This window comes from Pseudophryne corroboree, chromosome 8, assembly GCF_028390025.1.
Source record: "Pseudophryne corroboree isolate aPseCor3 chromosome 8, aPseCor3.hap2, whole genome shotgun sequence".
NCBI lineage: Eukaryota > Metazoa > Chordata > Amphibia > Anura > Myobatrachidae > Pseudophryne > Pseudophryne corroboree.
In genome coordinates, this window is record NC_086451.1 from 175,798,068 (window position 1) to 175,867,607 (window position 69,540).

General features: G+C 45.3%; 23 non-coding genes and 3 pseudogenes across 23 annotated transcripts; 10 read left to right on the top strand and 16 right to left on the bottom strand.

The window, feature by feature from the left end:
- Nucleotides 1-15,804: 15,804 nt before the first annotated feature.
- On the top strand, nucleotides 15,805-15,968 carry LOC134951909 (U1 spliceosomal RNA). Its single transcript, XR_010184561.1, has one exon. It is a non-coding gene; the product is annotated as a U1 spliceosomal RNA (small nuclear RNA).
- Nucleotides 15,969-18,590: 2,622 nt separating this feature from the next.
- LOC134950363 (U1 spliceosomal RNA) lies at nucleotides 18,591-18,754 on the top strand. Its single transcript, XR_010183296.1, has one exon. It is a non-coding gene; the product is annotated as a U1 spliceosomal RNA (small nuclear RNA).
- Nucleotides 18,755-18,906: 152 nt separating this feature from the next.
- Nucleotides 18,907-19,069, top strand: LOC134952909 (U1 spliceosomal RNA). The gene has a single exon (XR_010185286.1). It is a non-coding gene; the product is annotated as a U1 spliceosomal RNA (small nuclear RNA).
- A 661-nt stretch (nucleotides 19,070-19,730) lies between these two features.
- On the top strand, nucleotides 19,731-19,894 carry LOC134950640 (U1 spliceosomal RNA). The gene has a single exon (XR_010183524.1). It is a non-coding gene; the product is annotated as a U1 spliceosomal RNA (small nuclear RNA).
- Nucleotides 19,895-20,046: 152 nt separating this feature from the next.
- On the top strand, nucleotides 20,047-20,267 carry LOC134952134 (U1 spliceosomal RNA; annotated as a pseudogene).
- A 152-nt stretch (nucleotides 20,268-20,419) lies between these two features.
- LOC134952486 (U1 spliceosomal RNA) lies at nucleotides 20,420-20,582 on the top strand. The gene has a single exon (XR_010184997.1). It is a non-coding gene; the product is annotated as a U1 spliceosomal RNA (small nuclear RNA).
- Nucleotides 20,583-21,253: 671 nt separating this feature from the next.
- LOC134950868 (U1 spliceosomal RNA) lies at nucleotides 21,254-21,417 on the top strand. The gene has a single exon (XR_010183711.1). It is a non-coding gene; the product is annotated as a U1 spliceosomal RNA (small nuclear RNA).
- A 152-nt stretch (nucleotides 21,418-21,569) lies between these two features.
- Nucleotides 21,570-21,711, top strand: LOC134953322 (U1 spliceosomal RNA; annotated as a pseudogene).
- A 695-nt stretch (nucleotides 21,712-22,406) lies between these two features.
- LOC134951340 (U1 spliceosomal RNA) lies at nucleotides 22,407-22,570 on the top strand. The gene has a single exon (XR_010184098.1). It is a non-coding gene; the product is annotated as a U1 spliceosomal RNA (small nuclear RNA).
- A 152-nt stretch (nucleotides 22,571-22,722) lies between these two features.
- On the top strand, nucleotides 22,723-22,885 carry LOC134952362 (U1 spliceosomal RNA). Its single transcript, XR_010184904.1, has one exon. It is a non-coding gene; the product is annotated as a U1 spliceosomal RNA (small nuclear RNA).
- A 2,075-nt stretch (nucleotides 22,886-24,960) lies between these two features.
- On the bottom strand, nucleotides 24,961-25,124 carry LOC134950749 (U1 spliceosomal RNA). Its single transcript, XR_010183613.1, has one exon. It is a non-coding gene; the product is annotated as a U1 spliceosomal RNA (small nuclear RNA).
- A 670-nt stretch (nucleotides 25,125-25,794) lies between these two features.
- Nucleotides 25,795-25,957, bottom strand: LOC134952052 (U1 spliceosomal RNA). The gene has a single exon (XR_010184670.1). It is a non-coding gene; the product is annotated as a U1 spliceosomal RNA (small nuclear RNA).
- A 152-nt stretch (nucleotides 25,958-26,109) lies between these two features.
- On the bottom strand, nucleotides 26,110-26,273 carry LOC134951393 (U1 spliceosomal RNA). Its single transcript, XR_010184142.1, has one exon. It is a non-coding gene; the product is annotated as a U1 spliceosomal RNA (small nuclear RNA).
- Nucleotides 26,274-26,968: 695 nt separating this feature from the next.
- LOC134953324 (U1 spliceosomal RNA) lies at nucleotides 26,969-27,110 on the bottom strand (annotated as a pseudogene).
- A 152-nt stretch (nucleotides 27,111-27,262) lies between these two features.
- On the bottom strand, nucleotides 27,263-27,426 carry LOC134951701 (U1 spliceosomal RNA). Its single transcript, XR_010184392.1, has one exon. It is a non-coding gene; the product is annotated as a U1 spliceosomal RNA (small nuclear RNA).
- Nucleotides 27,427-28,096: 670 nt separating this feature from the next.
- On the bottom strand, nucleotides 28,097-28,259 carry LOC134953598 (U1 spliceosomal RNA). Its single transcript, XR_010185671.1, has one exon. It is a non-coding gene; the product is annotated as a U1 spliceosomal RNA (small nuclear RNA).
- A 152-nt stretch (nucleotides 28,260-28,411) lies between these two features.
- Nucleotides 28,412-28,575, bottom strand: LOC134951296 (U1 spliceosomal RNA). The gene has a single exon (XR_010184063.1). It is a non-coding gene; the product is annotated as a U1 spliceosomal RNA (small nuclear RNA).
- Nucleotides 28,576-29,246: 671 nt separating this feature from the next.
- Nucleotides 29,247-29,409, bottom strand: LOC134953530 (U1 spliceosomal RNA). Its single transcript, XR_010185617.1, has one exon. It is a non-coding gene; the product is annotated as a U1 spliceosomal RNA (small nuclear RNA).
- Nucleotides 29,410-29,561: 152 nt separating this feature from the next.
- LOC134950365 (U1 spliceosomal RNA) lies at nucleotides 29,562-29,725 on the bottom strand. Its single transcript, XR_010183297.1, has one exon. It is a non-coding gene; the product is annotated as a U1 spliceosomal RNA (small nuclear RNA).
- Nucleotides 29,726-32,349: 2,624 nt separating this feature from the next.
- Nucleotides 32,350-32,512, bottom strand: LOC134953601 (U1 spliceosomal RNA). Its single transcript, XR_010185672.1, has one exon. It is a non-coding gene; the product is annotated as a U1 spliceosomal RNA (small nuclear RNA).
- A 152-nt stretch (nucleotides 32,513-32,664) lies between these two features.
- Nucleotides 32,665-32,828, bottom strand: LOC134951297 (U1 spliceosomal RNA). Its single transcript, XR_010184064.1, has one exon. It is a non-coding gene; the product is annotated as a U1 spliceosomal RNA (small nuclear RNA).
- A 671-nt stretch (nucleotides 32,829-33,499) lies between these two features.
- LOC134953497 (U1 spliceosomal RNA) lies at nucleotides 33,500-33,662 on the bottom strand. Its single transcript, XR_010185600.1, has one exon. It is a non-coding gene; the product is annotated as a U1 spliceosomal RNA (small nuclear RNA).
- Nucleotides 33,663-33,814: 152 nt separating this feature from the next.
- Nucleotides 33,815-33,978, bottom strand: LOC134950813 (U1 spliceosomal RNA). Its single transcript, XR_010183666.1, has one exon. It is a non-coding gene; the product is annotated as a U1 spliceosomal RNA (small nuclear RNA).
- A 670-nt stretch (nucleotides 33,979-34,648) lies between these two features.
- Nucleotides 34,649-34,811, bottom strand: LOC134952598 (U1 spliceosomal RNA). Its single transcript, XR_010185088.1, has one exon. It is a non-coding gene; the product is annotated as a U1 spliceosomal RNA (small nuclear RNA).
- A 142-nt stretch (nucleotides 34,812-34,953) lies between these two features.
- On the bottom strand, nucleotides 34,954-35,117 carry LOC134951643 (U1 spliceosomal RNA). Its single transcript, XR_010184345.1, has one exon. It is a non-coding gene; the product is annotated as a U1 spliceosomal RNA (small nuclear RNA).
- A 21,893-nt stretch (nucleotides 35,118-57,010) lies between these two features.
- On the bottom strand, nucleotides 57,011-57,173 carry LOC134952053 (U1 spliceosomal RNA). The gene has a single exon (XR_010184671.1). It is a non-coding gene; the product is annotated as a U1 spliceosomal RNA (small nuclear RNA).
- Nucleotides 57,174-69,540: the final 12,367 nt, after the last annotated feature.

Consider the following 69,540-nt stretch of genomic DNA (forward strand, 5'->3'; position numbering starts at 1 on the left):
GAGCCTGATTCAGGTTGGATTGCAATCGCAATAAGCAATCCAACTGCAAAAATTGCTAAGAGCATACGCATGCGCCTGCATTTTCTGCGGCACCCCGCAGATAATGCGATCGCTTCTGACTGTCAATCGGTGCTGGGGGGAAGGGGCAGCAACAATCCATTTCCAAGTCGGAGATGGAGCGGTGCATGGGCAGGGCTACAAAATGGGGTCGGCAACGGAGAAACAGGAGGCGTGGTCAGAGCTGCTGCATGACATCACATGCAGCAGCTGCGATCACAAAAATGGTGGCGGCTTCCTGCGCACACATACAGTCTGCACCAACAGGAGGCTAACCCATTTTTTATGATCACGCTGAACTGCACTGAGACTGCAATTTCAGCGTGGTCAAGAAGGGAGGCGGCATGCTGGGTGGCCCCAGCATGCGAACCAAAGGATTGCAAATTCTGTTACTTAGCAGAATTTGCAATCCTTACTGAATTAGGCCCATTGATTACAAAATGTATTTGTAAATATTTGAAGTTTTTCTTCAGGGACTAACACAAAAGATGCTTGGGGCTACTAACACATGGGTAAGCCACGTAAAGCTTCCCATGGGTCAGTGGCATCACAACGGGGTTGCGGCCCACACCCGAGTGTCACCCGCCAAGGGGGGTGACACCAAAGTGCCGGCTCCTCTTCAGTGACAGAATATGGGTGTTTCACTGTAACATTACGTGCAACACCCAGTTTCTGTCACTGTGCAGGAGCCAGCACCACTCACACACTAGTCCCCGGGTGCAGCACTCAACCCCCGGGATACCCGGAGCAACAAAATGGAGATTCAGGAAAACAGGCCACACCCCTACCTATGAGACCATGCCTCTTTTTTACCATTGCGCTGCTTATCTGCGCGCACTGCATTACAATCTCCCTCGCTGCCTCTCTGGGTGTCACCAATGATAGTGACACCTTTGCCATGCTTGTAGCAGCTGGTCCTAAGATCTACACCTCCAGCCCTGAGTGTTTGCCCTTGTGACTTGTTGATCATCATAGCGAAGCAGATTCTTACAGAAAACTGCAGGGGCTTAGATTGAAAAGAAAAACATTGACGAACCCATCATTTCAGCAACAGGGTCTGCCACACGGCTGACTGAAATGACTGGTTGGTTTGGGTCCCCACCAAAAAAGAAGCAATCAATCTCTCCTTGCACAAACTGGCTCTACAGAGGCAAGATGTCCACCTCATCATCCTCCGATTCCTCACCCCTTTCACTGTGTACATCGCCCCCCTCACATATTATTAATTCGTCCCCACTGGAATCCACCATCTCAGATCCCTGTGTACTTTCTGGAGGCAATTGCTGGTAAATGTCTCCACGGAGGAATTGATTATAATTCATTTTGATGATCATCATCTTCTCCACATTTTCTGGAAGTAACCTCGTACGCCGATTGCTGACAAGGTGAGCGGCTGCACTAAACACTCTTTTGGAGTACACACTGGAGGGAGGGCAACTTAGGTAGAATAAAGCCAGTTTGTGCAAGGGCCTCCAAATTGCCTCTTTTTCCTGCCAGTATACATACGGACTGTCTGACGTGCCTACCTGGATGCGGTCACTCATATAATCCTCCACCATTCTTTCAAAGGTGACAGAATCATATGTAGTGACAGTAGACGACATGTCAGTAATCGTTGCCAGGTCCTTCAGTCCGGACCAGATGTCAGCACTCACTCCAAACTGCCCTGCATCACCGCCAGCGGGTGGGCTCGGAATTCTTAGCCTTTTCCTTGCACCCCCAGTTGCGGGAGAATGTGAAGGAGGAGCTGTTGACGGGTCACGTTCCGCTTGACTTGACAATTTTCTCACCAGCAGGTCTTTGAACCTCTGCAGACTTGTGTCTGCCGGAAAGAGAGATACAATGTAGGTTTTAAATCTAGGATCGAGCACGGTGGCCAAAATTTATTGCTCTGATTTCAACAGATTGAATCCTGGTTAAGCGAATTAAGGGCTCCATCCACAAGTCCCACATGCCTAGCGGAATCGCTCTGTTTTAGCTCCTCCTTCAATGTCTCCAGCTTCTTCTGCAAAAGCCTGGCAGTGTCTGAACTGACTTCACGTGTGGCAAGTTCAAAGGGTTGCAGAACCTTACACAACGTTGAAATCATTCTCCACTGCGCTTGAGTCAGGTGCATTCCCCCTCCTTTGTCTATATCGTGGGTAGATGTATAGGCTTGAATGGCCTTTTGCTGCTCCTCCATCCTCTGAAGCATATAGAGGGTTGAATTCCACCTCGTTACCACCTCTTGCTTCAGAGGATGGCAGGGCAGGTGCAGGAATGTTTGGTGGTGCTCCAGTCTTCGGCACGCGGTGGCTGAATGCAGAAAGTGGCCCGCAATTCTTCGGGCCACCGACAGCATCTCTTGCACGCCCCTGTCGTTTTTTTAAATAATTCTGCACCACCAAATTCAATGTATGTGCAAAACATGGGACGTGCTGGAATTTGCCCAGATGTAATGCACGCACAATATTGGTGGCATTGTCCGATGTCACAAATCCCCAGGAGAGTCCAATTGGGGTAAGCCATTCTGCGATGATGTTCCTCAGTTTCCGTAAGAGGTTGTCAGCTGTGTGCCTCTTATGGAAAGCGGTGATACAAAGCGTAGTCTGCCTAGGAACGAGTTGGCATTTGCGAGATGCTGCTACTGGTGCCGCCGCTGCTGTTCTTGCTGCGGGAGGCAATACATCTACCCAGTGGGCTGTCACAGTCATATAGTCCTGAGTCTGCCCTGCTCCACTTAACCACGGACATGTGGACTAGTGGACCTTGGGTACAACTGCATTTTTTAGGACACTGGTGACTCTTTTTCTGAGGTCTGTGTACATTTTCGGTATCGCCTGCCTAGAGAAATGGAACCTAGATGGCATTTGGTACCGGGGACACAGTACCTCAATCAAGTCTCTAGTTGCCTCTGAATTAACGATGGATACCGGAACCACGTTTCTCACCACCCAGGCTGACAAGACCTGAGTTATCCGCTTTGCAGCAGGATGACTGCTGTGATATTTCATCTTCCTCGCAAAGGACTGTTGGACAGTCAATTGCCTACTGGAAGTAGTACAAGTGGTCTTCCGACTTCCCCTCTGGGATGACGATTGACTCCCAGCAGCAACAACAGCAGCGCCAGCAGCAGTAGGCGTTACACTCAAGGATGCATCGGAGGAATCCCAGGCAGGAGAGGACTCGTCAGACTTGCCAGTGACATGGCCTGCAGGACTATTGGCTTTCCTGTCTAAGGAGGAAATTGACACTGAGGGAGTTGGTGGTGTGGTTTGCAGGAGCTTGGTTACAAGAGGAAGGGATTTAGTGGTCAGTGGACTGCTTCCGCTGTCATCCAAAGTTTTTGAACTTGTCACTGACTTATGATTAATGCGCTGCAGGTGACGTATAAGGGAGGATGTTCTGAGGTGGTTAACGTCCTTACCCCTACTTATTACAGCTTGACAAAGGCAACACACGGCTTGACACCTGTTGTCCGCATTTGTGTACAGGATGCATACCTTCATGTCCCCATTTATCCATCTCATCAGGCGTACCTCAGATTTGCGGTACAGGATTGTCATTGCCAATTTCAGACGTTGCTGTTTGGTCTCTCCACGGCCCAGAGAATTTTCACCAAGGTAATGGCGGAAATGATGGTTCTCCTGCGAGGTGTCACAATTATCCCGTACTTGAGCGATCTCATAAAAGCGAGATCAAGAGAGCAGTTGCTGAACAGCGTATCACTTTCACTGAAAGTGTTACAGCAACACGGCTGGATTTTCAATATCCCAAAGTCGCAGTTGGTTTCTACGACTCGTCTGTCTTTCTTGGGCATGATTCTGGACACAGACCAGAAGAGAGTTTATCTCCCGATAGGAAAGGCCCAGGAACTCATGACTCTTGTCAGGAACCTATTGAAACCAAAACTTGTGTCAGTGCATCACTGCACTCGAGTCCTGGGAAAGATGGTGGCATCATACGAAGCCATTCCATTCGGCAGGTTCCATGCGAGGACTTTCCAATGGGACCTACTGGACAAGTGGTCTGGGTCACATTTGCAGATGCATTGGTTGATCACCCTGTCCCCCAGGGTCAGGGTATCACTCCTGTGGTGGCTGCAGAGTGCTCACCTTCTCGAGTGACGCAGATTCGGCATTCAGGACTGGATCCTGGTGACCACAGAGGCAAGCCTCCAAGGTTGGGGAGCAGTCACACAGGGAAGAAATATCCAAGGTCTTTGGTCAAGTCAAGAGACTTGTCTTCACATCAACATCCTGAAACTAGGGGCCATATACAATGCCCTACGTCAAGCGGAGACCTTACTTCGCGACCAACCGGTTCTGATCCAGTCAGACAACGTCACCGCAGTGGCTCATGTAAACCGCCAAGGCGGCACAAGGAGCAGAGTGGCGATGGCACAAGCCACCAGAATTCTTCGCTGGGTGGAGAATCACGCAAGCGCACTGTCAGCAGTGTTCATTCTGGGAGTGGACAACTGGGAAGCAGACTTCCTCAGCAGACACGACCTACATCCGGGAGAGTGGGGACTTCATCAGGAAGTCTTTGCACAGATTACAAGTCGGTGGGAACTGCCACAGATAGACATGATGGCGTCCCGGCTCAACAAAAAGCTACAGAGGTATTGCGCAAGGTCAAGAGACCCTCAGGCAGTAGCTGTAGACACCCTAGTGACACCGTGGGTGTTCCGGCCGGTCTATGTATTTCCTCCTCTTCCTCTCATACCCAAGGTGTTAAGGATAATAAGACAAAGAGGAGTGAGAACAATCCTCATTGTTCCAGATTGGCCACGGAGGACCTGGTATCCGGATCTGCAGGAAATGCTCACAGAAGATCCGTGGCCTCTTCCTCTAAGACAGGACCTGTTGCATCAGGGGCCCTGTCTGTTCCAAGACTTACCGCGGCTGCGTTTGACGGCATGGCGGTTGAATGCCGGATCCTAGCAGTGAAAGGCATTCCGGTTGAGGTCATCCCTACGCTGATAAAGGCTAGGAAGGATGTAACGTCAAAACATTACACCGTATATGGTGAAATTATGTTTCTTGGTGTGAGGCCAGGAATGCTCCTACGGAAGAATTCCATCTGGGCCGTTTCCTTCACTTCCTACAAACTGGAGTGAATTTGGGCCTAAAATTAGGCTCTATTAAGGTCCAGATTTCGGCCTTATCCATTTTCTTTCAAAAAGAATTGGTTTCTCTTCCAGAAGTTCAGACTTTTGTAAAAGGAGTGCTGCATATTCAGCCTCCTTTTGTGCCTCCGGTGGCACCTTGGGACCTTAACGTGGTGTTAAGTTTTCTAAAATCACACTGGTTTGAACCACTTAAAACGGTGGAGTTAAAATATCTCACATGGAAGGTGGTCATGTTATTAGCCTTGGCTTCGGCTAGGCGAGTGTCGGAATTAGCGGCTTTGTCACATAAAAGCCCATATTTGGTGTACCATGTGGATAGAGCGGAATTGCGGACCCGTTTTCAATTCCTACCAAAAGTGGTCTCATCTTTTCACATGAACCAACCTATTGTGGTGCCTTTGGCTACGCGTGACTTGGAGGATTCCGAGTTACTTGATGTGGTCAGGGCTTTGAAAATTTACGTGGCCAGGACGGCTAGAGTCAGGAAAACTGAAGCGCTGTTTGTCCTGTATGCAACCAACAAGATTGGTGCCCCTGCTTCAAAGCAGGCTATTGCTCGCTGGATTTGTAACACGATTCAGCAAGCGCATTCTATGGCTGGATTGCAGTTACCGAAATCGGTCTAGGCCCATTCCACGAGGAAAGTGGGCTCTTCTTGGGCGGCTGCCCGAGGGGTCTCGGCACTACAGCTGTGTCGAGCTGCTACTTGGTCAGGTTCAAACACCTTTTCAAAATACTATAAGTTTGATACCCTGGCTGAGGAGGAACTCATGTTTGCTCAATCGGTGCTGCAGAGTCATCCGCACTCTCCCGCCCGTTTTGGAGCTTTGGTATAATCCCCATGGTCCTTACGGAGTCCCCAGCATCCTCTAGGATGTTAGAGAAAATAAGATTTTAAACCTACCGGTAAATCTTTTTCTCGTAGTCCGTAGAGGATGCTGGGTGACCGTCCCAAGTGCGGACTACTTCTGCAATACTTGTATATAGTTATTGCTTCAATAAGGGTTATGTTAGAGTTGCATCAATCCTGCACTGATGCTACAGTATGTTGTTTTTTCGTACTCATAACTGGGTAGTTTATCACAAGTTATATGGTGTGATTGGTGTGGCTGGTATGAATCTTGCCCTGGATTAACAAAATCCTTTCCTCATACTGTCAGTCTCCTCTGGGCACAGTTTCTCTAACTGTGGCATAGAGGGGCATAGAGGGAGGAGCCAGTGCACACCCAGAACTAAAGTCTTTCTTAAAGTGCCCATGTCTCCTGCGGAGCCCGTCTATCCCCATGGTCCTTACGGAGTCCCCAGCATCCTCTACGGACTACGAGAAAAAGATTTACCGGTAGGTTTAAAATCTTATTTTCTACTTTATTCTTTTCTATCCTAGTTTATTACGACCAACTTTCATCCAAGGAGTTTGATATTCTACTACCTGCATGCAATTTAAATTGCTTAAATTGTTTATATGGTTGATTTGTCCTTCACAATCCATAATCTGCAACTTGGATGTACTTGTGTCATTGAAAATCTTATAATAAAAATGTTTATATATTGAAAAAAAAAGTTATAAGACATATGCCTACCTACTAAATGGGGTAAAATTAGGGGATTCTGTACTGGAAAAGGACTTAGGTGTCCTCATAGATAGCAAGCTAAGCAGTAGTACCCAAAGTAGGACTGCAGCAAAGAAGGCTAATAAGATATTAGCATGCATAAAACGGGGTATTGATGCTAGGGACGAGAGTATTATACTCCCGTTATATAAATCACTAGTGAGGCCACACCTTGAATACTGTGTACAGTTCTGGGCACCGTACTACAAAAAGGATATCCTGGAGCTTGAAAAGGTACAGAGGAGGGCGACCAAACTAATTAAGGGCATGGAGATGATGGCATACAAGGAAAGGCTTGAAAGACTAGGCATGTTTACATTGGAAAAGCGGAGACTAAGAGGGGATATGATCAACATCTACAAATATATAAGGGGACAATACACAGAGCTTGCGTGGGACCTGTTTCTGGTTAGATCAACACAGAGGACTCGTGGACACTCGCTCAGGTTAGAGGAGAGGAGATTCCGCACAATACAGCGTAAAGGCTTTTTCACGGTAAGGACAATACGTGTTTGGAATTCCCTGCCCGAGGGAGTTGTAATGGCGGAATCTGTCAACACCTTTAAGAATGGGTTAGATAAATTCCTATTGGATAAGGATATCCAGGGGTATGGTGCATAGTCATGCATTATAATTACTATAAATAGGGATAAAATGCAATGGCTGACAGCAGCATCAGTCAGACATTTTAGTAAAATCATCATGCATAGGACACCACAAATAGGTTGAACTCGATGGACAATTGTCTTTTTTCAACCTCAGATACTATGTTACTATGTTACTATGTAATATTTGAAGAAACAAAATAAAATAAAGCTATGTATTGGGTTTCACTAACAAGCACATTGGAAGACTTGACTACTGTTAAAAGACATGCATTACATGGTATAGAGCCACAAACCACAATGTAGTAAAATAAAAACAAACTTACATGTGTATCAAACCTATGTGAGGCTTACATTGATAGTGCAAGATCAACACTCTATCAACTGTGCAAACTAGACTGCACATAAATGCCATAAAATTTATCTGAGATTTTAGTAAATAAGGCCTGTTGCTGTCCGGGTCACACAGCCGTCACGGCCCCGCCCCCATACGGTCCGGTCATGTCTGCGTTGTCCTGACTGTGCCCCCAAAATGGCGGCACAACGCCGCTGGCCCGACTCCTCCTGCCCAGTGACCGCCTCTACCTGTCAATCAGGCAGAGGCGCTCACTGGGCAGAGATGCTGATCGCATCTCTGGCATGTGCCGGTGCACTGTGGCACCAGCACACACGCACTTCAGACCTGATCTCCTGTTGTGTGAATATGCACAGCAGGGATCAGGTCTTAATTAGGCCCTATATACAGCTGTCAGTAAAGCAGGGATGTGCTGCTGCCAGTGAGGCAGGGATGTTCTGCTGTCAGTGAAGCAGTGATGTGCTGCTGTCAGTGAAGCAGTGATGTGCTGCTGTCAGCGAGGCAGTGATGTGCTGCTGTCAGCGAGGCAGGGATGTGCTGCTATAAGTGAGGCAGGGATGTGCTGCCGTCAATGAGGCAGGGATGTGCTGCCGTCAATGTTGCAGGGATGTGTTGCTGTCAACGTTGCAGGGATGTGCTGCTGTCAGTGAAGCAGGAATGTGCTGCTGCAGTGAGGCAGAGATATGCTGCCCACTATCTCCCTATCACCCCTGCCTGAGTCGCACACTTTCCCTGTCACCCCTGCCTCAGTTACCCACTATCTCCCAGTCACCGCTGCCTCAGTCAACCACTATACCTGCGACCCCTGCCTCAGTCTCTCACTGTCCCTGTCACCCCTGCCACAGTCATCCACTATCTCCCTATCATCCCTGCCTTATTCATTTATTATCCCTGTCACCCACTTTCTTCCCATACTTACCCAACCCCTTCCTATCACCCCTCCCTCAGTAACCAACTATCTCCCTGTCACCCCTGCCTAAGTCACCCACTATCACTGTCACCCCTGCATCAGTCACCCACTATCTCCCAGTCACCCCGGCTTCAGTCACCCACTATATCCCACTCATACATGCTTCAGTCACCCACTATCTCCCAGTCATCCCTGCCTCAGTCACCTACTGACACCAGTGCAGATATTTCTGCTGCAGCCTCTCCACTCTCCAGCGTGAACGTCCTGACGACTGAGGAAATCTGCTTCCCAGTTGAGGACTCCGGGAATGAACACTGCCGATATTGCTGGCAGATGACGTTCTACCCAACTGAGGATTTTTTTATACTTCCAGCTTTGCCATGCAGTTTCGAGTGCCGACTTGATGATTTGTGTACACTACCGTGGTGGCGTTGTCCGATTGTACTTGAACAGGCCTGTTCTGTACTAGAGGCAGGGCCAGTATCAATGAATTGAACACTGCCCGCAATTCCAGAATGTTTATCGGGAGGAGAGATTCCTCCCTGGTCCACCGATGGTGAAGGGTCGTCATCACGGCCATGACCTTGGTGAATTTCCGAGGTGCCGTTGCCAAACCAGAAGGCAGGACCTGAAATCCAAAAACTAACCAGGCACAACACTGCTTAGCTTCCAACATCAGATGAGATTGGACATATCCAGTGTGATGCGGCTGTAGATGATTTTTGCTGTTTCTAACTTCTACATCAATGAATAAGTTTCAAAATAGAATGCATCAAGAGAACGGTGTTGGTAGTATAAAACTACCTACAGCACCTGGTATTCCCAGGTGGTCTCACATCCAAGAACAAACCAGGCCTAAGATCAGGTGATATTGGGCATATACAGTGTGGTGTGGCTGTAGATGAGCTTAGTGGTTTCTGTTAGAGTTCTTCTACTTCTAACTACTAGTACATAAATGAATAAGCGGCCGATTTATTAAACCTGGTGGAATGATAATTTGCATGGTGATAAAGTACCAGCCAATCAGCTCCTAATTGCCATGTCACAGGCTGGGTTTGAAAAATGACAGTTAGGAGCTGACTGGCTGGTACTTTATCACCTTGCACTTTATCAGTTCACCAGGCTTAATAGATCTGCCCCAATGTTTCAAAATGGAATGCATCAAGAGAACGGTGTTGGTATTGTAAAAATACACACAGCTCCTGGTATTTCCTGGTGGTCTCCCATCCAAGTACTAAAACCAGGACCAACACTGCTCAGCTTCCATGATCAGGAGAGATTGGGCAAATCCAGTGTGCTGTGGCTGTAGATGAGCTGGTGGTTTCTGTTAGAGCTTTTCTACTTCTAACTTCTGGTACATAAAAGAATACATGTAAAAATTAAATGTACCAAGAAAAGGGTGTTGGTAGTTTAAAAACACCTAAAGAATCTGATAATACATGGATGGGAGACTGCTTGGTAGTAACAAAGTCCAATACTGCTTTGCTTCAAAGATCAAATGAGATTGGGCATATCCAGTGTGGTGTGGCTTTAGATAAGCTTTGTGGTTTCTGTTAGAGCTCTTCTACTTCTAACTACTGGTACATTAATGAATATGTATAAGGTTGTAGTTTATCCAATATGCCTTTACTACCTTACCTTACCCCCCACCTCCCCCCCCCTTCCTTTGTTCTCTCCTCGTGTGTGCGTTATTTGTTTTCTCATACGTCCTAGAGGATGCTGGGATCACATTAAGAACCATGGGGTATAGACGGGATCCGCAGGAGACATGGGCACTTTAAGACTTTCAAAGGGTGTGAACTGTCTCCTCCCTCTATGCCCCTCCTCCAGACTCCAGTTTTAGAATTGTGCCCAGTGAGACTGGATGCACTACAGGGGAGCTCTACTGAGTTTCTCTGAAAAGACTTATGTTAGTTTTTCTTATTTTCAGGGAGGCTGCTGGCAACAGTCTCCCTGCTTCGTGGGACTTAGGGGAGAGAAGTATGACCAACTTCTAGTGAGTTCAATGGCTCTACTTCTGGCTGACAGGACACCATTAGCTCCTGAGGGTGCTGATCGCTGGGTACGCCTAGATGCCCACTCCCGTAGCCTGCCATCACCCCCTTACAGAGCCAGAAGTCAGAAGACAGGCGAGTAGCAGAAGAACAGATGGCATTCTGAGGTACCACGCAGCGAGCGGAATGCTGTGCGCCATGCTCCCACACAAACACAGGCACTGCAGGGTGCAGGGCGTTGGGGGGGGGGGGGCACCCTGGGCAGCATAAATTCCTCACAAAAGGCTGGCAAAAGTGGACATTAGTGCCTGGGCACTGTCCTTACCCCACCAGCGTAATTAATTATTTGTTTCTGAGCGGGACAGAAGCGTGCCATTACAGCGGCGGGGCTTCTTCCTCACCTCACCAGCACATCTATAGAGCGTTACAAGTCTATCACTATAGAGTTTATTATTTCCCAGACTGTGTACTTTTGACGCTGGGTTGTGAGCTGAAAAATCCCATCTGTCCCTCTGACAGATTTACTGTAGGTCTATCCCCCATAAGCCGATGTGTCTGTGGGTACTTGGTACATGTGTGTCAACATGTCGGTGGCTGAATGTTTTTCCCAAGAGGAAACTATATTAGGAATGCAGACATATGATGGTGGCCCTGTTGGCACCACCAATAACTGACTGGGTGAAAGTTTCAGTAATATCAGAGTGAGGTTGGATAAATCTGTGTCCCAGACACAGACGTAGAGAAAAGATGTGATGTTCATGGCTATGCTTCTTTTCCCTCAGGCCCCGCAATAATGTTATTTTGCCCAGTTACTACACACTGATACTGACTCGGATACTGATTCCTATGTCGACCATAATATTTCCTGATTAGATCCAATATTGGCAAGGAGCATTCAGTACATGATTGTGGATATTAAGGACATATTAACATCACTGAGGACCCTGCTGTTCCTGACAAAGGGGTCTATATGTATGTATATATATAGATATATAATGAAAGCTGATGTAACGTTCCTCCATCTCTGTTTGAGAAAGTCTGGGCCAGCTCGACAAGATGGTTTCAAATCCCCAAAAGGTTTCCGGTTGTTTATTCATTTCCTGCCGCGGACAGAATAAAGTGGGAAACACCCCCTGTTCTGCATGGGGCCCTGCCACAAATCCAGCGGATCGTATGCAGGAAGCTACATTATTTCTAGTTATGTAACCACGGGTACATTACTTAGACCTGCCATTACATGCGCATGGGTGAGTAGTAGTATTCAAGAATTGGTCGAATACCTTGTCATCCGATATAGATATCCTGGAGACATGGGATGCACATTACGTTGGATCATATCAAGGACACTGCAGCATACTTACGACTGCAAGGGATATAGGACTCTTGAGTTCACGGGCCAATTTCATGGCAGTCTCGGATAGGAGGGCATTGTGGATTCACCAAGGGAATGCTGATGCTGACTCCAAGAAGAAAGGGAGTCTCTTCCCTATGAAGGTGAAGCCTTGTTTGGCGACGGCCTAGTTAATTTGATCTCGGCAGCTCCCGCAGGTAAGTCAACCTTCTTGCCCTATGTTCCCTCTCAACGGATGAAGACGCATCATTATCTAACGCAGTCATTTTGGCCCAATAGATATGCAAGAAGTTAAGATTCCCCTTTCTTTGCAGGTAGAGGAAGGAGAAGAGGGAAGAGGTCTGTAGCCTCTTCAAGATCGCAGGAGCAGAGATCGTCCTCTGCTTCTGCCAAATCCACTGCATGACGCTGGGGCTCTCTTGCAGGAGCCCACACCAGTGGGGGCACGTCTAAAACACTTCAGTCAGTTCTGGAATAATTTGGACCTGGACTCGTGGGTTTTACAAATAGTGTCCCAAGGGTACAAACTGGGGTTTCAAGACGTTCCCCCTCACCGATTGTTCAAATCGGCCTTAGTCAGCAGGGAGAAGGCTTTTATTCAAGCCTCTTCGTGGTCCCGAAGCCGGAAGGCTCAGTCAGACCAATCTGAAATCTGAAATCCCTCAATTTCTACCTAAAGAAATTCAATTTCAAGATGGAATCTCTCAGGGTAGGGATCTCCAGTCCGGAGGAAGGAGATTTCATGGTTTTGGTAGACATAAGGATGCCTACTTACATGTTCCGTTTAGCCACTGCATCAAGCTACCTGAGGTTTGCAATTCAGTATTGTCATTACCAATTTCAGACGTTGCCGTTTGGTCTCTCCACGGCTCCAAGGATTTTCACCAGGGTGATGGCGGAAATTATGGTTCTCCTTCGCAAGCAAGGAGTCACAATTATCCCGTACTTGGATGATCTCTTGATAAAGGCGAGATCCAGGGACCAGTTGTTGCAAAACATTGCACTCTCCCTGACAGTTCTTCAACAACATGGTTGGCTCCTAAACTTGCCAAAATCGCAGTTGGTCCCAATGACGCGGTTGTTGTTTTTGGGAGTGATACTGGACACAGAAGAGGTTTTCTTCCAGTGGAAAGGCTATGGAGATCCAGAGTCTGGTCAAACAAATTCTGAAACCAGCAAGAGTGTTAATCCATCAATGCATTCGGTTGCTGGGGAAGATGGTTACGGCCTACGAGGCCATTCAGTTTGGCAGGTTCCATGCTAGAGTGTTCCAGTGGGACCTGTTGGACAAGTGGTCCGGATCCCACCTACACATGCACCGGAGGATAATCCTATCTTCCAAGACCAGAATATCACTCCATTGGCGGCTGCACAGTTCTCACCTCCTAGAGGGGCGATGGTTCGGGATCCAGGACTGGATCCTAGGGACCACGGATGCAACCCTCCGAGGCTGGGGAGCAGTCACACAGGGGGAAAACATCCAAGGAAGATGGTCAAGTCGGGAAAGTTGTCTCCACATAAATGTTCTGGAGTTAAGGGCCATTTAATAACTGCAGACACAGTACGCACTGGGACGGGTGCCCTGCATCCTCTACGGACTAAGAGAAAAGGATTTACCGGTAGGTATTAAAATCCTATTTTCTCTAACGTCCTAGAGGATGCTGGGGACTCTGTAAGGACCATGGGGATAGACGGGCTCCGCAGGAGACATGGGCACTTTAAGAAAGACTTTAGTTCTTGGTGTGCAGTGGCTCCTCCCTCTATGCCCCTCCTCCATACCTCAGTTTGATACTGTGCCCAGTGGAAACTGTGTGCTTTTCAGGAGCTCTCCTGAGCTTTCTGACAGAAAGTATTTTGTTAGGTTTTTAATTTTCAGGGAGCACTGCTGGCAACAGACTCCCTGCATCGAGGGACTGAGGGGAGAGAAGCAGCCCTACTCTCTGAGTTGCAAGGTCCTGCTTCTTAGGCTACTGGACACCATTAGCTCCAGCGGGATTGGTACGCAGGATCTCACCCTCGCCGTCCGTCCCAGAGCCGCGCCGCCGTCCCCCTCGCAGAGCCGGAAGATAGAAGCCGGGTGAGTATGAGAAGAAAAGAGACTTCAGCGGTGGCAGAAGACTTCATGATCTTCACTGAAGTAATGCACAGCACTGCAGCTGTGCGCCATTGCTCCCATACACCTCACATACTCTGGTCACTGTAAGGGTGCAGGGCGCCCTGGGCAGCAATATAAACCTCTTTTTGCCAAAAATATAACATATATACAGCTGAGCACTGTATATATGTATGAGCCCCCGCCAATTTTACAGTTTAAGCGGGACAGAAGCCCGCCGCCGAGGGGGCGGGGCTTCTCCCTCAGCACTCACCAGCGCCATTTTTTCTCCACAGCACCGCTGAGGCAGCTCCCCAGACTCTCGCCTGCTGAAACCACGGTAGACAAGAGGGTTGAAAAGAGGGGGGGGGGCACATAATTCGGCGCAAATTACATACAGCAGCACTACTGGGCAAACATTAAGTTACTGTGTTATTCCTGGGTTATATAGCGCTGGGGTGTGTGCTGGCATACTCTCTCTCTCTGTCTCTCCAAAGGGCCTTGTGGGGAAACTGTTTTCAGAAAAAGCATTCCCTGTGTGTGTGGTGTGTCGGTACACGTGTGTCGACATGTCTGAGGAAGAAGGCTATATTAGAGAGGAGCGGGAGCAAATTAATGTGGTGTCTCTGCGACAGCTGATTGGATGGATATGTGGAATGTTTTAAATGCTAGTGTAAACTCAGTGCACAAAAGATTAGACAAGGCTGAAGCTTTGGGACAGTCAGGGTCTCAACCCATGCCTGATCCTATGTCGCAGGGACTGTCAGGGTCTCATAAGCGCCCACTATCCCAGATTGTTGACACAGATACTGACACGGATTCTGACTCCAGTGTCGATTACGATGATGCAAAGTTACAGCCAAAATTGGCAAAATCCATTCGATATAGGATTATGGCAATAAAAGATGTTTTGCACATCACAGAGGAACCCCCTGTCCCTGACAAGAGGGTACATAAGTACAAGGGAAAGAAGCCTGAGGTAACCTTTCCCCCCTCACACGAGCTGAACGAGTTATGTGAAAAAGCCTGGGAATCTCAAGATAAAAGACTGCAGATTTCCAAAAGGATTCTTATGGCGTATCCTTTCCCATCAATGGATAGGTTAAGATGGGAATCCTCCCCTAGGGTGGACAAAGCATTAACACGCTTATCCAAGAAGGTAGCCCTCCCGTCCCAGGATACGGCTACCCTCAAAGAGTCTGCTGACCGCAAACAGGAGATAACCCTGAAGTCCATTTATACACATTCGGGTACCTTACTCAGACCGGCAATTGCGTCGGCCTGGGTGTGTAGTGCTGTAGCAGCATGGACGGATACCTTATCTGAGGGGATGGATACCCTAGATAAGGATACTATTTTATTGACCCTGGGGCATATAAGAGATGCTGTCCTATATGTGTGTATGCAAAGTACAGGTGGTGCTGCAGGGCTCACACCCTTTTACTTGTCTTGTAGAGCAACTCTGGAGCTGTTATTGGATCCATCTGCTGCAGGCCTTCCCCCAGGAATGCTTGCACTAGTTGTTGCATTTGGTTTGTTGTTTGGGGGTGCTTCAGTATTAGGCAGCCTTCTGCCCTCCCATGTTCATCTGAAAATATGTGTTCTCCCTGCAGTTGTTGTCCCCAGATGAGAGTTCCCTTGTGCTGCCTCAGTTGAATCTCCTTTACATGACAGAGATGTGCCTGAGCAGCGGCCCTCCCCAGCCCTATCCCAAGTCATACTTATTTTGCATAGGATATACCATGGTCATGAAGATTGTTCTCCCAGGGTGAGGTTCATTGATTGCATTCTGGGTATGCTGACCCCTGTGATTTCCACAAATGTGGGAAACTCGACTGCATTATTTGTGGTAGTGGGGGACTGTGTTTGTTCTTTCCTCTGGTCAGCTCTGGTAAAAGTCAGATTTATTTGTCTCAGATCTTCCTCTAGCCTTGTTCTTCTATCGAGAGTTTCCTTGTGCTGCCTCAGTTGGATCTACTTCACTTGACAGGGGGGTGCCCGAGCAGCGACCCTCCCCAGCTCTAGCCCAACTCCTACTTACCTGCCAGGTGAGATACTATGATCATGAAGTTGCTTCTCCCAGGACAAGGATCACCCAGGTACAATGCAAAGCTTGAATGCTTCAGGGGCTGGGGCATAGCCAACATGAGCCCCACACCGAAGTAGGGTGGAGGTGTTTAATGCGAACTAGGGGTCATCCAAGCGCCGCAAAAGGCCGCCATGCCCTGCACGCCCCTTTTCTCTTTTCATATGCAGACGAGGGTTGAAGCCAACTTTGACCCACTGCTTGGATGACATCACCATATGCAAATCCATCTGCTGCAGGCCTTCCCCCAGGAATGCTTGTACTAGTTGTTGCATTTGGTTTGTTGTTTGGGGGTGCTTCAGTATTAGGCAGCCTTCTGCCCTCCCATGTTTATCTGAAAATATGTGTTCTCCCTGCAGTTGTTGTCCCCAGATGAGAGTTCCCTTGTGCTGCCTCAGTTGAATCTCCTTTACTTGACAAGGGAGGCATTTTGGATTTTTTCTTTGGGTACCCTTACACCTGATGGTCTGAATGAGAGCATCGAACTGAACAACATTGGCAGTCTCTGAAGATTTTTTCTATTGATTTACCTAATATATTATTTATTGAATATCCATTTATTGTATGTTTAATAAATAAACAAAATTATTAGAAGTAGCTATTTTGGAAACAGCTTTCCTCTTAGGATCAAACTGTATAATCCTGTTGTGTGTGTTCCTTTAAAGTTCTTTAGTAAAATCCACTAGTAATGATGAACATCAGATTTCTTCCTCCATCCTCTTTTTACACTTTCTCTTGGTTCTATATATATATATTTTTCTATTTTTATTTTTTTCCCCTCCTTCTCCCAAAAGGCCCCCCTCCCTCCCCCCCCCTCCCTGTTTTAAATTTTAAAATCTTTAAATATTTAAATCTTCGAATCCTTAAATTGTCTGTTTAATATTTATTTTTTCTTCAATTCTTTTTGTTGTTTAAACAGCAATGTAGTTATTCCAGGGGTTAAAATAATGAAATATAGAAATAATATTAACAAAAATTAAAGGTAAAAATGAATTGATAGAATGATCCCATTAAAAGTAAATAAATAATATGGATGTTAAGCTGAGCAGGTTGGATTCGAACATGGGACTAGCTGCATAGAGTGCAGGTGATGTTTCCCCTGCGCCACAAGAACTGCTTTAGTAGTGGCATGGATTTATGTTACCCTAAAAGGTTTTATATAAGTAAATGGGGATCCTTAGTGCTGAGTCTCTGAATTATGTATATGTGATTATAGATATGAGGTATTGATTGAAAGATTATAGGTTAATCTGTATATAGATTATATATGTTCTGTTATTTTTTAAACCACCTTGTTGCTTATTTTATTATTATTTTTAATCACCATGTTGCTTATTTTTATATTATGAAATGCCTTTATATGTGCAATTGCAATTAGAAAGTTGTTCCATATGTGAGTCATTACATGTATGCATCCAATTAGTACATGTATGTATCCAATCAACTAATTAGTAATGCTATTGGTCCGGTGCATTTTAAAAAGAGCCTGCTAGGCTGCTGATGTATCCTCTGACGAAACCGCTCTTGGATAACAGCGGAGAAACGCGTAAGTAAGGTGATTACCGGACACTCTGATTGCTGAGATATAAGCCCGTTCATGAACGAGCTACATCACGGCGGACGTCTGATGTAAAGACAGCGGTGAAGGGGAAAAAGCAATTTGAGACCGAGCAAAAGGAGGTCTCTACCCCACGGCAGGGAGAAATATCCCGACCGCGAGTGCCAATAAGATCCAGCCACGGTTAACGGGGGTCGTAGCATACCGCTGTGTTTCACCAACCATCACAGCGCTCTCCCCCTGTTTTCTTTCATTACTCACGTGAGTTACATATGAACTTTAACTGCAGTTAATAAGAGGCGTTGGTTACAACTGTTGCTGTTCATCCACAAGAAGGAATTTAATGTATCAATTACAATTGGAAAGTAACGATTAAATTACAACAGCTGTATCCAGGAGGATTTTTTGGACACTTTAATAAACATTCCGTTGTCATCAAGGGCAATATGAAATAGATCCTGATTACATTTAGATATGGATAGTGGTGCCTATATATGTTGACTCCATTGTATTTTATTGAATGTGGGTTTCTTCTGTCTATATATATTTTTTAAAAATAAAGAGCTTGTATATTTTATTTTTTGCGCTCCCTTGATAACAAGTGTGATTATCTTTAAAATTTGGTTTATTATTGGTAGAACAGTACTACCTATGGGAGCAGCATTTTATAATATATGGTGAAAATTAATAGATGTATAAAGATTAAATAAGCAACAAATTGGTGAAATAGATACGTTTTGATAGGAGCGCTGGGTTCTATATATATATATTGACATTTGGTTATATATATGTATAGACTTTATAAATTCTTGACAGAGATGTGCCTGAGCAGCGGCCCTCCCCAGCCCTATCCCAAATCATACTTATTTTGCATAGGAGATACCATGGTCATGAAGATTGTTCTCCCAGGGTGAGGTTCATTCATTGCATTCTGGGTATGCTGACCCCTGTGATTTCCCCAAATGTGGGAAACTCGACTGCATTATTTGTGGTAGTGGGGGACTGTGTTTGTGCTTTCCTCTGGTCAGCTCTGGTAAAAGTCAGATTTATTTGTCTCAGATCTTCCTCTAGCCTTGTTCTTCTTTCGAGAGTTTCCATGTGCTGCCTCAGTTGGATCTCCTTCACTTGACAGGGGGGTGCCCGAGCAGCGACCCTCCCCAGCTCTAGCCCAACTCCTACTTACCTGCCAGGTGAGATACTATGATCATGAAGGTGCTTCTCCCAGGGCAAGGCTCACCCATTGCACTCTGGGTGTGCTGCTCCTGCGGTTTCCCCAAATGTTGGACACTTGACTGCATAATTTGTGTTTCCCCTGGTCGGCTCTCGTATAATTCAGATCTCTTTGTCTCAGGTCTCTCTCCAGCCTAGTTTGCTGTCTGTTTCCACTTCTCTTTTCTTGAGTTGCTCCCTTCTATGCCCTTGCGCACTATCCTGACTTCTCCCGTCTGCTTACTTTGTGCCTTCCAACGCACAATGCAAACTACAGGTAGTGCTGCAGGGCCCACACCCTTTTACTTGCCTTACAGAGCAGCTCTGGAGCTGTTACAGTGCCCAGCTGCTGCAAGAAATCAGCTTGAATGCTTCAGGGGCTGGGGCATAGCCCCACACCGAAGGAGGGTGGAGGTGTTTAATGCGAACTAGGGGTCATCCAAGCGCCGCAAAAGGCCGCCATGCCCTGCACGCCCCTTTTCTCTTTTCATATGCAGACGAGGGTTGAAGCCAACTTTGACCCACTGCTTGGATGACATCACCATATGCAAATCCATCTGCTGCAGGCCTTCCCCCAGGAATGCTTGCACTAGTTGTTGCATTTGGTTTGTTGTTTGGGGGTGCTTCAGTATTAGGCAGCCTTCTGCCCTCCCATGTTCATCTGAAAATATGTGTTCTCCCTGCAGTTGTTGTCCCCAGATGAGAGTTCCCTTGTGCTGCCTCAGTTGAATCTCCTTTACTTGACAGAGATGTGCCTGAGCAGCGGCCCTCCCCAGCCCTATCCCAAGTCATACTTATTTTGCATAGGAGATACCATGGTCATGAAGATTGTTCTCCCAGGGTGAGGTTCATTCATTGCATTCTGGGTATGCTGACCCCTATGATTTCCCCAAATGTGGGAAACTCGACTGCATTATTTGTGGTAGTGGGGGACTGTGTTTGTTCTTTCCTCTGGTCAGCTCTGGTAAAAGTCAGATTTATTTGTCTCAGATCTTCCTCTAGCCTTGTTCTTCTATCGAGAGTTTCCTTGTGCTGCCTCAGTTGGATCTACTTCACTTGACAGGGGGGTGCCCGAGCAGCGACCCTCCCCAGCTCTATCCCAAATCCTACTTACCTGCCAGGTGAGATACTATGATCATGAAGGTGCTTCTCCCAGGGCAAGTCTCACCCATTGCACTCTGGGTGTGCTGCTCCTGCGATTTCCCCAAATGTGGGAAACTTGACTGCGTAATTTGTGTTTCCCCTGGTCGGCTCTGATTTCCCCAAATGTGGGAAACTTGACTGCATTATTTGTGGTAGTGAGTGACTGTGTTTGTGCTTTCCTCTGGTCAGCTCTGGTAAAAGTCAGATTTCTTTGTCTCAGATCTTCCTCTAGCCTTGTTCTTCTTTCGAGAGTTTCCTTGTGCTGCCTCAGTTGGATCTCCTTCACTTGACAGGGGGGTGCCCGAGCAGCGACCCTCCCCAGCTCTAGCCCAACTCCTACTTACCTGCCAGGTAAGATACTATGATCATGAAGGTGCTTCTCCCAGGGCAAGGCTCACCCATTGCACTCTGGGTGTGCTGCTCCTGCGATTTCCCCAAATGTGGGAAACTTGACTGCATAATTTGTGTTTCCCCTGGTCGGCTCTCGTATAATTCAGATCTCTTTGTCTCAGGTCTCTCTCCAGCCTAGTTTGCTGTCTGTTTCCACTTCTCTTTTCTTGAGCCGCTCCCTTCTATGCCCTTGCGCACTATCCTGACTTCTCCCGTCTGCTTACTTTTTGCCTTCCAACGCACAATGCGAACTACAGGTAGTGCTGCAGGTCCCACACCCTTTTATTTGCCTTACAGAGCAGCTCTGGAGCTGTTACAGTGCCCAGCTGCTGCAAGAAATCAGCTTGAATGCTTCAGGGGCTGGGGCATAGCCAACATGAGCCCCACACTGAAGGAGGGTGGAGGTGTTTAATGCGAGCTAGGGGTCATCCAAGCGCCGCAAAAGGCTGCCATGCCCTGCACGCCCCTTTTCTCTTTTCATATGCAGACGAGGGTTGAAGCCAACTTTGACCCACTGCTTGGATGACATCACCATATGCAAATCCATCTGCTGCAGGCCTTCCCCCAGGAATGCCTGCACTAGTTGTTGCATTTTGTTTGTTGTTTTGGGGTGCTTCAGTATTAGGTAGCCTTCTGCCCTCCCATGTTCATCTGAAAATATGTGTTCTCCCTGCAGTTGTTGTCCCCAGATGAGAGTTCCCTTGTGCTGCCTCAGTTGAATCTCCTTTACTTGACAGAGATGTGCCTGAGCAGCGGCCCTCCCCAGCCCTATCCCAAATCATACTTATTTTGCATAGGAGATACCATGGTCATGAAGATTGTTCTCCCAGGGTGAGGTTCATTCATTGCATTCTGGGTATGCTGACCCCTGTGATTTCCACAAATGTGGGAAACTCGACTGCATTATTTGTGATAGTGGGGGACTGTGTTTGTGCTTTCCTCTGGTCAGCTCTGGTAAAAGTCAGATTTCTTTGTCTCAGATTTTCCTCTAACCTTGTTCTTCTTTCGAGAGTTCCCTTGTGCTGCCTCAGTTGGATCTCCTTCACTTGACAGGGGGCTGCCCGAGCAGCGACCCTCCCCAGCTCTAGCCCAACTCCTACTTACCTGCCAGGTGAGATACTATGATCATGAAGTTGCTTCTCCCTGGGCAAGGATCACCCATTGCACTCTGGGTGTGCTGCCCCTGTGATTTCCCCAAATGTGGGAAACTTGACTGCGTAATTTGTGTTTCCCCTGGTCGGCTCTCATATAATTCAGATCTCTTTGTCTCAGGTCTCTCTCCAGCCTAGTTTGCTGTCTGTTTCCACTTCTTTTTTCTTGAGCCCCTCCCTTCTATACCCTTGTGCACTATCCTGACTTCTCCTCCCGTCTGCTTACTTTGTGCCTTACAATGCACAATGCAAACTACAGGTAGTGCTGCAGGGCCCACACCCTTTTACTTGCCTTACAGAGCAGCTCTGGAGCTGTTACAGTGCCCAGCTGCTGCAAGAAATCAGCTTGAATGCTTCAGGGGCTGGGGCATGGCCAACATGAGCCCCACACAGAAGGAGGGTGGGGGTATTTAATGCGAACTAGGGGTCATCCAAGCGCCGCAAAAGGCCGCCATGCCCTGCATACCCCTTTTCTCTTTTCATATGCAGATGAGGGTTCCAGCCAACTTTGGCCCACTGCTTGGATGACATCACCGTATGCAAATCCGTCTTCTGCAGACCTTCCCCCAGGAATGCTTGTACTAGTTGTTGCATTTGGTTTGTTGTTTGGGGGTGCTTCAGTATTAGGCAGCCTTCTGCCCTCCCATGTTCATCTGAAAATATGTGTTCTCCCTGCAGTTGTTGTCCCCAGATGAGAGTTCCCTTGTGCTGCCTCAGTTGAATCTCCTTTACTTGACAGAGATGTGCCTGAGCAGCGGCCCTCCCCAGCCCTATCCCAAATCATACTTATTTTGCATAGGAGATACCATGGTCATGAAGATTGTTCTCCCAGGGTGAGGTTCATTCATTGCATTCTGGGTATGCTGACCCCTGTGATTTCCCCAAACGTGGGAAACTTGACTGCATTATTTGTGGTAGTGAGTGACTGTGTTTGTGCTTTCCTCTGGTCAGCTCTGGTAAAAGTCAGATTTCTTTGTCTCAGATCTTCCTCTAGCCTTGTTCTTCTTTCGAGAGTTTCCATGTGCTGCCTCAGTTGGATCTCCTTCACTTGACAGGGGGGTGCCCGAGCAGCGACCCTCCCCAGCTCTAGCCCAACTCCTACTTACCTGCCAGGTGAGATACTATTATCATGAAGGTGCTTCTCCCAGGGCAAGGCTCACCCATTGCACTCTGGGTGTGCTGCTCCTGCGATTTCCCCAAATGTGGGAAACTTGACTGCATAATTTGTGTTTCCCCTGGTCGGCTCTCGTATAATTCAGATCTCTTTGTCTCAGGTCTCTCTCCAGCCTAGTTTGCTGTCTGTTTCCACTTCTCTTTTCTTGAGCCGCTCCCTTCTATGCCCTTGCGCACTATCCCAGGATAATTATTGTAGCTGGTCTGCGGGTAACAGCTCTCAGATCCACTTCTAGAAAAAATGCAACAATGTAATTTGAGTGACAAACTGCAGAGATGAACCCTTTCTGTGACTGCTGCACAGGGATCACACAAACTCTATTCATAGGGCTGACTTCACTTAGGGGAGATGTTCTCGCACCGCAAAGAAGTGCGAGTATATACCGCACTTACGGTACCATTGGATTTACAGATATTTTCTTGCAATACACTATGGGGGTCATTCTGAGTTGATTGCTCGCTAGCAGTTTTTAGCAGCCTTAAAACGGTGGAGTTAACATATCTCACGTGGAAGGTGGTCATGTTATTAGCCTTGGCTTCGGCTAGGCGAGTGTCGGAATTAGCGGCTTTGTCACATAAAAGCCCATATTTGGTGTTCCATGTGGATAGAGCGGAATTGCGGACCCATCCTCAATTCCTACCAAAAGTGGTCTCATCTTTTCATATGAACCAATCTATTGTGGTGCCTTTTGCTACGCGTGACTTGGAGGATTCCGAGTTACTTGATGTGGTCAGGGCTTTGAAAATTTACGTGGCCAGGACGGCTAGAGTCAGGAAAACTGAAGCGCTGTTTGTCCTGTATGCAACCAACAAGATTGGTGCCCCTGCTTCAAAGCAGGCTATTGCTCGCTGGATTTGTAACACGATTCAGCAAGCGCATTCTATGGCTGGATTGCAGTTACCGAAATCGGTCTAGGCCCATTCCACGAGGAAAGTGGGCTCTTCTTGGGCGGCTGCCCGAGGGGTCTCGGCACTACAGCTGTGTCGAGCTGCTACTTGGTCAGGTTCAAACACCTTTTCAAAATACTATAAGTTTGATACCCTGGCTGAGGAGGAACTCATGTTTGCTCAATCGGTGCTGCAGAGTCATCCGCACTCTCCCGCCCGTTTTGGAGCTTTGGTATAATCCCCATGGTCCTTACGGAGTCCCCAGCATCCTCTAGGACGTTAGAGAAAATAAGATTTTAAACCTACCGGTAAATCTTTTTCTCGTAGTCCGTAGAGGATGCTGGGCGCCCGTCCCAAGTGCGGACTACTTCTGCAATACTTGTATATAGTTATTGCTTCAATAAGGGTTATGTTATAGTTGCATCGGTCCTGCACTGATGCTACAGTATGTTGTTTTTTCGTACTCATAACTGGGTAGTTTATCACAAGTTATACGGTGTGATTGGTGTGGCTGGTATGAATCTTGCCCTGGATTAACAAAATCCTTTCCTCATACTGTCAGTCTCCTCTGGGCACAGTTTCTCTAACTGTGGCATAGAGGCGCATAGAGGGAGGAGCCAGTGCACACCCAGAACTAAAGTCTTTCTTAAAGTGCCCATGTCTCCTGCGGAGCCCGTCTATCCCCATGGTCCTTACGGAGTCCCCAGCACCCTCTACGGACTACGAGAAAAAGATTTACCGGTAGGTTTAAAATCTTATTTTCTACTTTATTCTTTTCTATCCTAGTTTATTACGACCAACTCTCATCCAAGGAGTTTGATATTCTACTACCTGCATGCAATTTAAATTGCTTAAATTGTTTATATGGTTGATTTGTCCTTCACAACCCATAATCTGCAACTTGGATGTACTTGTGTCATTGAAAATCTTATAATAAAAATGTTTATATATTGAAAAAAAAAGTTATAAGACATATGCATTCAATATTTGAAGAAACAAAATAAAATAAAGCTATGTATTGGGTTTCACTAACAAGCACATTGGAAGACTTGACTACTGTTAAAAGACATGCATTACATGGTATAGAGCCACAAACCACAATGTAGTAAAATAAAAACAAACTTACATGTGCTAGAGCTGGGGAGGGTCGCTGCTCGGGCAGCCCCCTGTCAAGTGAAGGAGATCCAACTGAGGCAGCACAAGGGAACTCTCGAAAGAAGAACAAGGCTAGAGGAAAATCTGAGACAAAGAAATCTGACTTTTACCAGAGCTGACCAGAGGAAAGCACAAACACAGTCCCCCACTACCACAAATAATGCAGTCGAGTTTCCCACATTTGTGGAAATCACAGGGGTCAGCATACCCAGAATGCAATGAATGAACCTCACCCTGGGAGAACAATCTTCATGACCATGGTATCTCCTATGCAAAATAAGTATGATTTGGGATAGGGCTGGGGAGGGCCGCTGCTCAGGCACATCTCTGTCAAGTAAAGGAGATTCAACTGAGGCAGCACAAGGGAACTCTCATCTGGGGACAACAACTGCAGGGAGAACACATATTTTCAGATGAACATGGGAGGGCAGAAGGCTACCTAATACTGAAGCACCCCCAAACAACAAACAAAATGCAACAACTAGTGCAAGCATTCCTGGGGGAAGGCCTGCAGCAGATGGATTTGCATATGGTGATGTCATCCAAGCAGTGGGTCAAAGTTGGCTTCAACCCTCGTCTGCATATGAAAAGAGAAAAGGGGCGTGCAGGGCATGGCAGCCTTTTGCTGCGCTTGGATGACCTCTAGCTCGCATTAAACACCTCCACCCTCCTTCGGTGTGGGGCTCATGTTGGCTATGCCCCAGCCCCTGAAGCATTCAAGCTGATTTCTTGCAGCAGTTGGCACTGTAACAGCTCCAGAGCTGCTCTGTAAGGCAAATAAAAGGGTGTGGGACCTGCAGCACTACCTGTAGTTCGCATTGTGCGTTGGAAGGCAAAAAGTAAGCAGACGGGAGAAGACAGGATAGTGCGCAAGGGCATAGAAGGGAGCGGCTCAAGAAAAGAGAAGTGGAAACAGACAGCAAACTAGGCTGGAGAGAGACCTGAGACAAAGAGATCTGAATTATACGAGAGCCGACCAGGGGAAACACAAATTATGCAGTCAAGTTTCCCACATTTGGGGAAATCGCAGGAGCAGCACACCCAGAGTGCAATGGGTGAGCCTTGCCCTGGGAGAAGCACCTTCATGATCATAGTATCTCACCTGGCAGGTAAGTAGGAGTTGGGCTAGAGCTGGGGAGGGTCGCTGCTCGGGCACCCCCCTGTCAAGTGAAGGAGATCCAACTGAGGCAGCACAAGGAAACTCTCGAAAGAAGAACAAGGCTAGAGGAAGATCTGAGACAAAGAAATCTGACTTTTACCAGAGCTGACCAGAGGAAAGCACAAACACAGTCACTCACTACCACAAATAATGCAGTCAAGTTTCCCACATTTGGGGAAATCACAGGGGTCAGCATACCCAGAATGCAATGAATGAACCTCACCCTGGGAGAACAATCTTCATGACCATGGTATCTCCTATGCAAAATAAGTATGATTTGGGATAGGGCTGGGGAGGGCCGCTGCTCAGGCACATCTCTGTCAAGTAAAGGAGATTCAACTGAGGCAGCACAAGGGAACTCTCATCTGGGGACAACAACTGCAGGGAGAACACATATTTTCAGATGAACATGGGAGGGCAGAAGGCTGCCTAATACTGAAGCACCCCCAAACAACAAACCAAATGCAACAACTAGTACAAGCATTCCTGGGGGAAGGTCTGCAGAAGACGGATTTGCATACGGTGATGTCATCCAAGCAGTGGGCCAAAGTTGGCTGGAACCCTCATCTGCATATGAAAAGAGAAAAGGGGTATGCAGGGCATGGCGGCCTTTTGCAGCGCTTGGATGACCCCTAGTTCGCATTAAATACCTCCACCCTCCTTCTATGTGGGGCTCATGTTGGCCATGCCCCAGCCCCTGAAGCATTCAAGCTGATTTCTTGCAGCAGCTGGGCACTGTAACAGCTCCAGAGCTGCTCTGTAAGGCAAGTAAAAGGGTGTGGGCCCTGCAGCACTACCTGTAGTTTGCATTGTGCATTGTAAGGCACAAAGTAAGCAGACGGGAGGAGAAGTCAGGATAGTGCACAAGGGTATAGAAGGGAGGGGCTCAAGAAAAAAGAAGTGGAAACAGACAGCAAACTAGGCTGGAGAGAGACCTGAGACAAAGAGATCTGAATTATATGAGAGCCGACCAGGGGAAACACAAATTACGCAGTCAAGTTTCCCACATTTGGGGAAATCACAGGGGCAGCACACCCAGAGTGCAATGGGTGATCCTTGCCCAGGGAGAAGCAACTTCATGATCATAGTATCTCACCTGGCAGGTAAGTAGGAGTTGGGCTAGAGCTGGGGAGGGTCGCTGCTCGGGCACCCCCCTGTCAAGTGAAGGAGATCCAACTGAGGCAGCACAAGGGAACTCTCGAAAGAAGAACAAGGCTAGAGGAAAATATGAAAAAAAGAAATCTGACTTTTACCAGAGCTGACCAGAGGAAAGAACAAACACAGTCCCCCACTACCACAAATAATGCAGTCGAGTTTCCCACATTTAGGGAAATCACAGGGGTCAGCATACCCAGAATGCAATGAATGAACCTCACCCTGAGAGAACAATCTTCATGACCATGATATCGCCTATGCAAAATAAGTATGATTTGGGATAGGGCTGGGGAGGGCCGCTGCTCAGGCACATCTCTGTCAAGTAAAGGAGATTCAACTGAGGCAGCACAAGGGAACTCTCATCTGGGGACAACAACTGCAGGGAGAACACATATTTTCAGATGAACATGGGAGGGCAGAAGGCTGCCTAATACTGAAGCACCCCCAAACAACAAACCAAATGCAACAACTAGTGCAAGCATTCCTGGGGGAAGGCTGCAGCAGATGGATTTGCATATGGTGATGTCATCCAAGCAGTGGGTCAAAGTTGGCTTCAACCCTCGTCTGCATATGAAAAGAGAAAAGGGGCGTGCAGGGCATGGCGGCCTTTTGCGGCAATTGGATGACCCCTAGTTCGCATTAAACACCTCCACCCTCCTTCGGTGTGGGGCTCATGTTGGCTATGCCCCAGCCCCTGAAGCATTCAAGCTGATTTCTTGCAGCAGCTAGGCACTGTAACAGCTCCAGAGCTGCTCTGTAAGGCAAGTAAAAGGGCGTGGGCCCTGCAGCACTACCTGTAGTTCGCATTGTGCGTTGGAAGGCACAAATTAAGCAGACGGGAGAAGTCAGGATAGTGCGCAAGGGCATAGAAGGGAGCGGCTCAAGAAAAAAGAAGTGTAAACAGACAGCAAACTAGGCTGGAGAGAGACATGAGACAAAGAGATCTGAATTATACGAGAGCCGACCAGGGGAAACACAAATTATGCAGTCAAGTTTCCCACATTTGGGGAAATCGCAGGAGCAGCACACCCAGAGTGCAATTGGTGAGCCTTGCCCTGGGAGAAGCACCTTCATGATCATAGTATCTTACCTAGCAGGTAAGAAGGAGTTGGGCTAGAGCTGGGGAGGGTCGCTGCTCGGGCACCCCCCTGTCAAGTGAAGGAGATCCAACTGAGGCAGCACAAGGGAACTCTCGAAAGAAGAACAAGGCTAGAGGAAGATCTGAGACAAAGAAATCTGACTTTTACCAGAGCTGACCAGAGGAAAGCACAAACACAGTCCCCCACTACCACAAATAATGCTGTCAAGTTTACCACATTTGGGGAAATAACAGGGGTCAGCATACCCAGAATGCAATGAATGAACCTCACCCTGGGAGAACAATCTTCATGACCATGGTATCTCCTATGCAAAATAAGTATGATTTGGGATAGGGCTGGGGAGGGCCGCTGCTCAGGCACATCTCTGTCAAGTAAAGGAGATTCAACTGAGGCAGCACAAGGGAACTCTCATCTGGGGACAACAACTGCAGGAGGTACACATATTTTCAGATGAACATGGGAGGGCAGAAGGCTGCCTAATACTAAAGCACCCCCAAACAACAAACCAAATGCAACAACTAGTGCAAGCATTCCTGGGGGAAGGCCTGCAGCAGATGGATTTGCATATGGTGATGTCATCCAAGCAGTGGGTCAAAGTTGGCTTCAACCCTCGTCTGCATATGAAAAGAGAAAATTGGCATGCAGGGCATGGCGGCCTTTTGCGGTGCTTGGATGACCCCTAGTTCGCATTAAACACCTCCACCCTCCTTCGGTGTGGGGCTCATGATGGCTATGCCTCAGCCCCTGAAGCATTTAAGCTGATTTCTTGCAGCAGCTGGGCACTGTAACAGCTCCAGAGCTGCTCTGTAAGGCAAGTAAAAGGGTGTGGGCCCTGCAGCACTACCTGTAGTTTGCATTATGCGTTGGAAGGCACAAAGTAAGCAGACGGGAGAAGTCAGGATAGTGAGCAAGGGCATAGAAGGGAGCAACTCAAGAAAAGAGAAGTGGAAACAGACAGCAAACTAGGCTGGAGAGAGACCTGAGACAAAGAGATCTGAATTATACGAGAGCCGACCAGGGGAAACACAAATTATGTAGTCAAGTGTCCAACATTTGGGGAAACCGCAGAAGCAGCACACCCAGAGTGCAATGGGTGAGCCTTGCCCTAGGAGAAGCACCTTCATGATCATAATATCTCACCTGGCAGGTAAGTAGGAGTTGGGCTAGAGCTGGGGAGGGTCGCTGCTCGGGCACCCCCCTGTCAAGTGAAGGAGATCCAACTGAGGCAGCACATGGAAACTCTCGAAAGAAGAACAAGGCTAGAGGAAGATCTGAGACAAATAAATCTGACTTTTACCAGAGCTGACCAGAGGAAAGCACAAACACAGTCCCCCACTACCACAAATAATGCAGTCGAGTTTCCCACATTTGGGGAAATCACAGGGGTCAGCATACCCAGAATGCAATGAATGAACCTCACCCTGGGAGAACAATCTTCATGACCATGGTATCTCCTATGCAAAATAAGTATGATTTGGGATAGGGCTGGGGAGGGCTCAGGCACATCTCTGTCAAGAATTTATAAAGTCTATACATATATATAACCAAATGTCAATATATATATATAGAACCCAGCGCTCCTATCAAAACTTATCTATTTCACCAATTTGTTGCTTATTTAATCTTTATACATCTATTAATTTTCACCATATATTATAAAATGCTGCTCCCATAGGTAGTACTGTTCTACCAATAATAAACCAAATTTTAAAGATAATCACACTTGTTATCAAGGGAGCGCAAAAAATAAAATATACAAGCTCTTTATTTTTAAAAAATATATATAGACAGAAGAAACACACATTCAATAAATTACAATGGAGTCAACATATATAGGCACCACTATCCATATCTAAATGTAATCAGGATCTATTTCATATTGCCCTTGATGACAACGGAATGTTTATTAAAGTGTCCAAAAAATCCTCCTGGATACAGCTGTTGTAATTTAATCGTTACTTTCCAATTGTAATTGATACATTAAATTCCTTCTTGTGGATGAACAGCAACAGTTGTAACCAACGCCTCTTATTTACTGCAGTTAAAGTTCATATGTAACTCACGTGAGTAATGAAAGAAAACAGGGGGAGAGCGCTGTGATGGTTGGTGAAACACAGCGGTATGCTACGACCCCCGTTAACCGTGGCTGGATCTTATTGGCACTCGCGGTCGGGATATTTCTCCCTGCCGTGGGGTAGAGACCTCCTTTTGCTCGGTCTCAAATTGCTTTTTCCCCTTCACCGCTGTCTTTACATCAGACGTCCGCCGTGATGTAGCTCGTTCATGAACGGGCTTATATCTCAGCAATCAGAGTGTCCGGTAATCACCTTCCTTACGCGTTTCTCCGCTGTTATCCAAGAGCGGTTTCGTCAGAGGATACATCAGCAGCCTAGCAGGCTCTTTTTAAAATGCACCGGACCAATAGTATTACTAATTAGTTGATTGGATACATACATGTACTAATTGGATGCATACATGTAATGACTCACATATGGAACAACTTTCTAATTGCAATTGCACATATAAAGGCATTTCATAATATAAAAATAAGCAACATGGTGATTAAAAATAATAATAAAATAAGCAACAAGGTGGTTTAAAAAATAACAGAAAATATATAATCTATATACAGATTAACCTATAATCTTTCAATCAATACCTCATATCTATAATCACATATACATAATTCAGAGACTCAGCACTAAGGATCCCCATTTACTTATATAAAACCTTTTAGGGTAACATAAATCCATGCCACTACTAAAGCAGTTCTTGTGGCGCAGGGGAAACATCACCTGCACTCTATGCAACTAGTCCCATGTTCGAATCCAACCTGCTCAGCTTAACATCCATATTATTTATTTACTTTTAATGGGATCATTCTATCAATTCATTTTTACCTTTAATTTTTGTTAATATTATTTCTATATTTCATTATTTTAACCCCTGGAATAATTACATTGCTGTTTAAACAACAAAAAGAATTGAAGAAAAAATAAATATTAAACAGACAATTTAAGGATTCGAAGATTTAAATATTTAAAGATTTTAAAATTTAAAACAGGGAGGGGGGGGGGGGAGGGAGGGTGGCCTTTTGGGAGAAGGAGGGGAAAAAAATAAAAATAGAAAAAAAAATATATATATAGAACCAAGAGAAAGTGTAAAAAGAGGATGGAGGAAGAAATCTGATGTTCATCATTACTAGTGGATTTTACTAAGGAACTTTAAAGGAATACACACAACAGGATTATACAGTTTCATCCTAAGAGGAAAGCTGTTTCCAAAATAGCTACTTCTAATAATTTTGTTTATTTATTAAACATACAATAAATGGATATTCAATAAATAATATATTAGGTAAATCAATAGATAAAATCTTCAGAGACTGCCAATGTTGTTCAGTTCGATGCTCTCATTCAGACCATCAGGTGTAAGGGTACCCAAAGAAAAAATCCAAAATGCCTCCCTTGTCAAGTAAAGGAGATTCAACTGAGGCAGCACAAGGGAACTCTCATCTGGGGACAACAACTGCAGGGAGAACACATATTTTCAGATGAACATGGGAGGGCAGAAGGCTGCCTAATACTGAAGCACCCCCAAACAACAAACCAAATGCAACAACTAGTACAAGCATTCCTGGGGGAAGGCCTGCAGCAGATGGATTTGCATATGGTGATGTCATCCAAGCAGTGGGTCAAAGTTGGCTTCAACCCTCGTCTGCATATGAAAAGAGAAAAGGGGCGTGCAGGGCATGGCGGCCTTTTGCGGCGCTTGGATGACCCCTAGTTCGCATTAAACACCTCCACCCTACTTCGGTGTGGGGCTCATGTTGGCTATGCCCCAGCCCCTGAAGCATTCAAGCTGATTACTTGCAGCAGCTGGGCACTGTAATAGCTCCAGAGCTGCTCTGTAAGGCAACTAAAAGGGTGTGGGCCCTGCAGCACTACCTGTAGTTCGCATTGTGCGTTGGAAGGCACAAAGTAAGCAGACGGGAGAAGTCAAGATAGTGCGCAAGGGCATAGAAGGGAGTGGCTCAAGAAAAGAGAAGTGTAAACAGACAGCAAACTAGGCTGGAGACAGACATGAGACAAAGAGATCTGAATTATACGAGAGCCGACCAGGGGAAACACAAATTATGCAGTCAAGTTTCCCACATTTGGGGAAATCGCAGGAGCAGCACACCCAGAGTGCAATTGGTGAGCCTTGCCCTGGGAGAAGCACCTTCATGATCATAGTATCTTACCTAGCAGGTAAGAAGGAGTTGGGCTAGAGCTGGGGAGGGTCGCTGCTCGGGCACCCCCCTGTCAAGTGAAGGAGATCCAACTGAGGCAGCACAAGGGAACTCTCGAAAGAAGAACAAGGCTAGAGGAAGATCTGAGACAAAGAAATCTGACTTTTACCAGAGCTGACCAGAGGAAAGCACAAACACAGTCCCCCACTACCACAAATAATGCTGTCAAGTTTACCACATTTGGGGAAATAACAGGGGTCAGCATACCCAGAATGCAATGAATGAACCTCACCCTGGGAGAACAATCTTCATGACCATGGTATCTCCTATGCAAAATAAGTATGATTTGGGATAGGGCTGGGGAGGGCCGCTGCTCAGGCACATCTCTGTCAAGTAAAGGAGATTCAACTGAGGCAGCACAAGGGAACTCTCATCTGGGGACAACAACTGCAGGAGGTACACATATTTTCAGATGAACATGGGAGGGCAGACGGCTGCCTAATACTGAAGCACCCCCAAACAACAAACCAAATGCAACAACTAGTGCAAGCATTCCTGGGGGAAGGCCTGCAGCAGATGGATTTGCATATGGTGATGTCATCCAAGCAGTGGGTCAAAGTTGGCTTCAACCCTCGTCTGCATATGAAAAGAGAAAATTGGCATGCAGGGCATGGCGGCCTTTTGCGGCGCTTGGATGACCCCTAGTTCGCATTAAACACCTCCACCCTCCTTCGGTGTGGGGCTCATGTTGGCTATGCCCCAGCCCCTGAAGCATTCAAGCTGATTTCTTGCAGCAGCTGGGCACTGTAACAGCTCCAGAGCTGCTCTGTAAGGCAAGTAAAAGGGTGTGGGCCCTGCAGCACTACCTGTAGTTCGCATTGTGCGTTGGAAGGCAAAAAGTAAGCAGACGGGAGAAGTCAGGATAGTGCGCAAGGGCATAGAAGGGAGCGGCTCAAGAAAAGAGAAGTGGAAACAGACAGCAAACTAGGCTGGAGAGAGACCTGAGACAAAGACATCTGAATTATACGAGAGCCGACCAGGGGAAACACAAATTATGCAGTCAAGTTTCCCGCATTTGGGGAAATCACAGGGGCAGCACACCCAGAGTGCGATGGGTGAGCCTTGCCCTGGTAGAAGCACCTACATGATCATAGTATCTCACCTGGCAGGTAAGTAGGAGTTGGGCTAGAGCTGGGGAGGGTCGCTGCTCGGGCACCCCCCTGTCAAGTGAAGGAGATCCAACTGAGGCAGCACAAGGGAACTCTCGAAAGAAGAACAAGGCTAGAGGAAGATCTGAGACAAAGAAATCTGTCTTTTACCAGAGCTGACCAGAGGAAAGCACAAACACAGTCCCCCACTACCACAAATAATGCAGTCGAGTTTCCAACATTTGGGGAAATCACAGGGGTCAGCATACCCAGAATGCAATGAATGAACCTCACCCTGGGAGAACAATCTTCATGACCATGGTATCTCCTATGCAAAATAAGTATGATTTGGGATAGGGCTGGGGAGGGCCGCTGCTCAGGCACATCTCTGTCAAGTAAAGGCGATTCAACTGAGGCAGCACAAGGGAACTCTCATCTGGGGACAACAACTGCAGGGAGAACACATATTTTCAGATGAACATGGGAGGGCAGAAGGCTGCCTAATACTGAAGCACCCCCAAACAACAAACCAAATGCAACAACTAGTGCAAGCATTCCTGGGGAAGGCCTGCAGCAGATGGATTTGCATATGGTGATGTCATCCAAGCAGTGGGTCAAAGTTGGCTTCAACCCTCGTCTGCATATGAAAAGAAAAAAGGGATGTGCAGGGCATGGCGGCCTTTTGCGGCGCTTGGATGACCCCTAATTCGCATTAAACATCTCCACCCTCCTTCGGTGTGGGGCTCATGTTGGCTATGCCCCAGCCCCTGAAGCATTCAAGCTGATTTCTTGCAGCAGCTGGGCACTGTAACAGCTCCAGAGCTGCTCTGTAAAGCATGTAAAAGGGTGTGGGCCCTGCAGCACTACCTGTAGTTTGCATTGTGCGTTGGAAGGCACAAAGTAAGCAGACAGGAGAGGTCAGAATAGTGCGCAAGGGCATAGAAGGGAGCGGCTCAAGAAAAGAGAAGTGGAAACAGACAGCAAACTAGGCTGGAGAGAGACCTGAGACAAAGAGATCTGAATTATACGAGAGCCGACCAGGGGAAACACAAATTATGCAGTCAAGTGTCCCACATTTGGGGAAATCGCAGGAGCAGCACACCCAGAGTGCAATGGGTGAGCCTTGCCCTGGGAGAAGCACCTACATGATCATAGTATCTCACCTGGCAGGTAAGTAGGAGTTGGGCTAGAGCTGGGGAGGGTCGCTGCTCGGGCACCCCCCTGTCAAGTGAAGGAGATCCAACTGAGGCAGCACAAGGGAACTCTCGAAAGAAGAACAAGGCTAGAGGAAGAAATGAGACAAAGAAATCTGACTTTTACCAGAGGAAAGCACAAACACAGTCCCCCACTACTACAAATAATGCAGTCAAGTTTCCCACATTTGGGGAAATCACAGGGGTCAGCATACCCAGAATGCAATGAATGAACCTCACCCTGGGATAACAATCTTCATGACCATGGTATCTCCTATGCACGATAAGTATGATTTGGGATAGGGCTGGAGAGGGCCGCTGCTCAGGCACATCTCTGTCAAGTAAAGGAGATTCAACTGAGGCAGCACAAGGGAACTCTCATCTGGGGACAACAACTGCAGGGAGAACACATATTTTCAGATGAACATGGGAGGGCAGAAGGCTGCCTAATACTGAAGCACCCCCAAACAACAAACCAAATGCAACAACTAGTGCAAGCATTCCTGGGGGAAGGCCTGCAGCAGATTGATTTGCATATGGTAATGCCATCCAAGCAGTGGGTCAAAGTTGGCTTTAACCCTCGTCTGCATATGAAAAGAGAAAAGGGGCGTGCAGGGCATGGCGGCCTTTTGCGGCGCTTGGATGACCTCTAGTTCGCATTAAACACCTCCACCCTCCTTCGGTGTGGGGCTCATGTTGGCTATGCCCCAGCCCCTGAAGCATTCAAGCTGATTTCTTGCAGCAGCTGGGCACTGTAACAGCTCCAGAGCTGCTCTGTAAGGCAAGTAAAAGGGTGTGGGCCCTGCAGCACTACCTGTAGTTTGCATTGTGCATTGGAAGGCACAAAGTAAGCAGACGGGAGAAGTCAGGATAGTGCGCAAGGGCATAGAAGGGAGCGGCTCAAGAAAAGAGAAGTGGAAACAGACAGCAAACTAGGCTGGAGAGCTCTTCTGTCTATATTTTGCAAACCTGCTCTTGTCCTCTCCAGCTGCTCCATGTAGATTTGACGTCTGGAAAGGTGCATAACCTACTGACAAGCAGGCACACTCCTGCATGAGTTTTCTCTCTCACTAGCTGGATGATACACAATCATTTGCATGTGCTCCACCTCCGACACACGACCCACCCAACCACCCAGTGACCAGAGCCACCCACAAGCCAACTGGCTCCGTGACTTAATTTGCACAGTGCAGTCATCCAGGCAGCATGTCCTTCTCAATGGAATAATCTCTGGTTCCATGGAATCTTCCGCATTGGAATGCTGCGGAACAAAAAGGATTTAAACATTCAGCTTGCTAGCATTCAATGTACCTGCGGCTTGGCTCTAGCACATGGGTCTTCATCCTGTGGCCCTCCAGCTGCTGTGAAACTACACATCCCAGCATGCCCTGCCACAGTTTTGCTATTAAGGTATGCTAAAACTGAGGCAGGGCATGCTGGTATATGTAGTTCCACAGCAGCTGGAGGGTCGCAGGTTGAAGACCCATGTTCTAGCATGCCTGTTCTATGATGCATGTTCCGTGATGTCACAATCAGCTTGGAATGGGGTATCTAGCAGGCATTTGCTGACAGCCACTTGAGAGAGACACACATCAGGAGATGCAGCATATCGGAGGTCTTCGATGCCTTTCCAGCAAATGCACACCACCTGCTGCTGGTCTGGACACAAAACAATGCCCACAATCGAAGTCCCAAAATGCCCAACTACAGGATTCATGTAAGTAGTGAATTTAGGAATGAATTTAGAAGTAGGAAATTAAGTTAGTTCACAAGTACATTCAAATTCAGATCTAAAGTCTAGGTAGGCCTCACGTCCTGGCAGCCCCCAGCATTTAAAAATGCCTTGATTAGAGGTAGGGAATTAAATGGAGATAAGAAGTAGACGCAAAATAAGACTCCACAGAGCAGTTATCAGGTGTCTTTATCAATTGTTGCATTTAAAAAATCAAGCAATTAGGGAACACAATGTTGCAACAATGTAACCCTATTTGCAAAATAGTACTAAATAAGTTTGTCGATGTAAGACATTTGCAAAGGCACATTTAAAACACGCTGGAAAATGCAACTGAATCTGTTTTTGGAGGCTAGAATAGGAAATGTGCATCGGTCCAACAAGAACTGAAAGCTCTTCTACCATCTTCCTTTTCTGAAAAGCCATTTAATATATGGTTCCCAGATAGGGGACATATCAGATATTGCCTTTCAAAAGCAGCAAATATCATACCACTTCTATTGCCATCAAAGATAAACATTGATTGTTTTCAGATATTGGATTGAAAAAGCAGTCTTTATTGACATAAAGAAGCAAAAAAACATACATAAACATTACACACATAAGTACTGTGTTGCAGCACAGATAAAACACAATACAAATGCTGTCGGTATAGTACAGTTCAAGAACTACAGCACAGGCCAGCCTACACTATAAATCATGAACTGCACTATACATTTAAACTATACAATAATACAACAGTTAATAAGGCTATGTGTGTGGAGTGTAAGAGGGTGAGGGAATCACAAGCCCGAAGCTTTATTGAAAGACAGACACATATAAAGGGAGGATTAATAAATACAAAGATATCCTTTACTATAGAATGTAGTCCAATCCGGTCTTTCAACTCTTCCACAACTGAAAAACGGATAGTGTTCCCAAGCCTTCCATCCTGGAATATCTTCAGTCTCTCGCCAATGAAGAAAACAATCCCTCCAGCAGACTCTTCAACCACGATACAAGATCACAGCCAAAAGTGCGAGAAGCAACTACACTTGCGTTTAACCAAAATGGCTAAAACTTAGTGAAGGAAAGTGCAGTGCACCAAAACATAAGCTGACACAATCATGGAGAATGCGCCAGCATATATGCTCTTCTATCTATATTTTGCAAACCTGCTCTTGTCCCCTCCAGCTGCTCCATGTAGATTTGACGCCTGGCAAGGTGCATAACCCACTGACAAGCAGGCACACTCCTGCATGAGTTTTCACTCTCACTAGCTGGATGATACACATTCATTTGCATGTGCTCCACCTCCGACACACCGCCCACCCAACCCCCCAGTCACCAGAGCCACCCACAAGCCAACTGGCTCCGTGATTTAATTTGCACAGTGCAGTCATCCAGGCAGCATGTCCTTCTCAATGGAATAATCTCTGGTTCCATGGAATCTTCCGCATTGGAATGCTGCGGAACAAAAATGATTTAAACATTCAGCTTGCTAGCATTCAATGTACCTGCGGCTTGGCTCTAGCACATGGGTCTTCATCCTGTGGCCCTCCAGCTGCTGTGAAACTACACATCCCAGCATGCCCTGCCACAGTTTTGCTATTAAGGTATGCTAAAACTGAGGCAGGGCATGCTGGTATATGTAGTTCCACAGCAGCTGGAGGGTCGCAGGTTGAAGACCCATATTCTAGCATGCCTGTTCTATGATGCATGTTCCGTGATGTCACAATCAGCTTGGAATGGGGTGTCTAGCATGCATTTGCTGACAGCCACTTGAGGGAGACACACATCAGGAGATGCAGCATATCGGAGGTCTTCGATGCCTTTCCAGCAAATGCACACCACCAGCTGCTGGTCTGGACACAAAACAATGCCCACAATTGAAGGCTCAAAATGCCCAACTACAGGATTAATGTAAGTAGTGAATTTAGGAATGAATTTAGAAGTAGGAAATTAAGTTAGTTCACAAGTACTTTCAAATTCAGATCTAAAGTCTAGGTAGGCCTCACGTCCTGGCAGCCCCCAGCATTTAAAAATGCCTTGATTAGAGGTAGGGAATTAAATGTAGATAAGAAGTAGACACAAAATAAGACTCCACAGAGCAATTATCAGGTGTCTTTATCAATTGTTGCATTTAAAAAAATCAAGCAATTAGGGAACACAATGTTGCGACAATGTAACCCTATTTGCAAAATAGTACTAAATAAGTTTGTCGATGTAAGACATTTGCAAAGGCGCAAACAAAACACGCTGGAAAATGCAACTGAATCTGTTTTTGGAGGTTAGAATAGATGCAGGATCAAGTAGCTCAATGGGTAGGGTATTTGATTAGAATTCAACAGGTTATAGGTTTGAATCCTGGGTATGATAGTTTGAGGTGTTATTTAATAAAGTATGGTTATATATTAGTCACACATGGCTTACTTGTACAAATGGCATGTCACCAGTTAGTGCTGACTGCTGATATGCCATTTGCACAAACACGCCATGTGTGACTGTATATGCATTTAAGGAGGGCACCCCGGCAATACCACAAACCATTGAGTGTCAAGTATACTAGATATATCTTCATATCTCATGTGCTTTCTCTGAGACCAATCTTGTTATGCCCCTTCCCCACAAGGCATGCGCCTTTTGTCCATATTGCAAAAATGGGGAGGGGGGGGGGGGGGCATATAATTATCTGTCACAGGGCACCAAAAAGTCTAGTTATGGCTCTGGTATGTATTATGTAATCTGGCAGACCATATCTCCAACACTGGCTGGTTGGAATAGAAATCCGGTTATCTATGTGAGCAAATGACCATCAACGATTTACTCTCAAACACTAGAAAATGGACAAAAATGGTCCCTCAAACAAATTGGTTAAATTTTGGGTTTAACCAATTTGTGTAATGACCATTTTTGACCACTTTTCTAGTGTTTGGGAGCAAATGGTTAATTGACATTTGCTTCTATACATTACCAGATTTTCATTCCATCCATCCAGACTGGATAGATAGCCTGACAGATAATTGTGTAGTGTACGCCCAGGATAACTGTCAGTTGTGCTTTCTTTTATGACGGCACATCCAGAGCAAGCACTGCCCACTCATGCATAGTTGTCAACTGATGTGAAGTTCCAGGGGGCAATCTCAGTTATAAAGAAAAGTATCTGGAAATTGTCCCTAGTTTAAAAAAAAAATAAAAAAAAATTGATCAACTCCATTTATTTAGTATGATATCCCAGGTGATAGGATGCCGGCAGTCAGAACAACTATACCATACCCAGGATTCAAACCTATAACTACCATACCCAGGATTCAAACCTATAACCTGTTGAATTCTAATCAAACACCCTACCTATTGAGCTATTTGATCCTGCATAAAAATTGTGAACATTATATGAAGCTATTGGTACTTTGAAAAAAAAAGTATCAGCATTACAACGCAGCAGATCCATGCAGTTTGCAGCCACACACTACATGTATCTGCTCAGCCACAATGCTGATTATTTCTTCACAAAGTACAAGGTGAGCTCCAAACAGAATTCTCTAGCTTAGAATTATGCCAAACCTAGAAGTCGGGCCCCCCACCCTGGGATCCCCCAGAGGGAGGCCTGCACCGTCATGCGGCAGGCTTGTCCGTTTTGGAAGCAGGCTGATGGGCAGCCCAGGCTTGCTTCAGTCTGGGCTTGTCAGGTCTGGAAGCATGAGCTTGCTTTGGGTATGCCTGACCTTGGGTACGCTTTACCTTGAGGATGAAAGGGCCAAGGGAAAGTACTTTTAGCCTTCTGCGTGGTAGGAGTCATACTAGGTAGGCAAGCTGTTTTAGCAGTAGCCAGATCAGCTACAATCTTATTGAGGTCTTCTCCAAAGAGAGTGTCTCCCTTGAAAGGAAGCACCTCCAGGGTTTTCTTGGAATCCATATCCACCGACCAGGATCTCAACCAGCTGTATAAAGTATTACCTTGGAACTGGCTCTCCACTCCCCATTATCTGGTTATCATGGCTTCCTCCGCCAGTGTCCAGACTCGCTTGCTGAAGCTCGGCCACTTCTTCCTAGCAGCAGGCTCCTGAATCACTGGGCAGCAGAGGTGCTTGGGAGCCGGAAGGGGGCGGAGCAATCAGGCAGGCAGTTGCAGTGCTGCCCAGCTATCTGTGGTGTGAGAAGAAGCAGGGGCACCCCACCGCTGGCAGTGCTGCAGCTAGCGGTGGTGGCAGCGGCGAGGCTGCTGGGCTGGGTCTTTAAAAAGGTGGAAAGAAGGGTGTTACGGCATGGAATGTACAAACTGCGAGACCCTGCTGGTAGCGCCTTTGTCTATTTAGTAGGAAGGGCACGTAAAAGCCGGAGGGCAATGGAGGAAGCCCCTTTAGGGCTGGAGCCCGGCGGCAACTGACTCCGTTGTCTCTGGCAGTTCCGCCCCTGCACTAGAGGAATGGTCAAGAACATGGCAACATTTAATGCCAAAAAATGCAAAATCATACACGTCTCAAAAATACAAAGGCTAACTATAATATTAAGGGCATTATAATGGCAAGAGGAAAGCTATCTAAGTATTACTATTTCAGGTGAGCAATGTAACAAAGCAATAGGAAAGGCAAGTCAGATGCTTGTTTGCATAGGTAAAGAACCAGTAGCAGAAAAAAGTAATACAGGTTGAGTATCCCATATTCAAATATTCCGAAATACGGAATATTCCGAAATACGGACTTTTTTGAGTGAGACTGAGATAGTGAAACCTTTGTTTTTTGATGGCTCAGTGTACACAAACTTTGTTTAATACTCAAAGTTATTAAAAATATTGTATTAAATGAACTTCAGACTGTGTGTATAAGGTGTATATGACACATAAATGAATTCTGTGAATGTACACACACTTTGTTTAATGCACAAAGTTATAAAAAATATTGGCTAAAATGACCTTCAGGCTGTGTGTATATGGTATATATGAAACATAAATGCATTCTGTGCTTAGATTTAGGTCCCATCACCATAATATCTCGTTATGGTATGCAATTATTCCAAAATACAGAAAAATCCGATATCCAAAATTCCTCTGGTCCCAAGCATTTTGGATAAGGGATACTCAACCTGTAATGCCACTGTATAGGTCCTTGGTACAGCCACATTTAGAATCCTGTGTTCAGTTCCAGAAGCCATATCTCAAGCGCCTTGAGTCCTGTTGGAGAAAGAGCACTATATAAATAAATAGTATCAAAATTTGTTTCACGGCACCCCTAGGCCAAAGTTTTTTTTATTGAGAAATTCAGAAAAAAATATAAAATTAAGTAAATTGTGTTTATAGCATGTCATTCTTAGGTTCAGTTATGTTGTGAGGGAATGGTTTTGCCAATTTAATAAAGTATAAATAATTTTAATTGGTCCTGGACCACCAAACTATGCTACCAGTGCAAGAACCCCAGTTTGGAAACTACTGCCATAAAATAAACCTTTTTTGTTTTTTTTAAACTACATGTAATACACCTTAGATCTCAGTTCCTAAAAGGTTTTAAACCCTTGCATACAGTAAACTACACATATTTAAAAATCCTACACCGGGCACAAGTGCTCACGGGCCAATTTCATGGCAGTCTCGGATAGGAGGGCATTGTGGATTCACCAAGGGAATGCTGATGCTGACTCCAAGAAGCCTCTTCAAGATCGCAGGAGCAGAGTCCTCTGCTTCTGCCAAATCCACTGCATGACGCTGGGGCTCTCTTGCAGGAGCCCACACCAGTGGGGGGGCACGTCTAAAACTCTTCAGTCAGTTCTGGATTCATTCGGACCTGGACTCGTGGGTTTTACAAATAGTGTCCCAAGGGTACAAACTGGGGTTTCAAGAAGTTCCCCCTCACCAATTGTTCAAATCAGCCTTAGTCAGCAGGGAGAAGGTTTTTATTCAAGCCTCTTCGTGGTCCCGAAGCCGGACAGCTCAGTCAGACCAATCTTAAATCTGAAATCCCTTAATTTCTACCTAAAGAAATTCAATTTCAAGATGGAATCTCTCAGGGTAGTGATCTCCAGTCCGGGGGATAAAGGAGATTTCATGGTTTTGGTAGACATAAAGGATGCCTACTTACATGTTCCCATTTAGCCACTGCATCAAGCTACCTGAGGTTTGCAATTCAGGATTGTCATTACCAATTTCAGACGTTGCCGTTTGGTCTGTCCACGGCTCCGAGGATTTTCACCAGGGTGATGGCGGAAATGATGGTTCTCCTTCGCAAGCAAGGAGTCACAATTATCCCGTACTTGGATGATCTCCTGATAAAGGACGCGATCCCGGTACCAGTTGGTGCAAAACATCTACTCTCCCTGACAGTTCTTTAACAACATGGTTGGCTCCTAAACTTGCCAAAATCGCAGTTGGTCCTAATGACGCGGTTGTTGTTTTTGGGAGTGATACTGGACACAGAAGAGGTTTTCTTCTAGTGGAATGGCTCTGGAGATCCAGAGTCTGGTCAAACAAATTCTGAAACCAGCAAGAGTGTTAATCCATCAATGCATTCGGTTGCTGGGGAAGATGGTTGCGGCCTACGAGGCCATTCAGTTTGGCAGGCTCCATGCCAGAGTGTTCCAGTGGGACCTGTTGGACAAGTGGTCCGGATCCCACCTACACATGCACCGGAGGATAATCCTGTCTTCCAAGACCAGAATCTCACTCCATTGGTGGCTGCACAGTTCTCACCACCTAGAGGGGCGATGGTTTGGGATCCAGGAAGGGATCCTAGGGACCACGGATGCAACCCTCCGAGGCTGGGGAGCAGTCACACAGGGGGAAAACATCCAAGGAAGATGGTCAAGTCAGGAAAGTTGTCTCCACATAAATGTTCTGGAGTTAAGGGCCATTTAATAACTGCAGACACAGTACGCACTGGGACGGGTGCCCAGCATCCTCTACGGAATAAGAGAAAAGGATTTACCAGTAGATATTAAAATCCTATTTTCTCTAACGTCCTAGAGGATGCTGGGGACTCCGTAAGGACCATGGGGATAGACGGGCTCCGCAGGAGACATGGGCACTTTAAGAAAGACTTTAGTTCTGGGTGTGCACTGGCTCCTCCCTCTATGCCCCTCCTCCAGACCTCAGTTTGATACTGTGCCCAGTGGAGACTGGGTGCTTTTCAGGAGCTCTCCTGAGCTTTCTGACAGAAAGTATTTTGTTAGGTTTTTAATTTTCAGGGAGCACTGCTGGCAACAGACTCCCTCATCGAGGGACTGAGGGGAGAGAAGCAGCCCTACTCTCTGAGTTGCAAGGTCCTGCTTCTTAGGCTACTGGACACCATTAGCTCCAGAGGGATTGGTACGCAGGATCTCACCCTCGCCGTCCGTCCCAGAGCCGCGCCGCCGTCCCCCTCGCAGAGCCGGAAGATAGAAGCCGGGTGAGTATGAGAAGAAAAGAAGACTTCAGAGGCTGCAGAAGACTTCATGATCTTCACTGAGGTAACGCACAGCACTGTGTGCCTTTGCTCCCATACACCTCACATACTCCGGTCACTGTAAGGGTGCAGGGCGCAGGGGGGGCGCCCTGGGCAGCAATATAAACCTCTTTCGCAAAAATATAACATATATACAGCTGGGCACTGTATAAATGTATGAGCCCCCACCAATTTTACAGTTTAAGCGGGACAGAAGCCCGCCTCCGAGGGGGCGGGGCTTCTCCCTTAGCACTCACCAGCGCCTTTTTTTCTCCACAGCACCGCTGAGAGGAAGCTCCCCGGACTCTACCCTGCTTATACCACGTTAGACAAGAGGGTTGAAAAGAGGGGGGGGGGCACATAATTCGCAAATTACATACAGCAGCACTACTGGGCAAACATTAAGTTACTGTTTTATTCCTGGGTTATATAGCGCTGGGGTGTGTGCTGGCATACTCCCTCTCTGTCTCTCCAAAGGGCCTTGTGGGGAAACTGTCTTCAGAAAAAGCATTCCCTGTGTGTGTGGTGTGTCGGTACACGTGTGTCGACATGTCTGAGGAAGAAGGCTATATTAGAGAGGAGCGGGAGCAAATGAATGTGGTTTCTCTGCCGACAGCTGATTGGATGGATATGTGGAATGTTTTAAATGCTAGTGTAAACTCATTGCACAAAAGATTAGACAAGGCAGAAGCTTTGGGACAGTCAGGGTCTCAACCCATGCCTGATCCTATGTTGCAGGGACTGTCAGGGTCTCATAAGCGCCCACTATCCCAGTTTGTTGACACAGATACCGACACGGATTCTGACTCCAGTGTCGATTACGATGATGCAAAGTTACAGCCAAAATTGGCAAAATCCATTCGATTTATGATTATGGCAATAAAAGATGTTTTGCACATCACAGAGTAACCCCCTGTCGCTGACAAGAGGGTACATATGTACAAGGGAAAGAAGCCTGAGGTAACCTTTCCCCCCTCACACGAGCTGAACGAGTTATGTAAAAAAGCTTGGAAATCTCCAGATAAAAGACTGCAGATTTCCAAAAGGATTCTTATGGCGTATCCTTTCCCATCAACGGATAGGTTACGATGGGAATCCTCCCCTAGGGTGGACAAAGCATTAACACGCTTATCCAAGAAGGTAGCCCTCCCGTCCCAGGATACGGCTACCCTCAAAGAGTGTGCTGACCGCAAACAGGAGATTACCCTGAAGTCCATTTATACACATTCAGGTACCTTACTCAGACCGGCAATTGCGTCGACCTGGGTGTGTAGTGCTGTAGCGGCATGGACAAATGCCTTATCTGAGGGGATGGATAGCCTAGACAAGGATACTATTTTATTGACCCTGGGGCATATAAGAGATGCTGTCCTATATATGTGTGTATGCAAACTACCGGTGGTGCTGCAGGGCCCACACCCTTTTACTTGTCTTGTAGAGCCCAGCTGCTGCAAGAAATCAGCTTGAATGCTTCAGGGGCTTGGGCATGGCCAACATGAGCCCCACACCGAAGGAGGGTGGGGGTGTTTAATGCAAACTTGGGGTTATCCAAGCGCCGCAAAAGACCGCCATGCCTCGCATGCCCCTTTTCTCTTTTCATATACAGATGAGGGTTCCAGCCAACTTTGGCCCACTGCTTGGATGACATCACTGAATGCAAATCCGTCTGCTGCAGACCTTCCCCCAGGAATGCTTGCAATAGTTGTTGCATATGGTTTAATGTCTGAGGGTGCTTCAGTATTAGGCAGCCTTCCGCCCTCCCATGTTCATCTGAAAAGATGTGGTCTCCCTGCAGTTGTTGTCCCCAGACGAGAGTTCCCTTGTGCTTCCTCAGTTAAATCTCCTTAACTTGACGAGGGTGTGCCCGAGCAGCCGCCCTCCCCAGCCCTTTCCCAACACATACTTATCTTGCATATGAGATCTCTTGATCATGAAGATAGTTCTCACAGGTTGAGGTTCATCCTGGCCCCGCTCCCCGCTGGAGAGCGCTGATGGGGACAGCAGCGGGGCTTCAGCAGCAGGGTGAGTATGTGTGGCCAGAGACCTCCCTTCCCATGTGCAGGCCTGCAGAGTGTGCCGCGCAGGATGGGGCATGTGACACTCTCCCTCCCTGGGGCTCTTCCAGATGTAGCTCCTCAGCAGTATTTTTCCCGGGCTGCGCGGCGCTCTCCCCGACTGGCATCCGCCCTGGAACACTGCCTTCCTCAACGCAACATCAGCAGGGGGCCCGGGCCTCATCACCTTCCCAGGTCTTTCTCATGTATGTATCATGTATGTGTGTGTGATATATGTATGAATCATATATGTTTGTGATATATATATATATATATATATATATGTATCTATCTATCTATCTATCTATCTATCTATCTATCTATCTATCTATCTATCTATCGTATGTGTGTGTATATATGTATCTATCATGTATGTATGTATGTATCTATCTTGTATGTATGTGTTCTATCTATCTATCTATCTATCTATCTATCTATCTATCGTGTGTGTGATATATGTATGTATCTATCATGTATGTGTTATATGTATGTATCACACCTTCCTCTATACATATACATACATACATACATACATACATACACACACCTATATCTGTACGTACACTGACATACACACACCAACATCTATACATAAACACGCTGACCCCTAAACGTACACCAACGTACCCACATGTGAATCTATACATACATGTGCTGACACCTGGACATACACTGATGTACCCACACCTAACATCTATACATACACATGCTAACAACTGGACGTATACAGACGTACCCACATTTGCATCCATGCATATATTGATGTAGGTGTGTGTACGTCAGTGTACGTCCAGGTGTCAACGCGTGTATGTATAGATGCAGGTGTGGGTACGTCTGTGTATGTCCAGGTGTCAGAATGTGTATGTATAGATGCAGGTGTGGGAACGTCAGTGTAGGTTCAGGTGTCAGCGCGTGTATGTATAGATGCAGGTGCTTGTATGTCCAGATGTCAGTGCATGTATGTATAGATGCAAGTGTGGGTACGTCGGTGTATGTCCATTTGTCAGCGCGTGTATATATAGATGCAGGTGCTTGAATGTTGGTGTATGTCCAGGTGTCAGCATGTGTATGTATAGATGCAGGTGTGGGAATGTTGGTGTATGTCCAGGTGTCAGGGCGTGTATGTATGGATATTAGGTGTGGGTACATCAGTGTATGTCCAGGTTTTAGCGCATGTATGTATAGATGCAGGATAATAATCGCACAGCGTGCCCCCCGCCAACCACAAACCTCCCCCACCCCCCTGTATGACATAAACACCGCTAATTCCACTTACACACAATAATTTCAGTTTGCGACCAGGAGCCGGCAATGTATGTGCACCCAAATGAAGCCACTGTACATGCCCTGCAGGCTGCTATGTACTGCACAGGTGCAACAAATTTAAATGCCCTATCTTTAAAATGGGGCATATTTTACTAAATTAAAAAAACCTGTAACTTTCTGTAAAACCTTAACCCCAAAAGGCACTACACTAACATCGGGGTGTAGAGTTGGATGTTGATCCAAGGCACCAACAGGCTAAAGCTTTGACTGTTCCCAGGATGCCTTGCACCGCCTCCTCTATAACCCTGCCCAGTGGCGTAACTAGACCTTTGTGGGCCCCATAGCAAAATTCTGAATGGGCCCACCAGCACTCAACAAGAATGAGTGGCGTTTGGGGTCAGAAAAGTAGAGGGGAAGGGGTCTGACAGAGTAGGGGGCAGGACATGAATGAATAGAAACTGAGGTGTCCATTATATAAAGAAATACAGTATGTGTGTCTGTGTGTATATCACACACACACATATAAGGGAAATTCAAATGCCCTCAATTATTGCGCCCATTACACTCTGGTTTAGGTGCACAAAGCACCTAAACCTGAATAAAGTAATGGGCGCGATCGTGAAAAGACACCGTTTGGTTGCCCAAATGGGTCTCTTTGCACACATTTCAGCTTGTTTCCCCTGGGGGTAGCGAGCTGAAATAAACATGTCGCACCCGTTGGCAGCAACATTAGAATAGCTGCTGACGGGCACGATTGAGGGAGGAAAGGGACATTTGAATCCAGCCCATAGATGCAATGTGAATATGTAATTTGTACCTTCCTACCTTAAAATGTATATAGTAGTGTATACACTAGAGGTCTTTCCGAACCCCCTAATCCTAACATTGTAATTTGCTTTAGGGCGCACCTCCAATTAGTCTAGTGTTTCGTATTTTCACATTAAATACTTTCTTGCATTGGTTGGTTAAAGATTAGATCGTATATTTTTCTAGATATAGCTGTGCATAGTCTACAAGGCTACATGCTTCTCCCCTAACTAGAGATGTGCAGCGGGCATTTTTCGTGTTTCATGTTTTGGTTTTGGTTTCGGATCCGCAGTTGTGTTTTGGATACGGACGCGTTTTGGCAAAACCACCCTTTCGGGTTTTGGATTCGGGTGATTTTTTTTTAAAACCTCAAACAGCTAAAATCATAGAATTTGGGGGTAATTTTGATCCTATAGTATTAAGATCAATAACCATAATTTCTACTCCTTTCCAGTCTATTCTGAACACCTCACACCTCCCAATATTATTTTTAGTCCTAAAATTTGCACCAAGGTCCCTGGATGACTAAGCTAAGCGACCCAAGTGGGCAGCACAAACACCTGGCCCATCTAGGAGTGGCACTGCAGTGTCAGACAGGATGGCACTTAAAAAAAATAGCCCCAAACAGCACATGATGCAAAGATAAATAAAAAAAGAGGCGCAAGATGAAATTGTAGTGTGTCTCTCCTGCTCAGTGTCAGTTCTCAGTAGTATCCTCATCAGTGCTCAGTATCACTGCTCATTGTCTTGTGCTGCATTGTGGTGCTCAGTATACTAGAGTACATTACTAATAGTCCAGTGCTGCATCTGGCTGCTCAGTGTCAGTTCTAGTAATCTCATCAGTGCTCCGTATCACTGCTCATTGTCTTGTGGTGCTCAGTATACTACAGTACATTACTAATACTCCAGTGTCTTGTGCCGCATATAGCTGCTGTAGGGTGCTGTGGTAGTGTCCTGTCACTGTGCATATGTCATCATTCCAGTCACAGTGATATCTGGTATCTATCTAGTGGTATCTAATTCCAGACATTACCACCGTCTAATTCCAGATATATTACTGGCATATAATTCCACACATTAAAAAATGGAGAACAAAAAGGTGGAGGGTAAAATAGGGAAAGATCAAGATCCACTTCCACCTAGTGCTGAAGCTGCTGCCACTAGTCAAGGCAGAGACAATTCAATGCCATCAACATTATGTAATGATTATACGATACATTATATATCATATCATTGTATGGTTGTAAAATACAACTAAAAAACTTTAATGAATAAATACATAAAGTAGCTTTTATGTAACCTTTTTAAACCTATTAGCATAGACCGAATCTCATTGTGTGTATAGGCCTTTAGTTCAACAACAGCATGGGACCAGTTAGTGTGTTTTGACCACTGCACAGCACCTGGTGTTATATAGTAAGCACCACTATGGCATAGTATACAGCATTATGGGCCTGATATGAGTGTGACCAGCGGTGATGTGGAATGCAGTAGGAGGTGCTGTTTAGTAAGCACCACTTCTATATTCACCATGCAGTATATTGTGTGAATATAGAAGTGTTGGCTGTGTTATGTATTAGAGTAATTATTGCAGCTCCCAGCTAAAATTGCAACAATGTAATTTAGTGACAAGCTGCAGAGATTAACCCTTTCTGTGGCTGCTGCACAACCTCTATTCATATCGCTGAATTCAATTAGGGAGATGTTCTCACCCCGCGAGCAAGCGCAGGTATATGCCACACTTATGGTAACATTGGATTTGCAGATATTTTCTTGCAGGGGTGATTCTAAACAATTTGGCTTCAAATGCGTGCCCCCCGCCACCATTGGCATTAAAAATTGTGCCCCTCCCCCATATATATATATATAAAAAAAAATATATTTGCGTGAGCGCTCCGGACGGGATGGGGGGGCGTGACCTCGCAAAAATGGGTATGGTCTCCATAAAATGGGCGTAGCCTTGCAGGCAAAGACTACCTTACACCCCAGTTCTTGACCCTGCACCAACAGACCTCGGCCACCACAGGGAAAAAAGTACAGTAATTTTCACCATGTTAAGCCCCACACATTAATGCCCTTTGGAACATATTATGTCACTCACCACAATATCTGTTATACACTATGCCCTACTGTAAAGCTTCTAATTACTTTTACAAAAACTGCTCAATGCCAAGAGTTTCACGTGCTGGGTGTCATGCTCATTGCCAGGGGTTTCACTCTCTGGGTGTCATGCTCATTGCCAGGGGGAACGCAGTAGGAGGTGTTATATAGTAAGCACCACTATGGCATAGTATATAGCATTATATATATTGTGAGCACTGGTGATGTTGAGTGCAGTAGAGCTGCTGCTGGGTAATTACAATTGACTACAACCACCAATATATTCTGCTGCACTATATATATGCAAAGCTAATTCTGCTGGGTAATTACAACTGACTACAACCACCAATATATTCTGCTGCACTAAATCTATATTTGCAAAGCTAATTCTGCTGGGTAATTACAATTGACTACAACCACCAATATATTCTGCTGCACTATATCTATATATGCAAAGCTAATTCTGCTGAGTAATTACAATTGACTACAACCACCAATATATTCTGCTGCACTATATCTATATATGCAAAGCTAATTCTGCTGGGTAATGCAAATTGAAACATTATTGCATAGTATGTGATTTTGAAGTACTTTTTTAAAGTTTTGAATGATATAGACCCAGTTTAATCTTTGTGGTATGCCTGGTTGTTGTTTTTAAGGTAATTTATTGCCTGGCATTTGAGGGGGTGGGGTGTGGTTACAGATTTCAATTATTGGTTTCACTTGTAATAGTCTTCTACTTAAGTCCAATGGTGTAGGCTGTGCAAAGCCGTTTGGCTGTGCATTTATTGATCTAAGCGTGCATTTTTATCAAAGCGTGATAAAATTGACACATAACAGCAGCGTTCAATCAGCGTTAATTTATCTTCAGCTGATATTGATTGTGAATTGACGTTTCTTCTCTTCTTGTCACCTACAGGTAATTACAATTGACTACAACCACCAATATATTCTGCTGCACTATATCTATATATGCAAAGCTAATTCTGCTGGGTTATGCAAATTGAAACATTATTGCATAGTATGTGATTTTGAAGTACTTTTTTAAAGTTTTGAATGATATAGACCCAGTTTAATCTTTGTGGAATGCCTGGTTGTTGTTTTTAAGGTAATTTATTGCCTGGCATTTGAGGGGGTGGGGTGTGGTTACAGATTTCAATTATTGGTTTCACTTGTAATAGTCTTCTACTTAAGTCCAATGGTGTAGGCTGTGCAAAGCCGTTTGGCTGTGCATTTATTGATCTAAGCGTGCATTTTTATCAAAGCGTGATAAAATTGACACATAACAGCAGCGTTCAATCAGCGTTAATTTATCTTCAGCTGATATTGATTGTGAATTGACGTTTCTTCTCTTCTTGTCACCTACAGGTAATTACAATTGACTACAACCACCAATATATTCTGCTGCACTATATCTATATATGCAAAGCTAATTCTGCTGGGTAATGCAAATTGAAACATTATTGCATAGTATGTGATTTTGAAGTACTTTTTTAAAGTTTTGAATGATATAGACCCAGTTTAATCTTTGTGGAATGCCTGGTTGTTGTTTTTAAGGTAATTTATTGCCTGGCATTTGAGGGGGTGGGGTGTGGTTACAGATTTCAATTATTGGTTTCACTTGTAATAGTCTTCTACTTAAGTCCAATGGTGTAGGCTGTGCAAAGCCATTTGGCTGTGCATTTATTGATCTAAGCGTGCATTTTTATCAAAGCGTGATAAAATTGACACATAACAGCAGTGTTCAATCAGCGTTCAATCGAAGTGAAAAAGAAGGAAAACAGAAGCACACCAATCTAACAAAACAAAGAAAACTGAAGAACTAATAACAAATGTGAGTCACTTACTCCTCAGATCACTCACCTCCTGATTGTTGCATCTGATTACATAGCACAGAACTACCTTACTTGGACATTTCATAAACCACCCATTTCACCTACAAATGCCTGTATCTGTATTATTGTAATTTTGTTTTTTAAGCACAGCTGCACCAATGCAATTTTACCTGCAAACACTTAAAACATCTAACATAATTACCATTGCTTCTTAAACCTCTCACAATCCTTTCATTTCTTACACTCCAAATACTTTTCTGCACCCACTTTATCTACGCTTTTGACTCATTTCATACTAAATCTACACCCCTTGAGCCTACACTGCTTTTCTCACCTGCATTTCTGCAATTCTTCTGCTCGGATTGCCTTACAGTCTCCTCTCCTACTTCCACTTTCCCTCAACCTATTTACCTACTTAACACTATGTCAAGGTTTTCTTATACTCCCCACATCACTCAGTGTCTACCTAATAATGTATCTTTAGCCTTCCCCCCTAGTCTCCTCCAATTCCTCCTCTCTCCCCTCCTCTGTCTCCCCTCCATCCCTCTGTTTCCTTCCCCCACCTTTCCTGTTACCCCACTTTCATTCACCTCTGCCCCATGGTCCTGCTACCCCACAACTCAGCCCTGCTCCCTCTCTCCCTTCCCTGTCACCTCCCCACACCCCCATCCACATCACACTGACCTCCCTCCCTGCCCACCTCCTGCAGTTTCCCCTCCTAGCTCAGGCACCCGTACCATCACTACTCTCTCATCATCCCTGCCCTCAAAGTTAATCCCACCTCATCGCTACAGCAACCCTGAAAATCTAATTCACATCTCTCCCACAAACTCATACCCCCTATCCTGTGCCCTCTGGAATGCCAGATCTGTTTATAACAAACTGGTCCCCACTCATGACCTTTTCATTTCCAACTCCCTACACCTACTAGCCATTACGGAAACTTGGATTACGCCCTCTGACACTACTTCTGCTGCTGCTCTCTCTGCTGGGGGCCTTACATTCACACACACACCCCGACCTGGGGGTCGCCATGGGGGTGGTGTTGGGGTCCTTTTACCTTCTAGTAACTCCTACCAACTCATACCACCAGAACCATCACTTATATTCTCTACATTTGAGGTCCACGCCATATGCCTCTTCCAACCAGTCCATCTTAGAGTAGCTGTCATTTACCGCCCCCCTGGCACTGCTTCCAAATTAATCGACAACTTTGCTTCCTGGCTTCCTCACTTCCTCTCTTCTGACATTCCCACCATTATCCTAGGCGATTTCAACATCCCTATTGACATCCCCACACAATCCCCTGCCTCTAAACTCCTTAACCTCACCTCTTCACTTGGTCTCTCCCAGTGGACCTCCTCACCCTCCCATGTGAATGGGAGCTCACTGGATCTGGTCTTCACTCACCGCTGTGATATTTCTGATTTTTCCAACTCCCCATTTCCCCTCTCTGACCACCACCTGCTCTCCTTCAACCTATCTCTCTCGACTTCCCCATCTCTACCTCCTAAAGCTACCATCACTAAGCGTAACATTGAAGCTATTGACACCACATTCCTTTCCTCCCTGTTTGACTCACTTCTCTCTCCTATTCTCTCTCTCTCATGCCCTGAACAAGCCACTTCCACATACAATGCTTCCCTTACTTCTGCTCTTGACTCTGTTGCTCCACCAACCACTATTCACCCTCACAAATTAACACCTCAACCCTGGCACACCAAATGCACCAGATATCTGCAAAAATGCTCACGTACGGCTGAGCGACACTGGAGGAAATCACGCTCTAAGGCAGACTTCCTCCATTTCAAACTTATGCTCTCATCCTTCAGTGCTGCCCTTTCTCTTGCTAAACAGTCATACTTCAAGAACCTCATCTCCTCCCAGTCTTCCAACCCCCGGCGCCTCTTTGCCACTCTCAACTCACTCCTCTGCCCACCTCCACCTCGTCTCCCTTCCTCACTCTCTGCTCTTGACTTTGCCACTTACTTCACATCCAAAATTGACTCCATACGTCAGGACATCACATCACACCAGACTATCAGTAACCAGCCTTCTCCCAACCCTTACCAACCCTCCCCATCCCTCGCACCAACTCTGTCATCTTTCTCCCATGCATCTGGAGAGGAAGTCATGGCCCTCATTCGTTCCTGTCCCCTCACCACCTCCCCACTTGACCCAATCCCCTCCCGCCTCCTTTGCCACCTCTCTTCTTCTGCTTTTTCCCATCTTTCCCACCTTCTCAATCTCTCCCTCTCATCAGGCACTGTCCCCTCTGCCTTCAAGCACGCTCTCATCTCTCCTATTCTTAAAAAACCTACCCTTGATCCAAACACTCTCTCCAACTACCGACCCATCTCTCTCCTCCCTTTTGCCTCCAAACTCCTTGAGCGTATTGTCTACAACCGCCTTACTTCCTTTCTTTCCTCACACTCACTGCTTGACCCATTCCAGTCTGGCTTCCGTCCTCTCCACTCCACTGAAACTGCCCTTACAAAAGTATGCAATGACCTCCATGCTGCTAAATCTAAGGGACACTGCTCTCTACTTATTCTACTTGATCTCTCTGCTGCTTTTGACACTGTGGACCATCCTCTCCTACTGCAAATCCTTCACTCCATTGGTCTGCGTAACACAGCCCTCTCTTGGTTGTTGTCCTACCTTTCTGACCGTTCATTCTCTGTCTCCTCTCATGACTCCACCTCCCCCTCACTTCCACTAACTGTAGGGGTACCCCAAGGTTCTGTCCTTGGTCCTCTTCTCTTCTCTCTCTATATGTCCTCACTAGGTAAGCTCATTAGTTCTTTTGGTTTCCAATATCATCTCTATGCTGATGACACTCAAATCTATCTTTCCTCTCCAGACCTCTCCCCTACTCTCCTCACTCGTATCTCCAACTGTCTCTCTGCTATCTCTTCCTGGATGTCCCAGCTCTTTCTTAAACTTAACATGTCTAAGACCGAGCTGATCATCTTCCCTCCCTCCCGCATAACCTCACCTCCTACAATCTCATTATCTATTGATGGCACTACTATCTCCTCTACCCCCCAAGTGCGCTGTCTTGGAGTAATCCTTGACTCCTCCCTCTCCTTCAAACCACACATTCAGCACCTCTCACAAACCTGCCGTTTTCATCTAAAAAATATTTCCAGGATCAGACCCTTTCTGACCCAGGATGCTACTAAGACTCTTATCCACTCACTGGTCATCTCCAGACTGGACTGCTGTAATCTCTTCCTGACTGGCATTCCTGACAAATACCTCTCTCCACTCCAATCTATCCTCAATGCTGCTTCCCGGCTCATTTTCCTCACCAAACGCACTACGTCCACCTCTCCTCTCTTACTAGTCCTTCACTGGCTCCCCTTCCCTTTCAGAATCCATTTCAAGCTTCTCACACTTGCTTACAAAGCCCTCACCCACTCCTCTCCCATCTACATCTCTGATCTTATCTCGCTTTACACTCCCACCCGTCCTCTTCGCTCTGCTAATGCACACCGACTCCTGCCTACGGATTACTTCCTCCCACTCCTACCTCCAAGATTTTTCACGTGCTGCACCACTTCTCTGGAATTCCCTACCTCTCCCCCTCAGACTCTCCACCTCTCTACAAAACTTCAAACGGGCTCTCAAGACCCACTTCTTCACCAAACCCAGCCAAATCTCATCCTAAACCTCTGTTCCACGCTCTCTATGTACCCCATCTGTCTCACCCCTGTCTGTCTACCCCTCCCTTTTAGAATGTAAGCTCTCACGAGCAGAGCCCTCTTCCCTCATGTGCTTACTCTTTTCTTACTTTAATAATCTTCAGCTGCACCAAATCCAGCAGTCTTCTGCCACCTGATACTTATTCCAGTGTCATCTGCTGATGTAGCTATGTTTATTTACCCTGTACTTGTCCTATATTGTCGTCAACTGTAAGTTGCTGTTTTCCTGTTTGATTATTTGTTTATGTACTCTGTAATTGGACACTGCGGAACCCTTGTGGCGCCATATAAATAAAGGATAATAATAATAATAAATAATATAATATATAGCAGTATGGTACAGTAGGCCACTGCTCTACCTACCTCTGTGTCGTCAAGTATACTATCCATCCATACCTGTGGTGCATTTTAGAAAAAAACATGTCTCGGCAGAGCAATCTATAAATCCATAATTTTTCAGACAGCAACAGTGGGTATTGTAATAGTCACCCAATCCATCACTTTTATAGGGTTACATGCACCCACATGCTACAGCCTGTCTCAATAATTTTACTGTCACGCTGTGTGTGTTTGTGTTTTTATTTGGGTATTTTTTGTAGTTGTAGAACTACAGGTACCAGCAAGCCCGTTATTTCCCTGCCTGCTGGTACTTGAGGTTCTCCAAGTACCAGCAAGCGGGGGAGGCTTGCTGGGCCTTGTAGTTCTACAAAAAAAAAAATATTCTTTTTTTACACACATGGCTATCAGCCCGGCACCCACCACCCAGGGGTGCTGGGGACAGCCTCGGGCTTCACCTCTGGCCCTTGGGTGCCTCGAGGGGAGGAACCTCTTGATTTAAGGGGTCCCCACTCCTCCAGGGAACCCCGGCCAGGGGTGACTAGTTGGAGCGGTAATGCCAGGGCCGCAGGGACCTACATCTGCATATGAAAAGAGAAAAGGGGCGTGCAGGGCATGGCAGCCTTTTGCGGCGCTTGGATGACCCCTAGTTCGCATTAAACACCTCCACCCTCCTTCGGTGTGGGGCTCATGTTGGCTATGCCCCAGCCCCTGAAGCATTCAAGCTGATTTCTTGCAGCAGCTGGGCACTGTAACAGCTCCAGAGCTGATCTGTAAGGCAAGTAAAAGGGTGTGGGCCCTGCAGCACTACCTGTAGTTCGCATTGTGCGTTGGAAGGCACAAATTAAGCAGACGGGAGAAGTCAGGATAGTGCGCAAGGGCATAGAAGGGAGCGGCTCAAGAAAAGAGAAGTGGAAACAGACAGCAAACTAGGCTGGAGAGAGACCTGAGACAAAGAGATCTGAATTATACGAGAGCCGACCAGGGGAAACACAAATTATGCAGTCAAGTTTCCCACATTTGGGGAAATCGCAGGAGCAGCACACCCAGAGTGCAATGGGTGAGCCTTGCCCTGGGAGAAGCACCTTCATGATCATAGTATCTCACCTGGCAGGTAAGTAGGAGTTGGGCTAGAGCTGGGGAGGGTCGCTGCTCGGGCACCCCCCTGTCAAGTGAAGGAGATCCAACTGAGGCAGCACAAGGAAACTCTCGAAACGAAGAACACTAGAATGAAAATTTTAAAGCCTCCTGTTAGTGCTTCATCTACACGGTATAGCCCTGAATATTTCAATGCGCAGCTCTTTGCAAAAGAGAGATATTGGCAAGGAAAAGCTGTCTTGTACCTTTGCATTTTTCTCCCAAACGAAGGACACTAGAAAGAAAATTTTAAAGCCTCCTGTTAGGCCATCATCTACACGACATAGTCCTGAATTTTCCAATGCGTAGCTCTTTGCAAAAGAGAGATATTGGCAAGGAAAAGCTGTCTTGTACCTTTGCATTTTTCTCCCAAACGAAGGACACTAGAAAGAAAATTTTAAAGCCTCCTGTTAGGCCATCATCTACACGGCATAGCCCTGAATTTTCCAATGCACAGCTCTCTGCAAAAGAGAGATATTGGCAAGGAAAAGCTGTCTTGTACCATTGGATTTTTCTCCCAAACGAAGGACACTAGAATGAAAATTTTAAAGCCTCCTGTTAGTGCTTCATCTACACGGTATTGCCCTGAATTTTCCAATGCGTAGCTCTTTGCAAAAGAGAGATATTGGCAAGGAAAAGCTGTCTTGTACCTTTGCATTTTTCTCACAAACGAAGGACACTAGAAAGAAAATTTTAAAGCCTCCTGTTAGGCCATCATCTACACGGCATAGCCCTGAATTTTCCAATGCGCAGCTCTTTGCAAAAGAGAGATATTGGCAAGGAAAAGCTGTCTTGTACCTTTGCATTTTTCTCCCAAACGAAGGACACTAGAAAGAAAATTTTAAAGCCTCCTGTTAGGCCATCATCTACACGGCATAGCCCTGAATTTTCCAATGCGCAGCTCTTTGCAAAAGAGAGATATTGGCAAGGAAAAGCTGTCTTGTACCATTGGATTTTTCTCCCAAACGAAGGACACTAGAATGAAAATTTTAAAGCCTCCTGTTAGTGCTTCATCTACACGGTATAGCCCTGAATTTTCCAATGCGCAGCTCTTTGCAAAAGAGAGATATTGGCAAGGAAAAGCTGTCTTGTACCTTTGCATTTTTCTCCCAAACGAAGGACACTAGAAAGAAAATTTTAAAGCCTCCTGTTAGGCCATCATCTACACGGCATAGCCCTGAATTTTCCAATGCGCAGCTCTTTGCAAAAGAGAGATATTGGCAAGGAAAAGCTGTCTTGTACCTTTGCATTTTTCTCCCAAACGAAGGACACTAGAATGAAAATTTTAAAGCCTCCTGTTAGTGCTTCATCTACACGGTATAGCCCTGAATTTTCCAATGCGCAGCTCTTTGCAAAAGAGAGATATTGGCAAGGAAAAGCTGTAGTGTACCATTGGATTTTTCTCCCAAACGAAGGACACTAGAATGAAAATTTTAAAGCCTCCTGTCAGTGCTTCATCTACACGGTATAGCCCTGAATTTTCCAATGCGCAGCTCTTTGCAAAAGAGAGATATTGGCAAGGAAAAGCTGTCTTGTACCTTTGCATTTTTCTCCCAAACGAAGGACACTAGAAAGAAAATTTTAAAGCCTCCTGTTAGGCCATCATCTACACGGCATAGCCCTGAATTTTCCAATGCGCAGCTCTTTGCAAAAGAGAGATATTGGCAAGGAAAAGCTGTCTTGTACCTTTGCATTTTTCTCCCAAACGAAGGACACTAGAAAGAAAATTTTAAAGCCTCCTGTTAGGGCTTCATCTACACGGTATAGCCCTGAATTTTCCAATGCGCAGCTCTTTGCAAAAGAGAGATATTGGCAAGGAAAAGCTGTCTTGCACCTTTGCATTTTTCTCCCAAACGAAGGACACTAGAAAGAAAATTTTAAAGCCTCCTGTTAGGCCATCATCTACCCGGCATAGCCCTGAATTTTCCAATACGCAGCTCTTTGCAAAAGAGAGATATTGGCAAGGAAAAGCTGTCTTGTACCTTTGCATTTTTCTCCCAAACGAAGGACACTAGAAAGAAAATTTTAAAGCCTCCTGTTAGGCCATCATCTACATGGCATAGCCCTGAATTTTCCAATCCGCAGCTCTTTGCAAAAGAGAGATATTGGCAAGGAAAAGCTGTCTTGTACCTTTGCATTTTTCTCCCAAACGAAGGACACTAGAAAGAAAATTTTAAAGCCTCCTGTTAGGCCATCATCTACACGGCATAGCCCTGAATTTTCCAATGCGCAGCTCTTTGCAAAAGAGAGATATTGGCAAGGAAAAGCTGTCTTGTACCATTGGATTTTTCTCCCAAACGAAGGACACTAGAATGAAAATTTTAAAGCCTCCTGTTAGTGCTTCATCTACACGGTATAGCCCTGAATTTTCCAATGCGTAGCTCTTTGCAAAAGAGAGATATTGGCAAGGAAAAGCTGTCTTGTACCTTTGCATTTTTCTCACAAACGAAGGACACTAGAAATAAAATTTTAAAGCCTCCTGTTAGGCCATCATCTACACGGCATAGCCCTGAATTTTCCAATGCGCAGCTCTTTGCAAAAGAGAGATATTGGCAAGGAAAAGCTGTCTTGTACCTTTGCATTTTTCTCCCAAACGAAGGACACTAGAAAGAAAATTTTAAAGCCTCCTGTTAGGCCATCATCTACACGGCATAGCCCTGAATTTTCCAATGCGCAGCTCTTTGCAAAAGAGAGATATTGGCAAGGAAAAGCTGTCTTGTACCATTGGATTTTTCTCCCAAACGAAGGACACTAGAATGAAAATTTTAAAGCCTCCTGTTAGTGCTTCATTTACACGGTATAGCCCTGAATTTTCCAATGCGTAGCTCTTTGCAAAAGAGAGATATTGGCAAGGAAAAGCTGTCTTGTACCTTTGCATTTTTCTCCCAAACGAAGGACACTAGAAATAAAATTTTAAAGCCTCCTGTTAGGCCATCATCTACACGGCATAGCCCTGAATTTTCCAATGCGCAGCTCTTTGCAAAAGAGAGATATTGGCAAGGAAAAGCTGTCTTGTACCTTTGCATTTTTCTCCCAAACGAAGGACACTAGAAAGAAAATTTTAAAGCCTGCTGTTAGGCCATCATCTACACGGCATAGCCCTGAATTTTCCAATGCGCAGCTCTTTGCAAAAGAGAGATATTGGCAAGGAAAAGCTGTCTTGTACCTTTGCATTTTTCTCCCAAACGAAGGACACTAGAAAGAAAATTTTAAAGCCTCCTGTTAGGCCATCATCTACACGGCATAGCCCTGAATTTTCCAATGCGCAGCTCTTTGCAAAAGAGAGATATTGGCAAGGAAAAGCTGTCTTGTACCATTGGATTTTTCTCCCAAACGAAGGACACTAGAATGAAAATTTTAAAGCCTCCTGTTAGTGCTTTATCTACACGGTATAGCCCTGAATTTTCCAATGCGTAGCTCTTTGCAAAATAGAGATATTGGCAAGGAAAAGCTGTCTTGTACCTTTGCATTTTTCTCCCAAACGAAGGACACTAGAATGAAAATTTTAAAGCCTCCTGTTAGTGCTTCATCTACACGGTATAGCCCTGAATTTTCCAATGCGTAGCTCTTTGCAAAAGAGAGATATTGGCAAGGGAAAGCTGTCTTGTACCTTTGCATTTTTCTCCCAAACGAAGGACACTAGAATGAAAATTTTAAAGCCTCCTGTTAGGGCTTCATCTACATGGCATAGCCCTGAATTTTCCAATGCGCAGCTCTTTGCAAAAGAGAGATATTGGCAAGGAAAAGCTGTCTTGTACCTTTGCATTTTTCTCCCAAACGAAGGACACTAGAAAGAAAATTTTAAAGCCTCCTGTTAGGCCATCATCTACACGGCATAGCCCTGAATTTTCCAATGCGCAGCTCTTTGCAAAAGAGAGATATTGGCAAGGAAAAGCTGTCTTGTACCATTGGATTTTTCTCCCAAACGAAGGACACTAGAATGAAAATTTTAAAGCCTCCTGTTAGTGCTTCATCTACACGGTATAGCCCTGAATTTTCCAATGCGTAGCTCTTTGCAAAAGAGAGATATTGGCAAGGAAAAGCTGTCTTGTACCTTTGCATTTTTCTCCCAAACGAAGGACACAAGAAATAAAATTTTAAAGCCTCCTGTTAGGCCATCATCTACACGGCATAGCCCTGAATTTTCCAATGCGCAGCTCTTTGCAAAAGAGAGATATTGGCAAGGAAAAGCTGTCTTGTACCTTTGCATTTTTCTCCCAAACGAAGGACACTAGAAAGAAAATTTTAAAGCCTCCTGTTAGGCCATCATCTACACGGCATAGCCCTGAATTTTCCAATGCGCAGCTCTTTGCAAAAGAGAGATATTGGCAAGGAAAAGCTGTCTTGTACTTTTGCATTTTTCTCCCAAACGAAGGACACTAGAAAGAAAATTTCAAAGCCTCCTGTTAGGCCATCATCTACACGGCATAGCCCTGAATTTTCCAATGCGCAGCTCTTTGCAAAAGAGAGATATTGGCAAGGAAAAGCTGTCTTGTACCATTGGATTTTTCTCCCAAACGAAGGACACTAGAATGAAAATTTTAAAGCCTCCTGTTAGTGCTTCATCTACACGGTATAGCCCTGAATTTTCCAATGCGTAGCTCTTTGCAAAAGAGAGATATTGGCAAGGAAAAGCTGTCTTGTACCTTTGCATTTTTCTCCCAAACGAAGGACACTAGAAAGAAAATTTTAAAGCCTCCTGTTAGGCCATCATCTACACGGCATAGCCCTGAATTTTCCAATGCGCAGCTCTTTGCAAAAGAGAGATATTGGCAAGGAAAAGCTGTCTTGTACCTTTGCATTTTTCTCCCAAACGAAGGACACTAGAAAGAAAATTTTAAAGCCTCCTGTTAGGCCATCATCTACACGGCATAGCCCTGAATTTTCCAATGCGCAGCTCTTTGCAAAAGAGAGATATTGGCAAGGAAAAGCTGTCTTGTACCTTTGCATTTTTCTCCCAAACGAAGGACACTAGAAAGAAAATTTTAAAGCCTCCTGTTAGGGCTTCAACTACACGGTATAGCCCTGAATTTTCCAATGCGCAGCTCTTTGCAAAAGAGAGATATTGGCAAGGAAAAGCTGTCTTGTACTTTTGCATTTTTCTCCCAAACGAAGGACACTAGAAAGAAAATTTTAAAGCCTCCTGTTAGGCCATCATCTACACGACATAGCCCTGAATTTTCCAATGCGCAGCTCTTTGCAAAAGAGAGATATTGGCAAGGAAAAGCTGTCTTGTACCTTTGCATTTTTCTCCCAAACGAAGGACACTAGAATGAAAATTTTAAAGCCTCCTGTTAGTGCTTCATCTACACGGTATAGCCCTGAATTTTCCAATGCGCAGCTCTTTGCAAAAGAGAGATATTGGCAAGGAAAAGCTGTCTTGTACCTTTGCATTTTTCTCCCAAACGAAGGACACTAGAAAGAAAATTTTAAAGCCTCCTGTTAGGCCATCATCTACACGGCATAGCCCTGAATTTTCCAATACGCAGCTCTTTGCAAAAGAGAGATATTGGCAAGGAAAAGCTGTCTTGTACCTTTGCATTTTTCTCCCAAACGAAGGACACTAGAATGAAAATTTTAAAGCCTCCTGTTAGTGCTTCATCTACACGGTATAGCCCTGAATTTTCCAATGCGCAGCTCTTTGCAAAAGAGAGATATTGGCAAGGAAAAGCTGTCTTATACCATTGGATTTTTCTCCCAAACGAAGGACACTAGAATGAGAATTTTAAAGCCTCCTGTTAGTGCTTCATCTACACGGTATAGCCCTGAATTTTCCAATGCGCAGCTCTTTGCAAAAGAGAGATATTGGCAAGGAAAAGCTGTCTTGTACCTTTGCATTTTTCTCCCAAACGAAGGACACTAGAAAGAAAATTTTAAAGCCTCCTGTTAGGCCATCATCTACACGGCATAGCCCTGAATTTTCCAATGCGCAGCTCTTTGCAAAAGAGAGATATTGGCAAGGGAAAGCTGTCTTGTACCTTTGCATTTTTCTCCCAAACGAAGGACACTAGAATGAAAATTTTAAAGCCTCCTGTTAGGGCTTCATCTACATGGCATAGCCCTGAATTTTCCAATGCGCAGCTCTTTGCAAAAGAGAGATATTGGCAAGGAAAAGCTGTCTTGTACCTTTGCATTTTTCTCCCAAACGAAGGACACTAGAAAGAAAATTTTAAAGCCTCCTGTTAGGGCTTCATCTACACGGTATAGCCCTGAATTTTCCAATGCGCAGCTCTTTGCAAAAGAGAGATATTGGCAAGGAAAAGCTGTCTTGCACCTTTGCATTTTTATCCCAAACGAAGGACACTAGAAAGAAAATTTTAAAGCCTCCTGTTAGGCCATCATCTACCCGGCATAGCCCTGAATTTTCCAATACGCAGCTCTTTGCAAAAGAGAGATATTGGCAAGGAAAAGCTGTCTTGTACCTTTGCATTTTTCTCCCAAACGAAGGACACTAGAAAGAAAATTTTAAAGCCTCCTGTTAGGCCATCATCTACATGGCATAGCCCTGAATTTTCCAATGCGCAGCTCTTTGCAAAAGAGAGATATTGGCAAGGAAAAGCTGTCTTGTACCTTTGCATTTTTCTCCCAAACGAAGGACACTAGAAAGAAAATTTTAAAGCCTCCTGTTAGGCCATCATCTACACGGCATAGCCCTGAATTTTCCAATGCGCAGCTCTTTGCAAAAGAGAGATATTGGCAAGGAAAAGCTGTCTTGTACCATTGGATTTTTCTCCCAAACGAAGGACACTAGAATGAAAATTTTAAAGCCTCCTGTTAGTGCTTCATCTACACGGTATAGCCCTGAATTTTCCAATGCGTAGCTCTTTGCAAAAGAGAGATATTGGCAAGGAAAAGCTGTCTTGTACCTTTGCATTTTTCTCACAAACGAAGGACACTAGAAAGAAAATTTTAAAGCCTCCTGTTAGGCCATCATCTACACGGCATAGCCCTGAATTTTCCAATGCGCAGCTCTTTGCAAAAGAGAGATATTGGCAAGGAAAAGCTGTCTTGTACCTTTGCATTTTTCTCCCAAACGAAGGACACTAGAAAGAAATTTTTAAAGCCTCCTGTTAGGCCATCATCTACACGGCATTGCCCTGAATTTTCCAATGCGCAGCTCTTTGCAAAAGAGAGATATTGGCAAGGAAAAGCTGTCTTGTACCTTTGCATTTTTCTCCCAAACGAAGGACACTAGAAAGAAAATTTTAAAGCCTCCTGTTAGGCCATCATCTACACGGCATAGCCCTGAATTTTCCATTGCGCAGCTCTTTGCAAAAGAGAGATATTGGCAAGGAAAAGCTGTCTTGTACCATTGGATTTTTCTCCCAAACGAAGGACACTAGAATGAAAATTTTAAAGCCTCCTGTTAGTGCTTCATCTACACGGTATATCCCTGAATTTTCCAATGCGTAGCTCTTTGCAAAAGAGAGATATTGGCAAGGAAAAGCTGTCTTGTACCTTTGCATTTTTCTCCCAAACGAAGGACACTAGAAAGAAAATTTTAAAGCCTCCTGTTAGGCCATCATCTACACGGCATAGCCCTGAATTTTCCAATGCGCAGCTCTTTGCAAAAGAGAGATATTGGCAAGGAAAAGCTGTCTTGTACCTTTGCATTTTTCTCCCAAACGAAGGACACTAGAAATAAAATTTTAAAGCCTCCTGTTAGGCCATCATCTACACGGCATAGCCCTGAATTTTCCAATGCGCAGCTCTTTGCAAAAGAGAGATATTGGCAAGGAAAAGCTGTCTTGTACCTTTGCATTTTTCTCCCAAACGAAGGACACTAGAAAGAAAATTTTAAAGCCTCCTGTTAGGGCTTCATCTACACGGTATAGCCCTGAATTTTCCAATGCGCAGCTCTTTGCAAAAGAGAGATATTGGCAAGGAAAATCTGTCTTGTACTTTTTCATTTTTCTCCCAAACGAAGGACACTAGAAAGAAAATTTTAAAGCCTCCTGTTAGGCCATCATCTACACGGTATAGCCCTGAATTTTCCAATGCGCAGCTCTTTGCAAAAGAGAGATATTGGCAAGGAAAAGCTGTCTTGCACCTTTGCATTTTTCTCCCAAACGAAGGACACTAGAAAGAAAATTTTAAAGCCTCCTGTTAGGCCATCATCTACCCGGCATAGCCCTGAATTTTCCAATACGCAGCTCTTTGCAAAAGAGAGATATTGGCAAGGAAAAGCTGTCTTGTACCTTTGCATTTTTCTCCCAAACGAAGGACACTAGAAAGAAAATTTTAAAGCCTCCTGTTAGGGCTTCATCTACACGGTATAGCCCTGAATTTTCCAATGCGCAGCTCTTTGCAAAAGAGAGATATTGGCAAGGAAAAGCTGTCTTGTACCTTTGCATTTTTCTCCCAAACGAAGGACACTAGAAAGAAAATTTTAAAGCCTCCTGTTAGGCCATCATCTACATGGCATAGCCCTGAATTTTCCAATGCGCAGCTCTTTGCAAAAGAGAGATATTGGCAAGGAAAAGCTGTCTTGTACCTTTGCATTTTTCTCCCAAACGAAGGACACTAGAAAGAAAATTTTAAAGCCTCCTGTTAGGCCATCATCTACACGGCATAGCCCTGAATTTTCCAATGCGCAGCTCTTTGCAAAAGAGAGATATTGGCAAGGAAAAGCTGTCTTGTACCATTGGATTTTTCTCCCAAACGAAGGACACTAGAATGAAAATTTTAAAGCCTCCTGTTAGTGCTTCATCTACACGGTATAGCCCTGAATTTTCCAATGCGTAGCTCTTTGCAAAAGAGAGATATTGGCAAGGAAAAGCTGTCTTGTACCTTTGCATTTTTCTCCCAAACGAAGGACACAAGAAATAAAATTTTAAAGCCTCCTGTTAGGCCATCATCTACACGGCATAGCCCTGAATTTTCCAATGCGCAGCTCTTTGCAAAAGAGAGATATTGGCAAGGAAAAGCTGTCTTGTACCTTTGCATTTTTCTCCCAAACGAAGGACACTAAAAAGAAAATTTTAAAGCCTCCTGTTAGGCCATCATCTACACGGCATAGCCCTGAATTTTCCAATGCGCAGCTCTTTGCAAAAGAGAGATATTGGCAAGGAAAAGCTGTCTTGTACTTTTGCATTTTTCTCCCAAACGAAGGACACTAGAAAGAAAATTTCAAAGCCTCCTGTTAGGCCATCATCTACACGGCATAGCCCTGAATTTTCCAATGCGCAGCTCTTTGCAAAAGAGAGATATTGGCAAGGAAAAGCTGTCTTGTACCATTGGATTTTTCTCCCAAACGAAGGACACTAGAATGAAAATTTTAAAGCCTCCTGTTAGGCCATCATCTACACGGCATAGCCCTGAATTTTCCAATGCGCAGCTCTTTGCAAAAGAGAGATATTGGCAAGGAAAAGCTGTCTTGTACCTTTGCATTTTTCTCCCAAACGAAGGACACTAAAAAGAAAATTTTAAAGCCTCCTGTTAGGCCATCATCTACACGGCATAGCCCTGAATTTTCCAATGCGCAGCTCTTTGCAAAAGAGAGATATTGGCAAGGAAAAGCTGTCTTGTACTTTTGCATTTTTCTCCCAAACGAAGGACACTAGAAAGAAAATTTCAAAGCCTCCTGTTAGGCCATCATCTACACGGCATAGCCCTGAATTTTCCAATGCGCAGCTCTTTGCAAAAGAGAGATATTGGCAAGGAAAAGCTGTCTTGTACCTTTGCATTTTTCTCCCAAACGAAGGACACTAGAAAGAAAATTTTAAAGCCTCCTGTTAGGCCATCATCTACACGGCATAGCCCTGAATTTTCCAATGCGCAGCTCTTTGCAAAAGAGAGATATTGGCAAGGAAAAGCTGTCTTGTACCTTTGCATTTTTCTCCCAAACGAAGGACACTAGAAAGAAAATTTTAAAGCCTCCTGTTAGGGCTTCAACTACACGGTATAGCCCTGAATTTTCCAATGCGCAGCTCTTTGCAAAAGAGAGATATTGGCAAGGAAAAGCTGTCTTGTACTTTTGCATTTTTCTCCCAAACGAAGGACACTAGAAAGAAAATTTTAAAGCCTCCTGTTAGGCCATCATCTACACGACATAGTCCTGAATTTTCCAATGCGCAGCTCTTTGCAAAAGAGAGATATTGGCAAGGAAAAGCTGTCTTGTACCTTTGCATTTTTCTCCCAAACGAAGGACACTAGAATGAAAATTTTAAAGCCTCCTGTTAGTGCTTCATCTACACGGTATAGCCCTGAATTTTCCAATGCGCAGCTCTTTGCAAAAGAGAGATATTGGCAAGGAAAAGCTGTCTTGTACCTTTGCATTTTTCTCCCAAACGAAGGACACTAGAAAGAAAATTTTAAAGCCTCCTGTTAGGCCATCATCTACACGGCATAGCCCTGAATTTTCCAATACGCAGCTCTTTGCAAAAGAGAGATATTGGCAAGGAAAAGCTGTCTTGCACCTTTGCATTTTTATCCCAAACGAAGGACACTAGAAAGAAAATTTTAAAGCCTCCTGTTAGGCCATCATCTACCCGGCATAGCCCTGAATTTTCCAATACGCAGCTCTTTGCAAAAGAGAGATATTGGCAAGGAAAAGCTGTCTTGTACCTTTGCATTTTTCTCCCAAACGAAGGACACTAGAAAGAAAATTTTAAAGCCTCCTGTTAGGCCATCATCTACATGGCATAGCCCTGAATTTTCCAATGCGCAGCTCTTTGCAAAAGAGAGATATTGGCAAGGAAAAGCTGTCTTGTACCTTTGCATTTTTCTCCCAAACGAAGGACACTAGAAAGAAAATTTTAAAGCCTCCTGTTAGGCCATCATCTACACGGCATAGCCCTGAATTTTCCAATGCACAGCTCTCTGCAAAAGAGAGATATTGGCAAGGAAAAGCTGTCTTGTACCATTGGATTTTTCTCCCAAACGAAGGACACTAGAATGAAAATTTTAAAGCCTCCTGTTAGTGCTTCATCTACACGGTATTGCCCTGAATTTTCCAATGCGTAGCTCTTTGCAAAAGAGAGATATTGGCAAGGAAAAGCTGTCTTGTACCTTTGCATTTTTCTCACAAACGAAGGACACTAGAAAGAAAATTTTAAAGCCTCCTGTTAGGCCATCATCTACACGGCATAGCCCTGAATTTTCCAATGCGCAGCTCTTTGCAAAAGAGAGATATTGGCAAGGAAAAGCTGTCTTGTACCTTTGCATTTTTCTCCCAAACGAAGGACACTAGAAAGAAAATTTTAAAGCCTCCTGTTAGGCCATCATCTACACGGCATAGCCCTGAATTTTCCAATGCGCAGCTCTTTGCAAAAGAGAGATATTGGCAAGGAAAAGCTGTCTTGTACCATTGGATTTTTCTCCCAAACGAAGGACACTAGAATGAAAATTTTAAAGCCTCCTGTTAGTGCTTCATCTACACGGTATAGCCCTGAATTTTCCAATGCGCAGCTCTTTGCAAAAGAGAGATATTGGCAAGGAAAAGCTGTCTTGTACCTTTGCATTTTTCTCCCAAACGAAGGACACTAGAAAGAAAATTTTAAAGCCTCCTGTTAGGCCATCATCTACACGGCATAGCCCTGAATTTTCCAATGCGCAGCTCTTTGCAAAAGAGAGATATTGGCAAGGAAAAGCTGTCTTGTACCTTTGCATTTTTCTCCCAAACGAAGGACACTAGAATGAAAATTTTAAAGCCTCCTGTTAGTGCTTCATCTACACGGTATAGCCCTGAATTTTCCAATGCGCAGCTCTTTGCAAAAGAGAGATATTGGCAAGGAAAAGCTGTAGTGTACCATTGGATTTTTCTCCCAAACGAAGGACACTAGAATGAAAATTTTAAAGCCTCCTGTCAGTGCTTCATCTACACGGTATAGCCCTGAATTTTCCAATGCGCAGCTCTTTGCAAAAGAGAGATATTGGCAAGGAAAAGCTGTCTTGTACCTTTGCATTTTTCTCCCAAACGAAGGACACTAGAAAGAAAATTTTAAAGCCTCCTGTTAGGCCATCATCTACACGGCATAGCCCTGAATTTTCCAATGCGCAGCTCTTTGCAAAAGAGAGATATTGGCAAGGAAAAGCTGTCTTGTACCTTTGCATTTTTCTCCCAAACGAAGGACACTAGAAAGAAAATTTTAAAGCCTCCTGTTAGGGCTTCATCTACACGGTATAGCCCTGAATTTTCCAATGCGCAGCTCTTTGCAAAAGAGAGATATTGGCAAGGAAAAGCTGTCTTGCACCTTTGCATTTTTCTCCCAAACGAAGGACACTAGAAAGAAAATTTTAAAGCCTCCTGTTAGGCCATCATCTACCCGGCATAGCCCTGAATTTTCCAATACGCAGCTCTTTGCAAAAGAGAGATATTGGCAAGGAAAAGCTGTCTTGTACCTTTGCATTT